Below are 71,827 nucleotides of genomic sequence, written 5' to 3'. Positions count from 1 at the left end.
CTTTAGGAAGAAATACACAAGCTGACCCTAACATACATGTGGAATTAAAAGGGACTCCAAAGACCCAAAACAATCACATGAGTCTACAGTGCAAAGGTCCTCTGTGTGTGTGTTAAGTCACTTCAGTTGTGTCTGATGCTTTGTGACCCTATGGACTGTAGCCCACCAGGCTCCTCTGTATGGGGCATTATCCAAACAGGAATACTGGAGTGGATTGCCACGCCCTCCTCCAAGGGATTATCCAAAACCAAGGATCAAACTCTTACCTCTTCTGCTTTAGCAGGTAGGTTTTCACCACTAGCGCCACCTAGGGCAAAGGTGCCTAAATGAAGATCAGGGAAACCCAGTTAAGAGAAGGGACTTGGTCAGGATCAGGAAAGATCCTGATAATTCATTTCTGGATACCAAGCCTCTTGGATGGGGAGGGGAAATATCATACAGGCCTACTCTAAGGCCTAGATGAAGATCAGATTTAAAGAAAAATATGTCATTGCTGGTTTTCAGTCAAACAGACAGGTATAATGAAGGAAGGAACCCCTGGCCCTACAGGATTTGGCTGGGGACCAAGTCTGGGAAATTCTTATACATCAAGACATGGTTCTGAGCTGGATTTCCACAAACAAGAGTATCCCGTGCAAAGGACAACCCTGCAGAGGTCTGTGCCCATCAGACACAGGAAGAGACTGGCTGCAGGCTCCCAACAGCTCAGCATTTACAAGTGACCTCCCAGGGCCTTTGCCAAACTGCAGGGGCACCTCTGGGTTCTTTTCTGACTCTCTTCTCGAGAAATGCACATTTCTTTTTAGAATGCCACAGTGATAGGAAAATAGGCCTTCAGTTTTGGGACCTCAATTTACAAAAACCTGAGAAGTTCTATGGGTTTTGTTTTTAAAGGACCACATAATTTAGAATTTTTAAACGTTCTAATTATTCAGTTCCAAGACACCAAACTCATTGCAGAGAGTCTCTCCATGGAAAGGACCCTGTCAGCAGGACAGCCACTGATTCCACAATGAAAGAGCAGCAAAGTGCCCTCCTCCCTTCTCCTGGGCAACCAGGGTTTTAATCCATGCCATGCTAAGGTGCAATCCATCCCTTTCCCATTCCATCAGGTGGCCAAGGGCTGGCAGGACTTCAAAGGTGCAGGAGGTAGGGCTGGGCCAGCTGGCCAGAATGGGGGTTGGAGGTCCCAGCATGTGAGCGCACCATGCAGGATAATTCCCTTGGACTTCCCACAGGCCAAAGGTGACTCAAACCAATCGCTCTCAGGTTCTGCTCGCAGAGACCTCGCTGGGGGCAGTAGGCTGCTTGGGAAAACCGTGCGAGACTGAGCTTTTTGCGAGGTGGTAGGCTTGGGAATGTCCTCAAAGCCTTTATCCCAACGGCGACCCTTCCCGCGACCGCCAGTTTAGGGTTAGGAAGCTTTGGGACTGTGCCAAGGAAGGGTGTAATACGTGGTTCCCTGCTCCACCCTCCGCTTACCTGCGGTCCCCTTATCTGCGGTCCGCAACACCCCACCCCCCACCCCCGCTCCGTGCAAGAAAAGAGCGCTCCCAGCCGCCTGGCGCAGGCTCCCGTGACCCCTGCCAGCACGCGTGGGACCCAAGCTAAGAGCTGGGAGGAGGCGCGCAGGAGCGCGCCAGGTGCGCTCCGCCCTGACGCCAACCTCCGGAAGAAGCCCCAGGCCTCGCTGCTGCACCCAGGTGAGCCACAGCCAGTGCCGAGCAAATATTGCCCCGCCTGGGCCGCGTCCACGTAGAGCTGCAGATTCCCCACACTCGCGGGCCAGGGCGCCTGGGGCCTGGAGGCCCCTCTCCTGCCAGCGCCAGGGAGAAAGTGGCGCCCCTGCAACGCCGCTAGCGATGCCGTCGTTCCCCAACTCCCGGTGCAAGGAGACCAAGCCAGGCTAGACTCACCAAGACCAATGCCGCCAAGAGGACTGCCTGGCGGACCTGGCTTGGGCCAGAGGGCGCTGCAAGCCCCTACAAACAATTCAAGGTTTTAAATGAAAAAAGGACTTGGGTAGACCCTTTTCCAAATAAGACATGCAAATAGTCAACAAGCACATGAGAAGTTGAGGTGGATGGTGAGAATATGTGTACAACAATGTGATTGTAGTTAATGCCATAGAACTGTACATGTGAAATGGATTCCATGCTCAATGTTACCTATTTTTTAATAGGAATGAAAAATGAAAGAAGCAATAATTACAGGTTACAACATGGATGAACACTGAAGACATTAAGTCAAGTAAGTCACAGAAAAGGCCAACCGGGTCATAATCATCCTCTGTGCTTTTAATCCACAAGATTATCATGGGGGTCACTATGTCTTGGGTGCTGTGGGAGACTTGGTCATAGTGGAAACTGGGATATCTGGAATCTAGTTTTCCACATCAAACCACCAAAAAACTGTTAGAATACATGAATTCAGTAATGCTGCCAGGTACAAAAATCAATACACAAAAATCTGTTGTCTTTGTATACACTAATAAGGTGCCATTAGAAAGAGAAATTAAGCACTTCCCTGGTGGATCAGTGGTTGAGAATCCACCTACCAATGCATAGGGCAACGAAGCACCTGTGCCAGAAATACTAGCACCTGCACTATGAAGCACATGCTTCTCACCTAGAGTGTGCCCCTCACACAGCTGGAGAATGCACACACACAAAGCCCAGCATGGCCAACAGATAAACAAAATGTTTTAAAAGAAAGAGAAACTAGGAAAACAATCCCATTTACAATTGTATCAGAAAATACCTTGGAATAAATTTAATTAAGGGGACTTCCCTGGTGACCTAGTGGTTGACACTCCATGCTTCCAATGCAGGGGGCCTGGGTTCCATCCCTGGTCAGGAAACTTCGTCCCACATACTGCAACTAAGACCCAGTGCAGCCAAATAAATAAATAAATATATATATTAAAAAAAAAAAAACAAAAAACACCTCAAAGCCCACAAGGCCTCCAGGCAGGGAAGAAGCTTTTTTAAAAATAAATAAATAAACTTAACTGAGGCCGTGAAAGCACACTGAAAACTCTAAGACAGGGAGGAAAGAAGCTTCACAGACACATAAATGAAAACATCCTGTGCTTAGGGACACAAGAATATTGATAAATATTGTCAAGGAACCCAAGTTAAGTCACTCAGTTGTGTCCGACTCTTTGTGACCCCATGGGCTGCAGCACGCCAGACTTCCCTGTCCATCACCAACTCCCGGAGCCTGCTCAAACTCATGTCTATCGAGTCAGTGATGCCATCCAACCATCTCATCCTCTGTCGTCCCCTTCTCCTCCCACCTTCAATCTTTCCCAGCATCAGGGTCTTTTCCAATGAGTCAGTTTTTCGCATCAGGTGGCCAAAGTATTGGAGTTTCAGCTTCAGCATCAATCCTTTGAGTGAATACTCAGGACTGATCTCCTTTAGGATGAACTGCTTGTATCTCCTTGCTGTCCAAGGGACTCTTAAGAGTCTTCTCCAACACCACAGCTCAAAAGCATCAATTTTTTGGTGCTCAGCTTCTCTATAGTCCAACTCTCACATCCATAGATGACTACTGGAAAAACCATAGCTTTGACTAGACAGATCTTTGTTGGCAAAATTATGTATCTGCTTTTTAATATGTTAAGATGGTCATAACTCTTCTTCCTAGGAGCAGGTGGCCTTTTAATTTCATGGCTGCAGTCATCATCTGCAGTGATTTTGGAGCCCAAGAAAAGAAAGTCTGTCACTGTTTCCATTGTTTCCCCATCTATTTGCCATTAAGTAATGGGACCAGATGCCATGATCTTAGCTTTCAGAATGTTGAGTTTTAAGCCAACTTTTTCACTTTCCTCTTTCACTTTCATCAAGAGGCTCTTCAATTCCTCTTCACTTTCTGACATAAGGGTGGTGTCATCTGCATATCTGAGGTTATTGATGTTTCTCCTAGCAATCTTGATTCCAGCTTGTGCTTGATTCCAGCCCAGCATTTCTCATGATGCACTCTGCATATAAGTTAAATAAGCAGGGTGACAATATACAGCCTTGACATATTCCTTTCCCAATTTGGAACCAGTCTGTTGTTCCATGTCCAGTTCTAACCGTTGCTTCTTTACCTGCATACAGATTTCTCAGGAGACAGGTCAGGAACCCAAAGAAATATTCAAGTACAAAGCAAGGTTGGTCAAAGCTCCAATGGCATTTTCCACAGAAATAGAACAAACATTCTGAACACTTGTGTGGGAACACAAAGGACTCTGAATAGCCAAAAGCATCAAGAAAAGAGAGCAGACTGGGGGCATCTCCCTCCCAGACTTCACCTGACATGACATAGCTAATTCACCAAGAAAATGTGGAATTGGCACAAAAATGGACAAAGGGGCCCAAGGAACAGAACAGAGAGCCCAAAAATAGCCCTAAGGGCTTGATGTCAGTTACTTCATAGAATGGAGCCAGAAACAGACAGTGGGGAAAGAACAGTCCCCTCAACAAACGGTGCTGGGAAAACTGGACACCACACACCAAAGAACACTGAGCTCTGTCTACACCAGGCACAAAAAGCTGGCTTTCCACATCAAGCCCTTCCTCTCCTGAGTCCTCTGAAAACAGACACCCTCAGCAGTCAGCCACGCAAAGGAACCTTCTCCCCACTTTTCCTCACCTCCTTCAGCATCTCCAGCTCCCAGAAGTTCCTGAAGAGATCAGCTCCTGTCAGTGTGAACTGGATGCCACAAAGCCCCAAAGCTGAAGCCGCAATGGGTCCTGAGGCGACTGAGCTTCCATTACTGTCGACTCGCCACCCGCCCCGCTACCCCCGCCCCAGGGTTTTCTTGAAGCCTGGCTGGCAGCAGGGACTCAGCCCCGAGCGTTCCACAAGCCAAAGCCCCAGCAAGTCCTGAGGAGACTGGGTTCCAATCAGCTGTGCCTGCGCAAGGTCCGTGGGCAGAACGTGTGCTCCTCCAGTTCAGGGAGGCAGGCTCTGCGTTCCCTGTCAGCCAATAGGAAAGTGCAGGCCGAGTTGCCCTCACAGTTCAGTGGAGGCCCTGCCACGTGAGGGCAGTTCTGCGGCATCCATTAAACTGTGCAAATTCTAATTTAAATAGAGCCAAATATCCCAGGACTTCTCCAAAATAGATACAAAACACATCAGTGGAAGGAAACCATATGAAATAAAATGAAATGGCTATAAACATAAACTTTAAATTTTGCACCAAATTCACTCAAATTTATTCACAAACATTTAAAATGCAAAACTATCAAAACTATAGAGAAACATAGCAGAAAATCTACATGACCTTGGCTTTGGTTTTCAGATCATAAGCTTTGAGTTTTGACACACACAAAAAGTGTACAAAATAAATAAAAAATATTTTGGACTTCATAAATTTTAAGATATTCATAAACTACATATCTAATAAACAATTTGGACTCAAAATAAACAAAGAATTCTAAAACAACCCCATAAAGCAATGGGTAAGGATCTGAACAGACACCTGTCCAAAAGACATATACAGATAGCAAAAATCATACAAAAATGTACTACTAGGAAATCACGAATTAAAATCATGAGATATCCCACCACACCTATTAGCTCTGCTAAGTTCCAAATATATGACAATATCAAGTGCTGGAGGGCAAGGAGCAACAGGAACCCTCCCTCACTGCTGGTGGGATGCATGTACAGTCACTCTGTAAGACAGCTGTTTTTTTTTTTTTTTTCCAACACTAAACAAGTCTCACCTTGGTATCCAACAATCATGCTTTCAGTGTTTGCTCGACTGCTTTGAAAATACATCTCCAAGTTCAAATAAGGATGCAATTATGCACAGCATTACTATTCATAATAGCTAAAAACTTGAAGAAATCAGGATGTCCTTCAATAGATGAATGCAAGCAAAGTGGAGTACATCCACGTCAAGGCAACTAGAGTATGCTGCCCTAAAATATGACTCTCTGGCATAAGGACTATTTCAGTCTTTAAAAAGAAAGAAAGACAGAAATCTCAGAAAATTGAGTAGTGATTGCCCTTTTGTGAAGGACATTTATAATAGAGAAATCTCCATATTTAAGGGCTGTCCCTCTTTGCACCAGAAAAAAAAAAAAAAAGATTAAATCTTAAGTAACTCTTATCAATGACGAAGTCCTGACTTAAATCTGCAAAAAATCATATGCTTCTTTACTGTTTGCAAGATAGCTGCCATAACTGGCTTCCCCCACCCCCAAGGTCTTTCTTCTGTTTGTATCTGAAGATGGTATTTGAGATGACAGTTTTGGACATTCCAGGGAGTGACTCAGTTTTCCTGGGTGACTCCCCTATATATAGGAGGTACACATGTTATTACACTTCTGTTTTTGTTCTGGTAATCTTTTTTTTTTCTTCCTTTATTTTTTATTTTTTTACAGGGGAAGTCTCAACTGAGAATCTAGAAGAGTAGAGGAAAAACTGCTTTTCTTCCCATACGCATGCAACAAAATACTGCTTAGCAATAGAAAGGAATGAGCCATCAACTCATGGAAAGACAAGGATAAATCTTATCTGACATATATATTGTTAAGTGAAAGAATCCAGTCTCAAGAAGCTGCACACAATATGGTCACCTGTGCAGAAGCTTCCAAGCCAGTGTCCAGTGGGAGCTCTTGCCCTGCACATGGGTTTCAAGTCCACAGCTCAGATCAACATCTAGAGACTCTGTGTGTTTTCCAAACACATAAAAAAGTCCTAACACCCTGTATGTCCACTGCTCATGAAAAGACACATCTTATCTGGCTCTGCATGCTGCTTCTTGGTACCTTCTGACTGGACACCCAGTAGCCAGTGTCATTGAGTCATGACTCTCAGGTGGTGCCAGGCATGGGGGAATAAGAGCACACAGCCCAGGCCCACAAGAAAAGCAGATCATCCGTGAGGGCCCACTGTAACTACAGATCATCCGTGAGGGCCCACTGTAACTACAGATCATCCGTGAGGGCCCACTGTATACTACAGATCATCCGTGAGGGCCCACTGTAACTACAGATCATCCGTGAGGGCCCACTGTATACTACAGATCATCCGTGAGGGCCCACTGTAACTGCAGATCATCCGTGAGGGCCCACTGTATACTGCAGATCATCCGTGAGGGCCCACTGTAACTACAGATCATCCGTGAGGGCCCACTGTAACTGCAGATCATCCGTGAGGGCCCACTGTAACTGCAGATCATCCGTGAGGGCCCACTGTATATTACAGATCATCCGTGTGGGCCCACTGTATACTGCAGATCATCCGTGAGGGCCCACTGTAACTACAGATCATCCGTGAGGGCCCACTGTATACTACAGATCATCCATGAGGGCCCACTGTATACTGCAGATCATCCGTGAGGGCCCACTGTAACTGCAGATCATCCGTGAGGGCCCACTGTATACTGCAGATCATCTGTGAGGGCCCACTGTAACTGCAGATCATCCGTGAGGGCCCACTGTAACTGCAGATCATCCGTGAGGGCCCACTGTAACTGCAGATCATCCGTGAGGGCCCACTGTATACTACAGATCATCCGTGAGGGCCCACTGTATACTGCAGATCATCCGTGAGGGCCCACTGTATACTGCAGATCATCCGTGAGGGCCCACTGTAACTACAGATCATCCGTGAGGGCCCACTGTATACTACAGATCATCTGTGAGGGCCCACTTAACTGCAGATCATCCGTGAGGGCCCACTGTAACTGCAGATCATCCGTGAGGGCCCACTGTATACTACAGATCATCCGTGAGGGCCCACTGTAACTGCAGATCATCCGTGAGGGCCCACTGTATACTGCAGATCATCCGTGAGGGCCCACTGTAACTGCAGATCATCCGTGAGGGCCACTGTATACTACAGATCATCCGTGAGGACCCACTGTATACTGCAGATCATCGGTGAGGGCCCACTGTATACTACAGATCATCCGTGAGGGCCCACTGTATACTGCAGATCATCTGTGAGAGCCCACTATATACTGCAGATCAACCATGAAGGCCCACTATATACTACAGATCATTCGTGAGGGCCCACTGTAACTACAGGGAACACTGCTCAACACTCAGAAATAACCTACAGGGGCAAAGCCTCTGAAAGAGACTAGATATGGGTCTACAAATGTCTTAATCTTGTTCTGTACATCTACAAAAAACACAGCATTGGAAATGAACTATATTCTAAATAAAATAACCATTAATCAGATAAATAAATTGAAATGCTGATTCCTTTCAAGCCTCAGTGACAATAAATGCTGCAGAGGGCCTGGAGAAAAGGGAACCCTCCTACACTGCTGGTAAAACAAACCACCTCCATACAATAAAGCTCAGATTCATATTTGACTTAATTACACAGTATGAGGTTACATGGACTTATGTATGAACCAAGGGTCTAACTATAGCAGAAAATGTGTGTTCAGTCACTAAGTCATACCTGACTCTTTGCGATTCCAGGCTTCTCTCTGTCCTTGGAATTTTCCAGGAAAGGATATTGGAGCAGGTTACCGTTTCCTACCCCAGGGGATCTTCCCAATCCAGGGATCAAACCCGTGTCTCTTGTGCTTCCTCCATTTGCAGGCAGATTCTTTACCACTGCACCACCTGGTAAGCTGCATAGCAGGCAATAGTGAGGGAAATTGTGCTATCCCATATCCCACTGGGTTGGGTGGAGATGTATCAGGGGTAGACCTGATGGCATCCCAGACTAATGTCCAGTTTCTCACCATTAAAGCCTTTCTTGCCTCTGATGCCACCCAAGGTGAAATCAGAGTAACCTTCCAGAATGCCTCCCAAGCTAAGACAGCTAGGGGAAGCATTCATCTCCCGAGTGCCTGTGCTCAACCCTGAGTATATTCCTGACCACAATAAAACTGATATGAACATAAAACCAAGATGTTCCTTCCGAGCATCACCACACCAGTAAAGTGATACAAAAGAGATGATGAAGGGCTGGCCAGAGCCCCAAATCCAGAGAAAGTGATTTATCCTCGATTTATTGGTGTCAGTCTTTGCAGTTCATTCCCAAAGATTCCACAGAAAGAATATCTAAGGAGTTGGGAGAAAAGCCACTCGAGAGCCTCCTCTGGCCCATTAAGAGCTACCATTACTAAAGGAAGAAGCCCGTTGTACTCCCTATCTGAGTAACCTTTAACCTGAGACATGCTCCTGGAACTAGAGTTCCATCTACTTTCTGAACTTCCCACTCCTAGCGAGGCTAGGTGCTTCCTGACTACCAAAGCAAGTTTGGGACCTAAGTAACAGTACACAGTAACAACAAAGATCACAAGTCCCTTAAAAGTCTATGATCCTACAGATTAGGTTAGTAATTCTAATTCCCAGGAAATTATGAAATGGACAAAGAGACCAGAAAGTTTGACTGAGAAAGGAGAGTTCAGTCCACATGCTTCATCCATCTCTGGCTGCTGCCCTGAAGGAGACATTGATGCCTGTTTACATTAGGATGTTGGTATAATCCCCCAACAGGGTTTCTGCCATAAGCTGTATGAGGTCATTGCAGAACCACAGATTAGGACAAAGCTCTTGCTTCACACATGTGTGTATCTTTCAATCAACCACATAACAAGCACACTGCAGAGTTAGTAAAGTACAGCAGAAAACGTGTTTGCTAGGAGAAAAAAGAACTAGAGCACCAAGAGTCCTTACCTTGCCCTGAAGAATCACGAAAGAGCCACCAGGATGAAAGGTTGTTGCTGAACCATGAACGATACTGGAATTCTTGGCCTCTGGAGGAGAGGAATTCAATCCAGGGCCAGTGACAAGACTTGATCTCTCAGAGCTTTTGTGTGATAAAGTTTTAATAATAAAAAGAGATAGAGAAAGCTTCTTTTTTAATTTGTTTTTTAATTTAATTTTATTTTTTAACTTTACAATATTGTATTGGATTAGCCATATATCAACATGAATCCACCACAGGTATACACGTGTTCCCCAGAAAGGGGCAGAAAGAGTGCCCCCTTGCTAGTCTTTAGCAGTGACTTCACTTTCACCTTTCACTTTCATGCATTGGAGAAGGAAATGGCAACCCACTCCAGTATTCTTGCCTGGAGAATCCCAGGGACGGGGGAGCCTGGTGGGCTGCCGTCTATGGGGTTGCACAGAGTCGGACACGACTGAAGCGACATAGCAGCAGCATATACTTTTTAGCAGGCTGTTAATTAGAGAAAGGAAATGTCTCAAAACTCAGAGAGTGGCACCAGGCCCCTCACCCACAACATGCATTTTGAGATAACGTTGAAACAAGTTGAGTCATCTCAAGCCATAAAACGATTGAAATGAATATTGAAGTGAAGTGAAATGAAGTCGCTCAGTTGTGTCTGACTCTCTGCGACCCCATGGACTGTAGCCCACCAGGCTGCTTCATCCATGGGATTTTCCAGGCAAGAATACTAGAGTGGATTGCAATTTTCTTCTCCAGAATATTGAAGAAGGGCAGATTTCCAAGCAAATACATAGACTCATTGACATAAATTAGGAGAACTAGTGTATGAGTAAAGCTCACTGGTGTGTTGAGCCATTATCAGTTCTGAGTTAGGTGGAACTGACTTGAAGAAAGACAGCGTCTAGGTTAAATACATAGTTTATTAACATAGCTTAAGAAAAACATTTCCATAAGAAAAACACATTGGTTAGCTCAAGGTTTCAGAAAAGTTAAGTTCATGTGCAATCAGATGTCATCATGGCAACACAGAGTTTTAAAAGCAACCTCCTTTTAATTTTGTATAGAGAAGGGAAAAAAATCTGACACTTGTAATTTGCTTCCTCGTGACACTTTTGAGAGAGATAAAACATGTTTCTGACACTTGCAGCCTATTTCCTCCCACTGGGGAGGAAATTTCCTTCCTAACCTTCCTGCCTGTTACCCTCTCAGTTTGTACCCTGTAAATTACAAATCCCCAAAATTTCTCATATGAAAGACTTGAGTTTCCTTCCATAGAGCATATTTTTTGCAAAGAAGAAAAATTGTATTTCCCCTTTCTGGTTTGGATACCTTCTACTGTCTATTTCATACTTAAATTGCACTGCCAAAGACCACTAAAGCTTTAGAAGATGAAGTTGAACGGTTCTATGAAGACCTACAGAAGTCTTCTAGTACTAACACCAAAAAGAGAGGGGGGGAAAAAGATGTCCATTTCATCAAAAGGGACTGGAATGCAAAAGGAGGAAGTCAAGAGATACTTGGAGTAACAGGCAAGTTTGGCCTTGGAGTACAAAATGAAGCAGGGCAAAGTTTACCAGAGTATTTGCCAATACAATGCACTTGTCATAGCAAACACCCTCTTCCAATAACACCAGAGAAGACTCTGTACACATGGACATCACCACATGGTCAACACCAAAATCAGATTGATTATATTCTTTGCAGCCGAAGATGGAGAAGCTCTATACAGTCAGCAAAAGCAAGACAGAGAGATGACTGTGGCTCAGATTATGAATTCCTTGTTGAAAAATTCAGAGTTAAATTGAAGAAATTAGGGAAACCCAAAGACTACTCAGTTATGACCTAAATCAAATCCTTTACAATTATACAGTGGAAGTGACAAATAGATTCAAGGAATTAGATGTGATAGAGTACCTGAATAACTATGGACCAAGGTTCATGACACTGTACAGGAGAGGGTGATCAAGACCAACCCCAAGAAAAATAAATGCAAAAAGGCAAAATGGTTGTCTGAGGAAGCCTTACAAATAGTTGAGAAAAGAAGACAAGTGAAAGGCAAAAAGAGAAAAGGAAAGATCAGAATGCGATGTTCCCAAGAATAGCAAGTAGAGATAAGAAAGCATTCTTAAGTGACCAAGGCAAAGAAATAGACCAAAATTAAAGAATGCAAAGTGTAATATCACTTCCAGAAAATTAGAGATACCAAGGGAACATATCATGCAAAGATGGACACAATGAAGGACAGAAATGGTATGGACCTGACAGAAGCAGAAGATATTAGGAAGAGGTGGCATGAATACACACACACACACACAAATACAAAAAAAGATCTTAATGGCCAAGATAACCACAATGGTGTGATCACTGACATACAGCCAGCACCCTGGAGTCCCAAGTCAAGTAGGCCTTAGGAGCATCACTAGGTACAAAGCTAGTGGAGGTGATGAAATTCCAGCTGAGCTATTTCAAATCTTAAAAGATGATGCTCTGAATGTGCTGCACTCAATACAGCAGCAAATTTGGAAAAATCCTAAGTGGCCACAGGACTGGAAGAGTTCAGTTTTCATTCCAATCCCAAAGAAGGCAATGCCAAAGAATGTAAAGAATGTTCAACCTTTTGCAAAATTGCAATCATCTCACATGCTAGAAAAATAATGCTCAAAATTCTCCAAGCAAAGCTTCAACAGTGTGTGAACCAAGAACTTCCAGATGTTCAAGGTGGATTTAGAAAAGGTAAGTAAATAGGAAATCAAATTGCTAACATCCATTGGATCATTGAAAAAGCAAGAAAGTTCCAGAGAAACGTCTACTTCTGCTTTATTGACTATGCCAAAGCCTTTGACTGTGTGGATCATAACAAACTGTGGAAATTTTTTAAAGAGATGGGAATACCAGACCACCTTACCTGCCTGCTGAGAGATATGTATGCAGGTCAAGAAGCAACAGTTAGAACTGGACATGGAACAATGGACTGATTCCAAATTGGGAAAGGAGTACATCAAGCCTGTATATTGCCACCCTGCTCATTTAAATTATATGCAGAGTACATCATGCAAAATGCTGGGCTGAATGAAGCACAAGCTGAAATCAAGATTGCCAGGAGAAATAGCAATAACCTCAGATACGCAGAGGACACCACCCGTATGGCAGAGAGCAAAGAGGAATTGAAGAACCTCTTGATGAAAGTGAAAGAAGAGAATGACAAAGCTAACTTAAAACTCAACATTCAAAATACTAAGATCATGGCATCCAGTCCCATCACTTCATGGCATACAGATAGTGTAACAATAGAATCAGTGAAATACTTTATTTTCTTCAGCTCCAAAATCACTGCATATGGTGACTGCAGCCATGAAATCGAAAGACGATTGCTCTTTGGAGAAAAGCTCTGACAATCCTAGACAGTGTATTAAAAAGCAGAGACATTGCCAGTAAAGGTCTGTATGGTCAAAGCCATGGTTTGTCCAATAGTCATATAAGGATGTGAGAGTAGGACCATAAAGAGGGTTGAAAACTGAATTGTTGCTTTCGAACTGTGGGGCTCTTGAGAGTCCCTCAGACTGCAAGGAGATTAAATCAGTCACTCCTAAAGAAAATCTGTCTCGAATATTCATTGAAAGGACTGATGACGAAGTTGAAGCTCCAATACTTTGGCCACCTGAAGGGAAGAGCCAAATCTTTGGAAAAGGCCCTGATGCTGGGAAAGATAGAAGGCAGAAGGAGAAGGAGATAACAGAAGACCAGATGGTTGTATGGCATCAGTTTGAGCAAATTCTGGGAGATGGTGAAAGACAGTGAAGCCTGGCATGCTGCAGTCTGTGGGGTCACAAAGAGTCAGACACAATGAGCGACTGAACAAAAATAACACCTAAAGAATTAATATGGTACATTTAGGACTCTCTTCATGAAATGGAATGGAGGAAAGGGTTTTTCATACACAGCAGTTTCCACTTTAGTCAATGTACTAGTGAGATCCCTGGGCTGAGGGAGAGCCGACCCGCCCCAAAGCTGCAGTGTTGATATCTCAGGAAGGAGTGGATCAGGGTCACATTGACAGGGTGTCAGTCAGAGATGGCGACACACACTGGTCTTTTCTGGCTCCAGGAGGGATAACACCACTGATGACACTGAAGACAGCACTCCCCACCCCGGGCAAACCCAGTGTGAAGTCCAGACATGCTGTGACGGTCGTCAGCCCCAGTCTACATCATAACAGACGGAATGCAGGTGCTGAGGCCACAGCCTCAGGGCCCACAGTGAGACAGGGGAGCGGAGCACTGAGGAGCTTCCAGGAGCTGTCTGTCCTCAGTCCTCGCTGGCCTTGGGGTCCTCAGTGTCCACCCTCAAGGAGGAGATCCTGAGGTTCACGAGTTCCTGCAGACACTCAATTGTGCACAGGAAAAGGCAGGACAGGCCACTGGGCAAGTCAGCTGTGCTGGGAAGACAAGCATCTCAGCAGAAATATCTACTTTGTCCACAAAATTAATGCTGTCCTTAATTACTATGAAAAAACCACCTATAGAGATTCTTGAGGATATTTAAACTGTTTCACATGAAAAAATAGTCAAGAAAGCAAAGGGAAATATAAATACTTTGGGAATCCTGATAAACATTAAATTGTACTCAACTCCATTTGAATTCAATGTGATTATTACATGTATATTTTTCTATAATGTTTGCATATGGAGTGAGTAACATAAGCCAATCAGGAAAGAAAAAGAAATAAGAGTTAGTGTCTGACAAATGGCTGGTACCTGAATGTGTGTTGGGCTTTTGAGGAGTAAAGGTAAACACCTCCAGGGGGTTAAAGTCTCTTCCCAAAATCTGCCATTGTTGCCTGACAGACTCTTTTTTTCTGACCAGCCCTCTCTCATCATTTCATTCCTCAAGTCTTCCTGGTCTGGGGAGGGGGACCCCAGGAGGGGCTGAGTTCTCTGAGGGCACAGTCAGCACCCCCTTCACAGGGGGAGCCCCATAGACAGGACCTCTATTCACTGCTTTCTGCTTTTTATACGGAGGTCCCTCCCGTATGCAAATATCCACTCAGGTCACAGGGTAGAAACAGAGCACCAGCTCACTTAAATTCAGGCTCCTCCTCAGGCTTGAAGAGATTTCCAGGAGTGGTGACTCTCATCTGCTCAAAAATGAACCCACTGTGGACCCTCCTCTTTGTGCTCTCAGCCCCCAGAGGTGAGTGTCTCTGGGTCAGACATGGGCACGTGGGGAAGGTGCATCTGAGCCCATGGGTCACCGTGCTTCTCTCTCTCCACAGGGGTCCTGTCCCAGGTGCAGCTGCAGGAGTCGGGCCCCAGCCTGGTGAAGCCCTCACAGACCCTTTCCTTCACCTGCACTGTGTCTGGATTCTCATTAACCAACAATGGTGTAGGCTGGGTCTGCCAGACTCCACAAAAGGGATTGGAGTTGGTTGGTATCATATATACTATATATGATATATATATGATATGGAAGCACATACTACCACCCAGCCCTTAAGTCCAGGCTCAGCATCACCAGCGACATCTCCAAGAGCCTAGTCTCTTGTATTACTGAGCAGCGTGACAACTGAGGACACGGCCCTGTACTACTGTGCAAAGGACACAGTGAGGGGAAGTCGGAGTGAGCCCAGACAAAAACCTCCCTGCGTAGGGGCCCATGACCACCAGGGGGCGCTCAAGACTCAGGTCAAAGCTGAGCTCAGGACCAGGTGCGGAAGAGGAGTTAGGTGGAGGGGGTCCTGGGGGGGGATTCTCCTCAGAACCTGTTCTTTCCTCCTCCTGAACAGGAACTGCTCCACAAACCCTCTTGTGTGTCCTGATATTTCATTGTTCTGGTTTAAGTCACGCTCAGACAAGTGTGTGTGTGTATGTATGTTTTAATTTTTCCTTGACATAAGGATAGCTTTACACAAACACACACATATATAATATTCAACAGCTAAAGTTTTTTCTCCTTCATTTTTCATCTTTCTAAGGAACTCAGTAAAACACTTGACTGTCATGTTGATTTCAAAACATGAAACGAAACATGAGATATTTAAACATTTTAATCATTTTTTTGTACATGAGGAAGGAAGAGACCCACCCTCCTTCTTTCTGTCAAATTGCACACTTAGAATATGGAGCATGTGGTGTGTTAAAGACTCTAGTGTCAGAGTTCCCCAGTGCTGCATATGCAATGATTCTCATCATTCACAGATTCTATACTGCAAATTCACCTACATGCTAGCTTTTATTAGCATCTTAACATAAATACTGTCACCTTGTGTCCTTATATAGGCATTGACAGTTTGGCCAGTTCACTGAGTCACTCAACACACACACATTCCCGTGAGATCAATCAGGGTGATACCATCTCGCCTCAATGTCTCTGAAGTCCACACCCCATTCTGAGCTTATGTCTGGATCATTCATAAGGGGAAATGCAGAGGTCCTCAGGTGGATTTGTCCGTGGGGTCAACGTGAAGCCCACCACCATCTGTCCTCTTTCCCATCACAGTGACCATCACTGGCACAGGGAAAGGAAGCAGGAGCTGTGCTGGGCTCAGCCCTGAGGAAAGAACCAAGGACTGAGAGGATGAGGGGCTGAGCTGAGATGGACAAGGGGCAGGAGGTGGGGGCCATCAGGACAGAGACTCTGGGCTCAGAAAGGGGAACCTGCCCTGGAATCTGGTTCCAAGCCATCTGATAGACACACTGCTTTCCCACCCTTGCTTTCCAACCATGTAAATTCAGAAGGGATCCATGGGGACCCTGGGATGACCAGGGTGAGTGTGACCACAGACTCTCCGTATTCACAGGAATAGAGTTCCTCAATGCAAATTCCTGCTCAAGCTCCAGGATAAAATCCACCCCTGAGCAGTGGGAGCTCACCCCTCTCTGCTCGCACAGGACGGAGGTCTCAGGGAAGGCAGGGTTGTGGTGTAGAAGAAGATGAGGCTGTGGGGTCTTCTCCTCTGCCTGGTGACAGCTCCTGAAGATGAGGGTCTCAGGTGCAGACACGGGTCTGTGGGGATAATTGTGACTGCAGGTGACTGACAGGGACGGATTCTCCTTGTCCCCAGGTGTCCTGTCACAGGTGCAGCTGCAGGAGTCAGGCCCAGAACTGATAAAGTCCTCACAGACACTCTCCCTCACCTGTGCTGGTTCCGGTTACTCCATCACCAGTGATTATGGTAGGAACTGGATCCGCCAGGCCCCAGGGAAGGGTCTAGAGCAGATGGGATGCATGTATTATAATAGTGACACTTGCCACAGCCCCTCCAACAAGAGCCACACCTCCATCTGCAGAGACACACCCAAGAACCAGTTCTCCCTGCAGGTGAGCTCTGTGCCCACAGAGGACACAGCCATGTGTTATTTGGCAAGAGACACAGTGAGGGGAAGGCAGTGTGAGCCCAGACACCAGCCACCCTCTGGGGGCTCCATGACCACCAGCAGGTGCTGGGCACACACAATTGTGTGTTGCAGGAGCAGGTGCAGATGGTGATTGACAGCTGGTCTCCTGTCAGGACCTGTAGCTTCCTCTCCTTGGAGCAGTTTTTCTGGGGAACTTCTCTGCATTCATGACTCTTAGGTATCTCCTCAGTCTCTGAGGTAGCAACGTGTGTTGGGATAGGGCACCATATCCTCACTGCATGAAAGGCACAGTCTCTTAGGGTTGCTTCCTCTTGTCACGTAGGCCCGTTCTCTGGACATTTGGTGCAAGCTCGCTAGATCCACAGGAGAGGCTCTGTGTGACTCAGCAGTGCTGCTCAGCACAGCAGGGCCAGTGAACGAGCTAGCCAGTGGTCAGCAGTGCAAGTGTAGCTGGACTCAGACAACAGAGGTGTATAAACCCCGAGCCAGGGAAGAAGCCCCCTTGGTGATGATAACTTAACTGACACCTCACTCACTGCATCAGCCATAGTTCTCTCCACAGAGATGCAGCGGGACCTCCATGCCAGCCTGAGATAGAAGCTGAGCCTGCTGACACCACGCACAGATGCAGGAAGATGAAAAGTTTGTGTCGTCTGTGTTCCTTAATCTACGTCTGTGGTGTCCTCAGACTCACCTTCTACATCAACCTGGGGTGAGGGTCCCACTGAATTTCCATGGAGAAAACTATGAATAATGGTCTGAGTGTGGTGTCAGCTCTTTGAGCACCACTGAGCGGCATTCCTCCCTTCACTAATTGACAGGCTCTAGTAGGTGCAGTAGCTTCTGTCATTTGGGTGGTTTTACGGCAGATAGAGAGCACATACTAAAGGGAAGCTTGTACTTGAAAAGCAATTCTTACTTGATATTCTCAGCTTTATTAAGGTATGACCCACAAGAAGTTTATACAAGAAAAAACTCTTTCAATGAGAGAGCACAATATATCTAAGGAATACACAGAATATTCCCTGATGAATAACGAAGCCACTGTGAGCACCGTTTCGGCGTTCAGCCATGTCTCCTGACTGTCTCACATAAGAAACGCTACCTTTTAGCTCATGGCACTTCATGATTTTAAATCACTTTTGTCCTAATGCCTGCATGCTAGTCACTTTATTCGTGCCTGACTCTTTACCACCCAGGGGACTGTAGCCTGTTAGGCTCCTCTGTCCATGAAATTCTCCAGGCAAGAATACTGGAGAGGGTTGCCATGCCCTCCTCCAGGGCATCTTTCTGACCCAGGGTCAAACCCATATCTCTTGCATCTGCAGCATTGGCAGGCGGGTTCTTTACGACAACAGCCACTTTTAGATAATTATGCGAAGCTCTTTCAGCAGAAACCAAACAAAGACAAATTGAACAGAGTAGACAATGAGAAAGTGAAAGTCGCTCAGTTGTTTCCGACTCTGTGATCCCATGGACTACAGGCCAGAATACTGCAGTGGGCAGCCTTTCCCTTCTCCACGGTCTTCCCAACCCAGGAATCAAATCCAGGTCTCCCACATTGCAGGAAGATTCTTTGCCAGCTGAGCCACAGGAAGCCCAAGAATACTGGAGTGGGTAGCCTATCTCTTCTCCAAGGGATCTTCCGGACCCAGGAATCGAACCAGGGTGTCCTGCATTGCAGGAGGATTCTTTATCTACTGAGATATCAGGGAAGCCCAAACAATGAGAAATACCACAACCTAATGAAACAAGGAGCTCAGGTGTGAGTGGTTCCAGGCTTGGTGAATTCAGCAGTTGATGTACCTAGAGAGAGTGTTTGAACAACCTTCCACGTGGCAAACCCACACGTCAGCCCCACCACCAGGTGACCCACATCATGTACAGAGGTGATGACTGCAATCCCAGGTCACGGAAAGGCTCACTGAAAGATGCAGACATGGAAAGGGACTAAGAGAAGGGGTATGGCTCCTCTGAAATTACCTCAGGAACCAGGAATCCCCATGAGACGCTTTGCCCTGCCTTCTGACTAGAACTGGGTCACCAGGGACATAACAATCACCTCACTGTGGTGCTTTCTGAATTCCAGCCTCTTGGAATCTTACCCTAAATGTAAGTGTCCTTCTCTGTCCCTAACTACAACAGTAGTCAAGTCTGTCCAGGCTCCTCTGACTCTTAGTGACATTAGATGCCTCCTTCTCCTCACAGGTCAAGGAAGGACTCTGCCAGTACCTGCTGGTTCCTGCATCAAACAGTGGAGTATATGAAAACTGTCATTTCCATCCATAAAGCAGGGAAATTCTCAACACCAAAACTTTCCCTGGACCTAAGAGAGTCCTAACATTGCAGGGGGATCCCCCAGCATAAAACCAGAGAGTTGGGCAATCCACAGTCCAGGTGAGACCTGCCCACGGATGCAAAGCTTCAGGAGGAGCACCTTAAGGGTAATTACTACCAATTCCTGCAGGACCAGCAACAACCACTGTGAGGATGAGAGATCCTGGGCCCATTCTCCATGGTTTGTGGGATATAACTCCACAAACATCCAGGTCTTCAAGGTGAGTGTTCATATTTATCCCTTCAGGACACCTTACAGACGAGGGGAAGGCCAACGCTGAGAAATGTTAACACCTACCCAGAAGGTTCATCAGGCAGACCCTCCATAAAAGAGCTATTCCCACAGCTTCTCTTAGGAGGTGAACAGAAATTTTTATCTACTGCAGACCTACAGAGGGGGCAGATCTCATGGTTAAGAAAAGAGACTGGACCAGTGCACTGCAGCCCAAGAGGGAGTAGAAGGATGGGCCAATACTGGAGACCCTGGAGACAAACACAACCCAGACCAGCTCCCCTGAGTCATGGATGTTCAACCTCAACAATGCTGGATGGCTCTAACCACATACGACCCCCAGGGACCTGGCAGAGGATTGACACTTAACAAGCTACTATATGCAGCCTCTTTGAGGAGGGGAGCTAGTGTGCAGACACCACAGCCAGACAACCATCAGGAGCCAGGGTGCTGAGGCTCTGGTACCCACGGCTGGAGACCAGGCTTGGAGCACCTCACTACTGGCCTCAGACCTGCTCTCTCCTGCCTGATCGACATGGCCAGAATCCCTCTCCTGCTCTTGGGTATCTGACATGCTCAGGAATATTTATGAAGGTTCCATCAGAGACTCAGAACAGGGGGGAGAAGTAGATTTGTCACAGGGTCCTGCTGGAGGAGACGTGGCTGACTCAGCAGTGGGTTTGTCTCCCCACCGATGCCAGGTCCTGAGGTCCTCAGGCAGGTGGGCAGGAGGGACGGTGAGAAGCAGGATGGAGCCTGAGGATGGATGCACCCCGAGGCCATCCTGCTGAAGAGATGTCCTGTCGGGGGACATGCATATGGCTGACCTAGCTTCTCTGCAGGGTGCTGTTGTGGCAACCCACTCCAGTGTTCCTCCCCGGAGAATCCCATGGACGGAGGAGTCTGGTGGGCTACAGTCCATGGGGTCTCAAAGGGTCAGACACGACTGAGGTGACTGAGCATGCTCACCACCCCATTCCCTGGGTGAGCACTCCCTCAGGGCAGCCTCCCCTGAGTCAGCTGACAAGGGCCCTGCCTCGTCCTCCTCCAGCGTCTCAGGTGTCTCCTCTCACAGGTGTGGGCACTAGGAGCCCCTCAGGTGTTTGTGCTGTGAGTTGTCAGGGGTGACTGCACTGGTATCTGACAAGAGGGCTCATCTGGACCTTCTTGTGGGGCCCCTGCAGGGTCCAGGTGCTGAAAGAACAGGTGAGCCCTGGAGTGAACGGTAGGTGGAGTGGGCATCGAGCCCCATGATTCTGAGTGCAGCTATCCTGTGACATGATGTTAGCCCATGGGGGGCTGCTACTGCCCAGGAGCATGTGGGGAGGGGTCCATGAGTCTCAGAGATGGAGCCTTCTCTTTTCACTGAAAATAACTAGCAGGACAAGGACTGGTGACGTTTAATATTGGGGCCTGTTGGGAATACACAGCTCGGGGAGGCCATGAGAAGTACATGTGTATATGTCTGTGATTGTGTGTGTGAGTGTCTGAGTGTGTGTAAGTGTGCATGTGAGTGTGTGGTTGCATATCTGTGTGCACGTTTGTGTGTGTGTATATCTGAGTGTTTGTATGTGTGTGTATGTGAGTGTGTGTATGTAAGTATTAGGGTGTGTATGTGTGCATCTGAGTGTGTGAATGTGTGTAATTGGGTTTGTGTGTGTATGTATGTGTGAAAGTGTGTATGAGTGTGTGTGTCTATATGTCTGTGTGACAGGTGTGTGTGTGTGACAGGTGTGTGTGTGTTTCTGTATGTCTGTGTGACAGGGGTGTGTGTGTGTGTGTGTGTGTGCCAGGAGCTGGCATATTGCATATTGAGTGCATATTGCATATTGAGTGCAGCACTTTCCACAGCATCATCTTTCAGGATCTGGAATAGCTCAACTGGAATTCTATCATTGCCGGAGCCAGCGTGAGGAACTCCGCCCGTGGCAAAGGTCATGAGGAAGGAGGCTCGGCATACGCAAAGGCGGGATTGAGCCTCAGGAGTCCCCCTGGAAATTCTCGAGCATCTACCCCCAAAACCAGAGTCTGCCTACTTTCTGCTTTGTGCTTTCACCTGCACCTCTGACTTTACGGGGGGCTGTCCCCCACTACCTCTCTCTGAAAAAAGAGTTAGCTTACAGCTCCAGTTAATAATTCCTGGGTGTGACAGTGTTTCAACCTACAAACTCCTTTGAAAGTCCTCTAGCCTGCCTGAATAGGTTTTTCCGGCCACATGTGATTGTTCAGAGCCTCCCAACTGTGAGAGGCAGGAGATGTTCTAAGCTGTCTAAACACAGATTCTTTTGAGTAGTTAAAAGATTGATTAGAAATTGTATTGGTGAAGGGTTTTTCACTTATTGAGCCAATGTTTGCTGCTAAGTCTCCATACTCCGTACCTACTGTGTCCTTGGCAGTGTATTGATTGATATAATGGGTGTATAGAAATGTAAGTAGTAGCCTCAATGTTTGTAACGTTGGACCCTTGAGTTAATTCTTTTCTTGATTGAGCCCACCTCACCTTTGCCCTATAGGAATGCAGCTTTGTCCAGTGCTTTTTTGGAGGCTGGTGCCTGACTTTGGAATAATCACCTTTAGAGAAAGAAAAGCTTCTTAAAATGTTAACAGGCCTCCTGGCCAGAAGATGATGTAATTCACCTGAACTTTTGCATATGATAAGTTTGAAAGCCTGGCTTCGATTAGGACCAGGAACTGCTGTTCTTGCATGACTCCACCCCTTCCCCCATTATCCTCTATGCACAACTTTAGGTATTAAAAACTACTTTGGAAAATAAAGTGCGGGCCTTGTTCACCAAAACTTGGTCTCCCCATGTCGTTCTTTCTTTCACCTTCTGGCTGAATTTTTCCTGAGGCGGGAAAGCTCGTCAAACCTACTACTTTTGCCTGGGCTTCTAAGATCCGACTGGGGAGGCCTTAGTGTCTCCTCTCCTTCGGGAGAACAGGAGGATGCCTGCGGCCTTCGTAGGTGAAGTTAATTCCCTGCTTTGGAATTTTATTCAGCCTCTTTTCTCCACTGAATTTTCCTACTGAGCTATCCTCATTCTATTACTCTTTATATCTTTGATAAATATTTATAAATAAATAGGTCGCCAAAACCGTCCCCGCTTCGAATACCCTGGATCAGCCAGGGCTGGACCCCGGCATGTGTGTGTGTGTGTGTGTGTGTGGTGTGTGTGTGTGTGTGTGTGAGACAGGTTGGGGGGGGTGTGTGTGTGTGACAGGTGTGTGTGTGAATACCCAGTGGTTGCTGACTTTGGTGAAACACACTGATTAGAGGTGAAGATGTCTCTGGCACTAAAGGCTGGTTCATGATGGGGACGGTGTCCTCTGGGGTGGGTCCCTCAGTGGAAGGGCTCTGTGTACACAGGGGTCAAGGACCTGGCAGGACACACACCCACTGAGCGTGATCATGGGTCATAAGACTACTCCTTCCTAATATCGCCCATGTATTGAGTGTGAAGTTTTCAGCCTCAGAACATGCAGGTGACCTGAGGTGTCCTAGGTTAAATACGGATATTCTGAGCCCTGAGAACATCACCCAGAGCAACACCAGCTCTGCACAGCAGTCCTGGGAGCACAGCCCTCACCAGGGACTGGAGCTGGACAGTCCTCCTCCTGGTGGCCTTGGCTCCAGGTCAGGGTCATCCCGGTGCTGCAGTGAAGGAAGGGACAGGGTCCAGTCAAGGGGGTTCATGCACTTCTGTCCCCTGTCCACAGGTGTGCACTCCCAGGTGCAGCTGGTGCAATTGGGGCTGAGCTGAGGAAGCCTGGGGCATCAGTGAAGGTGTCCTGCAAGGCTTCTGGATACACCTTCACTGACTACATGCACTGGGTGCAATAGGCCCCTCAACAAGGGCTTGAATGGATGGACAGATTGACAGCAAAGATGGTGGAGCAGAGTATGCACAGAAGTTCCAGGGCAGAGTCACGTTGGCTGCAGACACGTCCACCAGCACCGCCTACATGGAGCTGAGCAGTCTGAGGTCTGAGGACATGGCTGTTTATTACTGTGTGAGACACACAGTGTGAAAACCCACATCCTGAGTGTGTCAGAAACCCTGAGGGGCAGGGCAGCTGTGCTGGGGCTGATGATGACAAAGACTATTGGGTTTGGGTCCTGAGAAAAGTGGATACAAACACGTGTTCACTGTTACTGGAGTGTGTTCACTGTCAGAGGAGTGTGCTCACTCTCAGGGAAGTGTGTTCACTGTCATAGGAGTGTGTTCACTGTCAGAATTTGTGTTCACTGTCAAAGGAGTCGTGTGTTCACTCTCAGAGGACTGTGTTCCATCAGAGGAGTGTGTTCACTCATACAGGAGTGTGTTCCCTATGTGAGGAGTGTGTTTGCTGTAACAGGCTTGTGTTCACTGTCAGAAGTGTGTGTTCCCTGTCAGAGGAGTGTGCTCACTGTTGCAGGAGTGTGTTCACTGTTAGAGGACTGTCGTCTCTGTCTGAAGAGTGTTTTCACTGTTAGAGGAGTGTGTTCACTATTTAGGAGTGTGTTCCCTGTCAGAGAGTGTGTTCACTCTCACTGGATTGTGTTCAATGTCAAGGAGTGTGTTCACTCTCAGAGGAGTGTGTTCACTGTTACCAGAGTGTGTTCCATGTCAGAGGAGTGTGTTCATTGTTAGAGGAGTGTGCTCACTGATGCAGGAGTGTTCCCTGCCAATCAGAAGAGTCTGTTCACTTTTATAGGAATGTTTGCACTGTCAGAGAAGTTTGTTCACCATTACAGGAGTGTGTTCACTCTCAGAGGAGGGTGTTCACTGTTACAGGAGTGTGTTCTCTGTCAGAGGAGTGTGTTCCCTGTCAGGAGTATGTTCATTTTTAGAGGAGTGTGTTCATTGTCAGAGGCATACGTTCATTGTTAGAGGAGTGTGCTCACTGTTGCAGAAGTGTGTTCCCTGTCAGAGGAGTGTGTTCAATGTCAGCGGAGTCTGTTCACTTTTATAAGAATGTGGGCACTGTCAGAGGAGTTTGTTCATCATTACAGGAGTGTGTTCCCTGTCACAGGAATGTTTTCCATACAATAGATACTCTGTCAGAGGAGTGTGTTCCATACACTAAGCACTCTGTTGGAGGAGTGTGTTGTGTACAATACACACTCAGTCAGAGGAGTGTGTTACATACAATACACGTTGTGTCAGAAGAGTGTGTTCTGTACAATAAGCACTGTGTCAGAGGAGTGTGTTCTGTACAGTAAAGATTCTGTAAGCAAAATATCAGCACTGGGGGGGGGGGGGGAAACGTCAGTGCTCCCTACGGACACAAGCCCCTGTGAGGTCTCTGTGTGGACCTGAGTCTTTGCTTTAGAGCCACGGCTCCATCCCACATGAGGTCCAGCTTCACCTCCATGCAGATGTGTTAAGTCATCTGCAGGTGGTTAAGCCTTTTGCAGCCCCGCCCAGGAGTGAACACCCCTTTTGCTCTATGTTATTGCCAGGACCTGGTATGTTGGGATCTGGATTCCAGTCATCCTAACTGTGCAGTGGTACCTCACGATCCTTTAAGCCTGCAGTCCCTGGTGGCTTGTGATGTGGAAGGTCTTTCCAAGTGCTCATGTGTCAGCTGTCCATCCTCCAAGGCAAGTTCAGACTTCACCCATTTTTCACTGGGTTGCTTACCTTCTGTTGTTCAGTTATGAGTGTCCATGTGCATTCATAGCACAGAGTTCTTACCAAATATGCTATTTATAAATGTATCTTTCCAGCCTGTGGCTTGCTGTTAGACTCCCTTAACAGTGAGTTCAGAAAAGAAGTGTTTTTCATTGTGATGCTCTCCAATTTTGGAGAAGGCAATGGCACCCCACTTCAGTACTCTTGCCTGGAAAATCCCATGGACGGAGGAGCCTGGTAGGCTGCAGTCAAGGGGGTCACTAAGAGTCGGACACAACTGAGAGACTTCACTTTCACTTTTTACTTTCATGCATTGGAGAAGGAAATGGCAACCCGCTCCAGTGTTCTTGCCTGGAGAATCCCAGGGACAGGGGAGCCTGGTGGGCTGCCATCTATGGGGTCACACAGAGTCAGACACGACTGAAGTGACTTAGCAGCAGCAGCAGCAGAAGTTTTCCAAATGCAGCCCCACCCCTCCCTCAACAGATGGGGCTAAAGAGTTGGGAAAATCAGGAACATGGAAGGAACATGGAATTCTTCTCCATGGGATTTCAGTCTCTTTTCCCCCACATGCTTTATTCTCTTCAATCATGTATTGAAACCTGTACTAATGGATGTTTATTCTGTACTTTGAATTAAAATAGACATAATGTTTTAATTTTGTTCAAATTGTTCCACTTTTAGCCTGGGGTTGGCTAAGCTTTGGTGTTGGTGCCTGTAGCCCTTTGAAATTCCCGAGTGGTTTTGTGTCTTGGAAGACTCCATAGGCTGCAGGACTACACACAGACTGGCCCAGCGTTGTCTTGCACACTCCCTCTCCCAGCCCTGGAATTAGCCATTTGTCTAAGCAATTCTGCTTTCTTCAGGTGTGAGAAGTTATCAGAAACCAGGAGTTTCAGGATAGTTGTTCTCATGCACCTGGGCTGACTATGGCTGCCTGGCTAGCAGAGCAAGGAAGCGTGTGAGTGTCCTGCACCAGATACACTCTGGGGTCTAGCAGGATTTCTGGATCTGGCCAGTATTAGACCGAACTGTCAAACACAGTGGTGCATCCACCCCCACCCCAAAGCTCCACGGGCCTCTCTAGCCTTCCTCCCTGGCATCTGGAACTGCTCACCCAACAGTGAGAAGCCTGGTTCCCATCATGTGCCATCTGGCACCTAGTGCTCGGGTCCCAGTATGCACATGCAGTGTTCTGGGTGGTCAGCACTGTCCATGTGGACACATGTGGTCACTGTCGAGGCTCAGCCCTGGTGAGCACTCCTCCACCCTCACCCTGACAGACCCCACATGTTGGGAAAGTTCCCACAGATCCCACCACATTCAGTATGCTCTTGTAAGCTGTGTAATGTCAGTAGACATTTTTTACAGTCTATACTTCTTCCTGAGAATCAGGACATCCTAAATGATGTTTTACATGTGTGCATTAACTTTCATCCGTTATGCCATCAAGCTCAGCGATTTTTGACAAGGGCATAATATCGTGGGTCCACCATCCCAGGTCATACAGGATAGCTTCACCAGCCCTAAAAGTCACCTGGGTTTCATCTGTTCAACAGTCTCCCTTGAATTCCTGGATCCACTGACAGGTTTGTCCTGTGTGTGTGTGTATGGCTGTTCAGTTGAGTCTGACTCGTTCAGACCCCATGGACTGCAGCCCACCAGGCTTCTGTGTCCGTGGGATTTTTCCAGGCAAGAGTACTGGAGGGGGTTGCCATTTCCTCCCTCAGAGGATCTTCCCCACCCAGGGATTGAACCCGTGTTTCCCACGTCTCTTGTGTCTCCTACATTAGCAAGCAGATTCTTTACCACTGCACCACCTGGGAAGCTCTGTCCTAACTATAGTTTTCCCCTTTCCAGAACAGCCTATAAATGAAGTCACACAATATGTAGGCCTTTAAGACTGCTTTCTTTCACTTCGCCATATGCATTTAAGGTTCATTCACACCAGCCATGGACAGTCCAGAAAGGAAATTAAGAAAGTATTCCATTTAAAACTGCATCTAAAAGAATTAAATGCCTAGCAATAGGGAGGAGCCAAGATGGCGGAGGAGTAGGACGGGGAGAACACTTTCTCCCCCACAAATTCATCAAAAGAGCATTTAAACATCGAGTAAATTCCACAAAACAACTTCCGAATGCCGGCAGAGGACATCAGGCACCCAGAAAAGCAGCCCAACTCTTCAAAAGGAGGTAGGAAAAAATATAAAAGACAAAAAAAGAGACAAAAGAGGGAGGGACGGAGTTCCGTCCCGGGAAGGGAGTCTTAGAAAGAGAGAAGTTTCCAAACACCAGGAAACCCTCTCACTGCCGAATCTGTGCCGAGCTTTGGAAGCACAGAGGGCAACATAAAAGGGAGGGGGAAAAAAATAAACAATTAAAAATCGCGGATTGTGAGCCCTACGGTAACTCCCCCAGCGGAGAAGCAGCGCAGACGCCTGCACACGGCATTAGCAAGCGGGGGCTGGGCAGGGAAGTGCGGCACGGGCTGTGTCCCTTAGAGTAAGAATCGGGCCGAATGTCCTGAGCGCTATCTGAGCGAAATAATTTGGGCTAGCAAACCAGACTGTGGGATATCTACCACGCGAAAAGCCAGCCCTAACCTAAGACACCGCCAGGCCCGTGCACAGAACAAAGGACTGAACAGAGATAGCCGGCTGCAGACCTCCCCCTCCGGTGACAGGCAACCAGAGCCGGAAGGGGGCAATCGCAGCCCCAGAGAGACACTATCTATAAAACTGTAAGCAGGCTTCTTTGCTAACTAAAACTTCTTGGGGGTCTGGACGGTCAACATCTGCCTGAGAAGGTGCGCCGGTTTTACACCCAGATAACCGAGTGGCGGGGAGGCGATAAGTCGCAGCATTGGCGCCCGCCAAACACCTCATCACCTGAGCTGCTCGACCTGGGAAGAACACAAAACGCAGGCCCAACCGAGTCTGCGCCTCTGAGGACTACCCGAGTGCCTGAACCTGAGCGGCTTGGACCTGGGAGCTCAGTCCAGGGCCGGCCTCTGATTGTTCCCGGCGGAACAACCTAGAGCCCAAGCAGTGTGGGCAGGGAGGTTACACGCGCCATGAGCGGGGGCAGACCCAGTGTGGCCGAGGCACTTCGAGCGCACGCCAGTGTTATCTGTTTGCAGCATCCCTCCCTCCCTCCCCACAGCGCAGCTGAACAAGTGAGCCTAAATTAAAAAAAAAAAAAAAAAAAATAGGGTCCTCCACCGTCCCCTTTGTGTCAGGGCGGGAACCAGACACTGAAGAGACCAGCAAACAGAAGAAGCTATAACAGAGGGAAATGCCTTGGAAGCTACAGGCCATAGATTAAAACCCTGTGGTTACTACGGATTACATAGGAAGGGGCCTATAGATCTTGAGAAATATAAGTCGGACTAAGGAACTGCCAAAAATGAACTGAACCCACAATACTCACAACAAAACCAGAGAAAGACCTAGATATATTTTTACTATTTTTACGATCAATCTTTCTTTCTTTCTTTTTTTTTTAATTAAAAAAAAATTTTTTTTAAGTCCTCTATTGTCCTTTAATTTTCACTTTTATAACTATTACTTTGCAAAAAAAAAAAAAAAAAGACCCTATTTTTTTTTTTCTTCTTCAGCAAACTTCATATATATATTTTATAATTTTTTGACCGTGGTTTTTTTTTTTCTTTTTTCTTTTTTCTTTTTCTTCTTTTCTTTAACATTGCATTTTTGAAATTCCAAACTCTACTCTAGATTTTTAATTTTAGCCTTTTGATATATGTTATCAATTTTGTACCTATAGTTTTTTTCATAATTGCTGTGACTTTTTTTTTCCTCTGTTTCTTTCTCTTCTTCTTTTACATAACATCATATATCTGCAATTCCAAACTCTACTCAAGATTTTTAATTTATGCTTTTTGGTATTTGATATCAATTTTGTACCTGTATTTTCTTTATAATTTTTGCGACATTGTTTTTGTTGGTTTGTTTGTTTTCTCTCTTTATTTTTCTTCTTCTTCTTTTTTTTTTTTTTTAACGTTGTATTTTTGAAATTCCAAACTCTACTCTAGATTTTTAATTTTTGCTGTTTGGTATTAGTTATCAATTTTGTACCTGTAGTTTCTTTATTACTTTCACGACCTTGTTTGTTTTTCTTTGTTCGTTTTTTCTCTCTTTCTTTTCCTTCTCCTTTTCATTAACATCGCATTTTTGAAATTCCAAACTCTACTCTAGATTTCTAATTTTTGTTTTTATGTATTTGTTACCAATTTTGTACCTTTAAGAACCCAATCTTCAGGACCCATTTTTCACTAGTGTACGAGATTACTGGCTTGACTGCTCTCTCTCCCTTTGTACTCTCCATTTTCTCCACCAGGTCACCTGTATCTCCTCCCTAACCCCTCTCTACTCTACCCAACTCTGTGAATTTCTGTGTGTTCCAGACGGTGGAGAACACTTAAGGAACTGATTACTGGCTGGATTTGTCTCCCGCCTTTTCATTTCCCCCTTTTATCCTTCTGGCCACCTCTGTCTCCTGCCTCCTTCTTCTCTTCCCTGTATAACTCCGTGAACATCTCTGAGTGGTCCAGTTGTGGAGTGCACATAAGGAAGTGACTACTGGCTAGCCCACTCTCTCCACTATTGATTCCACCTCATCTCATTTGGGTCACCTCTAACTCCCTCCTCCCTCTTCTCTTCTCCATGTAACGCTGTGAACCTCTCTGAGTGACCCTCACAGTAGAGAAACTTTTCATCTTTAACGTAGATGTTTTATCAGTGGTGCTGTATAGAAGGAGAAGCTTTGAAACTACTGTAAAATTAAGACCGATAACTGGAAGTAGGAGGCTTAAGTCCAATCCCTGACTCCAGGGAACTCCTGACTCCAAGGAACATTAATTGACAGGAGCTCATCAAACGCCTCCATACCGACACTGAAACCAAGCACCACACAAGGGCCAACAAGTTCCAGGGAAAGACATAACAAGCAAATTCTCCAGCAACAAAGGAACACAGCCCTGAGCTTCAAGATACAGGCTGCCCAAAGTCACCCCAAAACCATAGACATCTCATAACTCATTACTGGACATTTCATTACACTCCAGAGAGAAGAAATACAGCTCCATCCACCAGAACATCGACACAAGCTTCCCTAACCAGGAAACCTTGACAAGCCACCTGTACAAACCCACACACAGCGAGGAAACGCCACAATAAAGAGAACTCCACAAACTGCCAGAATACAGAAAGGACACCCCAAACTCAGCAATTTAAACAAGATGAAGAGACAGAGGAATAGCCAGCAGATAAAGGAACAGGATAAATGCCCACCAAACCAAACAAAAGAGGAAGAGATAGGGAATCTACCTGATAAAGAATTCCGAATAATGATAGTGAAATTGATCCAAAATCTTGAAATTAAAATGGAATCACAGATAAATAGCCTGGAGGCAAGGATTGAGAAGATGCAAGAAAGGTTTAACAAGGACTTAGAAGAAATAAAAAAGAGTCAATATATAATGAATAATGCAATAAGTGAAATTAAAAACACTCTGGAGGCAACAAATAGTAGAATAACAGAGGCAGAAGATAGGATTAGTGAATTAGAAGATAGAATGGTAGAAATAAATGAATCAGAGAGGATAAAAGAAAAACGAATTAAAAGAAATGAGGACAATCTCAGAGACCTCCAGGACAATATTAAACGCTACAACATTCGAATCATAGGGGTCCCAGAAGAAGAAGACAAAAAGAAAGACCATGAGAAAATACTTGAGGAGATAATAGTTGAAAACTTCCCTAAAATGGGGAAGGAAATAATCACCCAAGTCCAAGAAACCCAGAGAGTCCCAAATAGGATAAACCCAAGGCGAAACACCCCAAGACACATAGTAATCAAATTAACAAAGATCAAACACAAAGAACAAATATTAAAAGCAGCAAGGGAAAAACAACAAATAACACACAAGGGAATTCCCATAAGGATAACAGCTGATCTTTCAATAGAAACTCTTCAAGCCAGGAGGGAATGGCAAGACATACTTAAAATGATGAAAGAAAATAATCTACAGCCCAGATTATTGTACCCAGCAAGGATCTCATTCAAGTATGAAGGAGAAATCAAAAGCTTTTCAGACAAGCAAAAGCTGAGAGAATTCTGCACCACCAAACCAGCTCTCCAACAAATACTAAAGGATATTCTCTAGACAGGAAACACAAAAATGGTGTATAAATTCGAACCCAAAACAATAAAGTAAATGGCAACAGGGTCATACTTATCAGTAATTACCTTAAACGTAAATGGGTTGAATGCCCCAACCAAAAGACAAAGACTGGCTGAATGGATACAAAAACAAGACCCCTGCATATGTTGTCTACAAGAGACCCACCTCAAAACAGGGGACACATACAGACTGAAAGTGAAGGGCTGGAAAAAGATTTTCCATGCGAATAGGGACCAAAAGAAAGCAGGAGTAGCAATACTCATATCAGATAAAATAGACTTTAAAATAAAGACTGTGAAAAGAGACAAAGATGGTCACTACATAATGATCAAAGGATCAATCCAAGAAGAAGATATAACAATTATAAATATATATGCACCCAACATGGGAGCACCGCAGTATGTAAGACAAATGCTAACAAGTATGAAAGAAGAAATTAACAATAACACAATAATAGTGGGAGACTTTAATACCCCACTCACACCTATGGATAGATCAACTAAACAGAAAATTAACAAGGAAACACAAACTTTAAACGATACAATAGACCAGTTAGACCTAATTGATATCTATAGGACATTTCATCCCAAAACAATGAATTTCACCTTCTTCTCAAGCGCACATGGAACCTTCTCCAGGATAGATCACATCCTGGGCCATAAAGCTAGCCTTGGTAAATTCAAAAAAATAGAAATCATTCCAAGCATCTTTTCTGACCACAATGCAGTAAGATTAGATCTCAATTACAGGAGAAAAACTATTAAAAAATCCAACATATGGAGGCTGAACAACACGCTGCTGAATAACCAACAAATCACAGAAGAAATCAAAAAAGAAATCAAAATTTGCATAGAAACGAATGAAAATGAAAACACAACAACCCAAAACCTGTGGGACATGGTAAAAGCAGTCCTAAGGGGAAAGTTCATAGCAATACAGGCACACCTCAAGAAACAAGAAAAAAGTCAAATAAATAACCTAACTCTACACCTAAAGCAACTAGAAAAGGAAGAAATGAAGAACCCCAGGGTTAGTAGAAGGAAAGAAATCTTAAAAATTAGAGCAGAAATAAATGCAAAAGAAACAAAAGAGACCATAGCAAAAATCAACAAAACCAAAAGCTGGTTCTTTGAAAGGATAAATAAAATTGACAAACCATTAGCCAGACTCATCAAGAAACAAAGGGAGAAAAATCAAATCAATAAAATTAGAAATGAAAATGGAGAGATCACAACAGACAACACAGAAATACAAAGGATCATAAGAGACTACTATCAACAATTATATGCCAATAAAATGGACAACGTGGAAGAAATGGAAAAATTCTTAGAAAAGTACAACTTTCCAAAACTCGATCAGGAAGAAATAGAAAATCTTAACAGACCCATCACAAGCACGGAAATTGAAACTGTAATAAAAAATCTTCCAGCAAACAAAAGCCCAGGTCCAGACGGCTTCACAGCTGAATTCTACCAAAAATTTAGAGAAGAGCTAACACCTATCCTGCTCAAACTCTTCCAGAAAATTGCAGAGGATGGTAAACTTCCAAACTCATTCTATGAGGCCACCATCACCCTAATACCAAAACCTGACAAAGATCCCACAAAAAAAGAAAACTACAGGCCAATATCACTGATGAACATAGATGCAAAAATCCTTAACAAAATTCTAGCAATCAGAATCCAACAACACATTAAAAAGATCATACACCATGACCAAGTGGGCTTTATCCCAGGGATGCAAGGATTCTTCAATATCCGCAAATCAATCACTGTAATACACCACATTAACAAATTGAAAAATAAAAACCATATGATTATCTCAATAGATGCAGAGAAAGCCTTTGACAAAATTCAACATCCATTTATGATAAAAACTCTCCAGAAAGCAGGAATAGAAGGAACATACCTCAACATAATAAAAGCTATATATGACAAACCCACAGCAAACATTATCCTCAATGGTGAAAAATTGAAAGCATTTCCTCTAAAGTCAGGAACAAGACAAGGGTGCCCACTTTCACCATTACTATTCAACATAGTTTTGGAAGTTTTGGCCACAGCAATCAGAGCAGAAAAAGAAATAAAAGGAATCCAAATTGGAAAAGAAGAAGTAAAGCTCTCACTGTTTGCAGATGACATGATCCTCTACATAGAAAACCCTAAAGACTCCACCAGAAAATTACTAGAACTAATCAATGACTATAGTAAAGTTGCAGGATATAAAATCAACACACAGAAATCCCTTGCATTCCTATACACTAATAATGAGAAAACAGAAAGAGAAATTAAGGAAACAATTCCATTCACCATTGCAACGGAAAGAATAAAATACTTAGGAATATATCTACCTAAAGAATCTAAAGACCTATATATAGAAAACTATAAAACACTGGTGAAAGAAATCAAAGAGGACACTAACAGATGGAGAAATATACCATGTTCATGGATTGGAAGAATCAATGTAGTGAAAATGAGTATACTACCCAAAGCAATCTATAGATTCAATGCAATCCCTATCAAGCTACCAACAGCATTCTTCACAGAGCTAGAACAAATAATTTCACAATTTGTATGGAAAAACAAAAAACCTCGAATAGCCAAAGCGATCTTGAGAAAGAAGAATGGAACTGGAGGAATCAACCTACCTGACTTCAGGCTCTACTACAAAGCCACAGTTATCAAGACAGTATGGTACTGGCACAAAGACAGAAATATAGATCAATGGAACAAAATAGAAAGCCCAGAGATAAATCCACGCACATATGGACACCTTATCTTCGACAAAGGAGGCAAGAATATACAATGGATTAAAGACAATCTCTTTAACAAGTGGTGCTGGGAACTCTGGTCAACCACTTGTAAAAGAATGAAACTAGAACACTTTCTAACACCATACACAAAAATAAACTCAAAATGGATTAAAGATCTAAACGTAAGACCAGAAACTATAAAACTCCTAGAGGAGAACATAGGCAAAACACTCTCTGACATACATCACAGCAGGATCCTCTATGACCCACCTCCCAGAATATTGGAAATAAAAGCAAAAATAAACAAATGGGACCTAATTAACCTTAAAAGCTTCTGCACATCAAAGGAAACTATTAGCAAGGTGAAAAGACAGCCTTCAGAATGGGAGAAGATAATAGCAAATGAAGCAACTGACAAACAACTAATCTCGAGAATATACAAGCAACTCCTACAGCTCAACTCCAGAAAAATAAATGACCCAATCAAAAAATGGGCCAAAGAACTAAATAGACATTTCTCCAAAGAAGACATAAAGATGGCTAACAAACACATGAAAAGATGCTCAACATCACTCATTATCAGAGAAATGCAAATCAAAACCACTATGAGGTACCATTTCACACCAGTCAGAATGGCTGCAATCCAAAAGTCTACAAGTAATAAATGCTGGAGAGGGTGTGGAGAAAAGGGAACCCTCTTACACTGTTGGTGGGAATGCAAACTAGTGCAGCCACTATGGAGAACAGTGTGGAGATTCCTTAAAAAACTGGAAATAGACATGCCTTATGATCCAGCAATCCCACTGCTGGGCATACACACTGAGAAAACCAGAAGGGAAAGAGACACGAGTACCCCAGTGTTCATCGCAGCACTGTTTATAATAGCCAGGACATGGAAGCAACCTAGATGTCCATCAGCAGATGAATGGATAAGAAAGCTGTGGTACATATACACAATGGAGTATTATTCAGCCATTAAAAAGAATACATTTGAATCAGTTCTAATGAGGTGGATGAAACTGGAGCCTATTATACAGAGTGAAGTAAGCCAGAAAGAAAAACACCAATACAGTATACTAACGCATATATATGGAATTTAGAAAGATGGTAACAATAACCCTGTGTACGAGACAGCAAAAGAGACACTGATGTATAGAACAGTCTTATGGACTCTGTGGGAGAGGGAGAGGGTGGGAAGATTTGGGAGAATGGCATTGAAACATGTAAATACCATGTATGAAATGAGTTGCCAGTCCAGGTTCGATGCACGATACTGGATGCTTGGGGCTGGTGCACTGGGACGACCCAGAGGGATGGAATGGGGAGGGAGGAGGGAGGAGGGTTCAGGATGGGGAACACATGTAAACCTGTGGCGGATTCATTTTGATATTTGGCAAATCTAATACAGTTATGTAAAGTTTAAAAATAAAATAAAATTTAAAAAAAATGCCTAGCAATAAATTTAACCAAGGAGAGGAGAGACATGTGCACTGAAAACTATAAAACCTAAGATAAAACATAAAACACGGAAAGAAATGAGACTCCATGCATGTTCAGTTGTAGCTGACTCTTTGAGATGCCCTGGACTGTAGCCCGCCAGGCTTCTCTGTCCATGGGATTTTTCAGGCAAGAACACTGGAGTGGGTTGCCATTTCCTCAGGCGGGGCATCTTCCTGACCCAGGGACCCTATTTCTCCTGACAGTCTTGACTGCAGCCGAGGCCCCGTGGAGCCTCCCCTCCTGAGTCTCCTGCACTGACGGGTGGGGTCTTTGCCATGCACGTCACCTGGTGCGCACACATCTGAGCTCACAGATGGAACAGCTTCTCCACATTGTAGGACAGCAAGGCTTCCCCGAGTCACTAACATGACCTGTGAGGAGTAGAAAGCCACTGAGTAAGAGGGCAGGCTTACCCTTAGGGCTGATGGGAGCCCTCAGGACCCAGAGCGAGGAGGTGGCTGCTCAACTGTTCGGTGTCAAATGGTTAGTTTCATGACATGTGACATTTCCATCCACTAAAAAGAAAAGATTCCTAGATGACACTTCAGGGTTCCATAGCTCGTTCTTCTATTCTTCCCATGCACGCGTGGACCACGGGCGGCCCACTCTTCCTCTGGGAAAGGACACCGTGCTTGCCTCCAGTTCCAGCAGCCATGGATGAGGCTGCTCCAGCCGTTCGTGTGCAGTCCCGTGTGGACGTGTTTCGGTTCACTCAGAGGCACTAGAAGCATGCTTGCCGATCTCAGGAGAAACGTGCTGATATTGCTCAGTTGCTAAGTCAGCTCCGTGAACTGCAGCACACAGGGCCGCTTGTCCTCCACTGCTACTGCTAAATCACTTCAGTCGTATCCGACTCTGTCTAACCCCATAGACGGCAGCCCAGCAGGCTCCCCCGTCCCTGGGATTCTCCAGGCAAGAGTATTGGAGTGGGTTGCCATTGCCTTCTCCAACTACCTCCTGGAGTTTGCTCAAACTCAGGTCCATTGAGTTGGTGATGCTATCTAACCACCTCATTCTCTGCCGTCCCCTTCTTCTGGCCTCAATCTTTCTCAGGATCTGGATCTTTTCCAAGGAGTCAGCTCTTCACATCAGGTGGCTAAAGTAGCAGAGCTTCAGCATCATTCCTTCCAATGAATATCCAGGGTTGATTTCCTTTAGAATTGACTGGTTTGATATCCCTGCTGTCCAAGACACTCTCAAGAGTCTTCTCCAGCAGCACAGTTCGAAAGCATCAATTCTTTGGTGCTCAGCCTTCTTTATGGAAAATGGTAACCCACTCCAGGGTTCTTCCAAGATAACCTCACAAATAGTATGAAAAGGGTAAAACTATGTTACCTTTCTTCAAAACTGCCACACTGCCTGCCGAGGTGACTGGATTAACCTTCTTTCCACCAACAATGATGAGCTTTTCCATTGTCCTCAACGATCAACAGTGGGCATTGCAAGACTGGTGGGTTTTAGCCATTCTAACAGTATGGCTAAACAGTGGCCCTGCGAGTGAGGAGAGCTCTTAGGGAGGGTCTGGATTTTCTCTGGTCCTGATGCTCTCAGACATCTCTCCTCCATACCTGTGGAGATGGATCCTCTCTCTCCTGAAAATCCACTGCACTGTGACCTTCACAGAAGGGGAGTGGTCCCACAGACAGCACAGGTCTCATTACAAGCACGGGGTTCCAGACCCCCGGCCCACCACAGAAGCTCTGTCTTACACACACCAGAGAGGGCCGAGAGTCCTTCCCAGCCCCAAGGGCCCCTCCGTGATGCTCACAGGTCAAGCTGTCACCTCAGTAGCAGCCCGGGTGGTGGGACTATGGAAGGATGATGAAGCCCCCTCTGCCTTTGGAAATGCATCTGGTACAACATGCAAGTGTCTCTGTTCCCAGTGTGCTGTCCTGTGGAAGCTGGAGGGGCCAGCTCGGGGTGAGTGTGTGAGATGCGCCCTGATAGACCCCCATCCTCCCCCACTCCGTCTCTGGCCATGTCCAGAGAAAGGGCTGGAGGTCAGTGGGTGGCAGAACAGCATGGCCAACCCTGGCTGGCAGAGGCGGTGGCCGCAGGAATCCTGGAACAAAGTCCACTTCTTGGGAATGTCCCATTACACTCTCCCCTTTTCCATCAGGCAGCAGGCAGGCCACTCTGTGGGCACCCCCACGGCCCTGCCTCAATGGGTCTGGCCAGGATCCCCACGAGGCCACCCCGGCACCTGTGCACTCCCCACACTGCATCTGCTCCCTGACAAAGCCTCACACACAGCGTCTCTGTTCAGGGGGCAGGTGACCGGGGGCAAGCCCTCTGGGCCAGCACTTCGGTCCTTGTAGGTCAGGAGCACCCTCTCAATCACCCCCTCTGGGGAGGGGGACCATCTCCCTTGTACAGGATTCCTTCTAGCCCAAGAAAGGATCTACAGGACTATTCCCCTACCTAACCTCACCCCAGCACCCCCAACTTCTGAATAACGACAGCTTCTGTAAACCACATGTGCAGGGGACGTAGGAGCTGGTGATGCCCCTGGTGGCCACATGCGTGTGCTCCACATGTTCTCCACACCAAGCCCTGACGTCCCCACCATTACTGCGGGGACCACACTGCCAGAGGGAAGGGGACCCTGTGTATGGCAACTGCAGGTCTGGCTTAGGCGCTGCCCTGCTGTGGCCCCCTCAGAAATCCCAGGGGTCCCTGGCCTTTACTGGCTCTCCTGCCACCTGTGGGCATGTGATGTTTGCCTCCTTCTAAGGTTGTGCCTGTTTCCTCCCCAGCCCACACTCAGGAGGCTGACACGACCTCAGGAGACCCATGGAGCCAACTGGGCTGCTACATACAGCCAGAATGAATACCGATCCTTTTCACACCCAACTCGAGAGCTGCCCTTATCCCTGGTGGAGCCTATTGGTCAGCAGGTGTCCTCCCACACTCTGAAGAAGACAGGGTGTAGGTACAGAAGGGTGGAAATAGTGGCCGGGTACATCACATCTAAGCCAAGTGAACTTCCTGAGACTCCTGTCTTCTGTTGTTGTCTCTGGGGCTGATGCTCCGCACGGAGGACCATCCAGATGGGGAAGATGGAGACCCTGTGGACAGAAGGAGCCAGGCTCCATGGAATCGGCAGCCTCTTTCCGATTGACAGCTCGTCTCCAATTGCACATCTCAGGGACTCGGAATACCTCAGGGCTGCCAAAGCACTGTTGACCCAGTTATCACCACAGAACTTCCCAGGAGCACACTGGCTGCCAGAGCCTGCACAACCCACACCCTGTGTTCCTGCAACCAAAAACACTACGCCCAGAAATCAGAGACGCACCTTCCTGGGACATCGTCCCTGGCACACGCCTCCCAGTGACAGCCGCTGCTGTGCAGGGCTGAAGGCACATGCAGTGCTCTGTCCTCTACAGTATCCAGCAGGTAAAAGCAAACACCTTCCCCACCTGCAGGAAGTACTCCCTCTGACCGTTTCTGCAAATGGCAAAGAGGACCTAAAGGAGTCTGTGACTCCCCCAGGATGACAGCAGGCACTGACACTGAATACAGAGCCAAGAGGAAGGGGGCAGGGTTCCCGAGCATCAGGGCCCAGAGACATTCAAGAGCCCACGCTCCTTCTGCTCTGCTCGCCTCACCACAGGCTGATCTGCTGAGGGTCAGGAGTCGGGGCCATGAGTAGTGGCCTTACTGGCAGAGCCAACAGACAGAGCAGAGGGCCGACGCGAGTCCCCCCGAATCATGTGGCCTGGAGTTTGACTCCTGTTTCTCTTACAGTGCAGAGACCGGGAGGTGAGGAGGTCGAGTGCTAAAGTGCTAAAGGCCACAGGCTGCTGCAGACACTTCGTGCTTCCAGCCAGATTCTGCATGGAGGGCTCAGGTTCTCATCCCCTGCAGCCATGCCCAGCAGGGCTTGGCCAAGGGTTTCCTGTGAGCTGACCCTCGGGTAAGGGGGCAGGGTTCAGGAGACAGCCACTACGTACACCGTGGGCCACCTCCTTGTAGCGAGCAGCTTGCAGTCAAGGCAACAGAACACAGGCGTGAAAGGGAAGGAGCCAGATCCGACCTGAGTCAGACGTGTTCTCTCCCAAGACAAGAAGGCAAAAAGAAAACAGACCAATGAGCAAAATGCAGCAGAGGGCACCCTCTGTTGATACAGAGTTCTCATATAATGGATGAAAGTGAAATCTTGCTTTTGATTCTGCCCTGTGAGTGAGTTTCTGTCCTCTGTGGATGGCTACAAATTTGTGCAAAACAGCCCAAAATACTTCCTCGCTCCCCTTGGGTACCATGCGGCCCCTGGGTCCACAGAGGCACAGGCGAGAACCATCCCCTGCCGGGAAAGAGCCACACACAAGGACACGAAGGTCACCCGGGGGCTCGCAGTCAGGCCTGGTTTCTGGTCTCACCAGCCAGGGTCAGCAAGAATCACAGAGAGCATCCCAGAGGAGAGTGGGGAGCCTGCTCCTCAGGGGGCCTAAACGAAGCTCCCAAGCGAAAACCAAGAGGAACACGTGGTTTGGAAGTGACCTACTTGCTAATCGGAATGAGACACATGCAATTATGAACTTTTAAAACATTTTCAACACCTACAAATGTTAAGTGACGTGAGCAGTGTCTGGTTCCAATCGCCAAAGTAAAAGGAAGTGGTGCTCGCAGAGAGGAAAAGAGGCCTTGTCAGGAGGGGGCCTGGCAGCTCCAGGCTGCAGAGCGGGGGGCCGTGAGCCGTGTTGCAGGTGTACATTGGGCGTGCAGACCGCTGGAAGAAGGGCTGGACGTATGGAGTGGAGACAGGCCTCTGCTCCCTTCCCCTGCCCCTCCCATGCCACCCTCGTGGACACAGCCTCCCCCCTGCCCCTGGTCAGCCCCCCTGAACTGATGACCAGGCTTGCCCAGGGCCTCGCCCTGTGACTGTGACTCAGTCTCTGCAGATGACCCGCCCAGGGCTGGACGCTGGCAGCCCCGGCACCCTTTGTTCTCTATCAGTATCTCCTCTGACGGCAGTGGCCTCAACACGCGGCTCAGACCTGGCTTCTCTGCGGGGCCTCGCCTTCTCTGTCTTCACTGGCAGACATCCCTGAGCAGCGCCCCCATGCCGGCAGAGGGCTGGGTCTCCCTGAGGGCAGCCCTCTGGCTGCTCGGGCTCTGTGCAGTGCTGGCCCCTGTCCAGTGCTCTCCGGACCGTCCCTCATGGCGCTACATCTCCACGGAGGTGGTCATTCCCAGGAAGGAGCTGCACCAAGGCAAGGGCGCCCAGGTGTTGGGCTGGCTCTCCTACAGCCTGCGTTTTGGGGGACAGAGGCACGTAATCCACATGCGGCGCAAGAGGCTCCTTTGGCCTGGATACCTGATGATGACTCAGGATGACCAAGGAGTCCTGCAGACGGACCACCCCTTTGTCCCTGAAGACTGCTACTATTTTGGCTACCTGGAGGAGATCCCTTTCTCCACAGTCACCATGAACACGTGCTCTGGGGGTCTCCAGGGTTATATGAAGTTGGATGACCTCACCTACGAAATCAGCCCCCTCAAGCATTCTCAAAAGTTTGAGCACACTCTTTCTCAGATGGTGGCAGATGCCAGCATAATGGGACGGATGCACAGACCAGGGTATGATGAGGAAAGGGACCCTCTGCTCTCTCCAGCAAACATCACCGCAGCCCCCAGGATGTCTAGTAAGCTATATATGTTTCATGAAGCACTTATGAAAGGATTATGTCAGTCTACTAATGCATTTTACAGAACCATAAACAATGTGTCAAAAACTGTTCAGTACATGGTGGATGTGGGCAATATCATTGATGCAGTGTATCGTGGTCTTGAGACGAGGTTTTATATTAGCATCATGCATGTTTACGATGTTAGGGACCCAGTCAGCACTGCGTCTCTCAGACCACAGAGTGCATACTTCCAGTTCTATTCAAGAACCTTATATCCTGCTTTTAAACCACATACAGCTGTAGTCTTTAGCACAGCTGAACCGCCTGATGGTGTCTATGTTCCAGGCCTGTATAGTTTCTGCCTTTCAGGTAGTTTGGTGCCAATTGCTACATCGGGGAAAAATACCCTAACGGTGGCTCTCTATGTGTGCTTTCTAATTGGCAGAAGTATTGGTCTGTATTATGACTACCCAGACTGTGTTTGCCAGAGAAGGACCACCTGCATTATGAATGGCTACCAGTCTCTGACAGATGCTTTCAGTAACTGCTCCTATGGGCATTTACAACATATAGTTGGCCGTGATATAAGCTCTTGTATGTTCCACCTTGAGCCGGTATATTACAATAGATCGATGACACACGAACGTTGTGGAAACAAAGAAGTGGAAAATGAGGAGCAATGCGACTGCGGCTCCTTCAAGGACTGCTACAGCAACCCATGCTGTGACAACCTCTGTTCTTTCACTGAGGCAAGTATTTGTGATGCAGACACATGCTGCACAAACTGCACATTCTCCAAGCCCGGGACGCTCTGCAGACCCATCCGGAGTATGTGTGACCTTCCTGAGTACTGCCGTGGGATAAGCAAGACCTGCCCTAGAGATGTTTTTATGCAAGATGGAACGCCGTGTGGTGAAGAAGGGTACTGCTTTAAAGGAAGCTGCACTGACCGCAGTGTGCACTGCAGAGAAATCTTTGGTCGAGGGGCTTTGAATGCTCCGGATCAATGCTATAGTTTAAACAGAAAAGCTTACCGATTTGGATTCTGTAGAAGAACATCTTGGTCTGTCCGCTTTATAGCTTGTTCACAGCGGGATCAGCTTTGTGGAAGGCTGCAGTGCACCAATGTCAGTTTCCTGCCTCCGCTGCAGGAACACGTTGGATTTCATCAAACACATACGTTAGAAGCCTTGTGTTTTGGGCTGGACCTACACCGTGGGCAAGGAGCAGTTGATTATGGCCAAGTGAAAAACGGTGCCCTCTGTGCTCCTGGAACGTACTGTTTAAACACCTTCTGCAACGGTTCTGTTAGTCAAATGGAGTATACGTGTTTCCCTCAGAAATGCAACTCCAGAGGAGTTTGCAACAGTGAAGACAACTGCCATTGCCACCTGGGCTGGGCACCTCCGTTTTGCCAAAACACGGGTGATGGAGGGAGTGAAGACAGCGGACCCCCTCCAAGACTGTTTCGATCGGTACCATATGACGAAACAATTTTAGTCTATGCGAGACTGGTGTTCGGTCGCCTGTATGCCCTTATAGCTGCTGTCCTCTTTGGGGTGGCCACAAATGTAAAAACTATCCATACCAGCAAAATTAAGGAAGAGACAGTGCATCCTGTGTAAACCAGCCTCCTGACCCCTGCACAACTGCAGGGGAGGTAGGAGGAACTTCTGAGAAGGAATCAGTGATAGACAGTAAAGCTGAAGTCTGCAGCAGACAGGGGTGGGGTCAGATATCAGGAGGATCAGCATTCTCACACCAGTTCTCTTCGATAGGCCGCTGATCAGAACTCTGAAATAAATCTTGAAAAGCATACATAGGTGTCCTCTAATATCTTGTATTCCTAAGAGCCCAAACTGAGCCTGAGACTGGTCAGGAGAGACCTGAGTCAGCAACTGGGTCTTGACCCAGAGTTGCTGGTCCTGGTGTTAACAACCCCTTTAGGGGCAACTTTATTGGGGGTTTCTACAAATCCGTGCTCTGGAACACTGAAGTTTTCCTCATCTCCTAGGTACCTTCTCTTTTGCTAAACCCAAACTGGATTCAGGGTAGTCAAGGACTACTCCCAGTCGAGGACTACTCACGCAGGGCTGGGGGCTAATGGGGTGGTCTGCCACATGTGGCAGCCCCACTGTCCTCTGGCAGCTGGGCATGGTGGGAGCCTTCCAGGTCCAGCCTCAGGACAGAGCAGAGACCCAGACAGCCATTTCTCACCCTTGGGTGACCTCTGGATTTTTCTGAGGTGAACATCATGCGCGTGTGTGCAAGAGTGAGTGTACTCAAGTGCTGGGTGTGTCTGACCCCCATGAGGACACCCCCTGGGAGGCCAGCCTGGTGCTCATGGCCTCCAGGCTCTGCAGACCCAGCACTAGAATCTAGGTGGGCTCTCCTCTTTTTCCACAATTTTTGGGTAAAGGCTTTAAAGTCCTCAAACTCAAACTGGGTTCTAAAACTCAGAGATGGAAGGTTCTGGAAACAGTCTCCCGGCCCCACAATGACTCCAGTACGCGGGAGCCCAGGGACCACCGGTTCTGCTTGGGAGACGCACTGCCAGCACTCTTGTTTAAGACCCTCCCAACCTACCAGGGTCCTCCTCCCTCCCACCGACCCCTGCCTGCAGAGTCCAGTGCAGGCAGAAGAGTTTCCCCCTACCCTGTCCAGGGGCAGGACTCTTGCCCCTTCTCCTGGTCAGGGCTGGCAGAGAGCCTGGGTTTAGGTGCTTTCAACACTGGGGCACCCAGTCACGACCTTAACAAAGCCTCCTTTGGCCCACCTGCTCCCTCCCGTACCTGAGGAAGCAAGTGGACCAGACACAGCACCCCATGGTGAAAGGCCTCTCTTCCCCCAAGCCCTTGAGAGACAAGGTTCTTCTCCTTCCAGCGGTTCTTCCCCCATGTCAGAGAAGAAGCTGGGAAAAGCGGGCTGCTGTGGGTTAGCCATTGCAAAGGCCCACTGAGCACAGTCAGTGGCTCCGGGTCCATCCAGGGCTTTGGGAGGAGGGAGAGGACGCAGAGGCAGTCTCGCCATGTTTCTTGACCTGAAGCAGCCCAGGGGGAAAGCACGCATCTGGTATTAGTCGATTCTGAAACTGAAAGCAGAAATAGAGTCTAAAATAGAAGATACCTTCCCCTGTCTCTGGGGAAGAACCAAGGAAACCTGGACCAAGCAGCAGGTATCAAAGAGTGGGGCTGATGACGGTGACTGGTGAGTGAGCTCCAGGAACCCTGGATGGGCTGGGAGGAGCTCGTCGGCGGAAGGTTGGGCCCACCCGGGAGGAGATGCTCCCTAGGCCTCCCACCACCCCTCAGAGCCACACCTTCCTGACCGGCCCTGCCTCAGTGCCTCCCTGTTGGAGAAGACTCTGGAGAGTCTCTTGGACAGCAAGGATATCTTACCAGTCCATCCTAAAAGAAATCAGTCCTGAATATTCATTGGAAGGACGGATGCCCAAGCTGAAGCTCCAATACTTTGACCACCTGATGTGAAGAACTGACTCCTTGGAAAAGACCCTGATGCTGGGAAAGATCGAAGGCAGGAGGATCAGGATGACAGAGGATGAGATGGTTGGATGGCATCACTGACTCGATGGACATGAGTTTGAGCAAGCTCCAGGAGATGGTGATGGACAGGGAAGCCTGGCGTGCTGCAGTCCATGGGGTGGCAGAGTCGGACACGACTGAGCACGTGAACTGACTGAACTGAGGCCTCCCACCACTCCCCAGAGCCACGCCTTCCTGCCTCAGCACCGCCTCCTGCTCTCAGCTGTCCTTGCTCATAGACGCCAGCTGGCCCCCCTACAGGGGACAGCACTGCAGTCCCTGTGGGCCGGGGGCTGCTAGCAGCCTCAGAAGGAAAACCCACCTGCATGGAGCCCCCAGGACAGGCCGCAACACCCAGCCCAGGCCTAGCTGGGAGGCCTGGACACTGGTGAGGGCCTCAGCAAGCAGCCACAGCTGCCCAGCACAGCTGCAGCCCCACGAGGGCACATGCCAGGGGCGCTCGGCTCCAGGGACCCCGCGGCCACCTGGGGCTCCAGAGGTGACCTGGAGGGGATGAGGGGAGACGTGCCCTGTGCCTGGAGCCCCGTGCAGGTGCCCACGGGAAGCCCGGAGCAGTGGCCAGGAGCTCCTGTTGTCCTCAAAGGCGCAATATCAGCCCCAGAATGCAGGGCCTGGTGAGTCCTCCATCCAGACCTAGCACAGTGCGCATCGTCCACTCAGCCTGAGCTCACTGCAGACCTGCCCTGGACTCCATGCCTCTGTGCCATCCTCCCCAGAAGCCAGAGCCCTTCTCCACGCCAGAACCAAACCTGCCCACCCACCCCCAGCGCCGTCTTCTCATCACAGCCTCCGTTCTTGCATGGAGATCTGGCCCCACCAGCAGCTGGCAGGAGACGGTGTGCTGGGTCCTTTGCGGCCCGTGCCAAGCCTGTGGAGTAATTAATCATCACAGTTCCCACGGGTCCCCTGGGGATTCATGGTGAGGACCCAGCGAGTGACATGTGGGCACCGGGCATGCTGCCCAGGCCACACCAAGCACTCAGTCTGCCAGGGTCTTCGCCAGCTCCTGCCACTCTGTTCCTGCAGCCTGAGCCCCTCCCTCCACCTGCAGCAGCTGACACACCTGCCCCACCCGCAGCTCCGGAGACTGTGCGCCCACCCCCAGCATGGCCATGCCTGTGGAACCAAAGCCTAGCCGTGGGATTCACCCCAGCGGCCCTGCCCCTCGGGCAGGACACAACTCACCCTCAAGCTGGAGGCCACCGCCCCAGCGGGCAGTGCCTGCAGACAGCCCAGCCATCCAGCCGTGTTTGCAGCAGTGTTCCCTGTCTCTGCCCCACCTCAGGGGCTCTCCCTGCCCCGCACCACCTGCTCCCCCTGCAGGCTCTGTTCCTCTGCCCTGGACACACTGCAGGCTGGGAGGACCGAGCAGGTCCAGAGCACAAGGGTTAGCAGAGCATGCCAACAAAGTCAATGCCGGCAGCCAGAATGTTCCTTTTCTAGCCACAAAACTGACTGAGAAAGAAGTAGGAATCTAATTAGAATGCGAATCCTCAAGAAAGCCCTGAGGTTACCGAGTTGTAATCATCTGCACAGGCTAATCCAGGCCCTGGTGGATCTGGGGCAAGCTTTCGGACATCTGCAAAACTGGTCATGCCCGCGTGTAGGAATCCTGCCCCAATGCCCCATGGCCGTGTGTGGGGATCCTGCCCTGATGCCTTCAAAAGGAGAAGCTCGGGCTGGATGACATGTCAGCAAACAGCCAGATGTCATCAATGAAACTCTTACTCTTGTTTGTTGTGGTTTAGACACTAAGTTGTGTCCAACTCTTCACAACCCCATGACTGTATTGCCTGCCAGGTTCCACTGGCCATGGGCTTTCCCAGGCAAGAATAATGGAGTCTCTTGCCATTTCCTTCTCCAGGGGAGCTTCCTGACCCAGGATCAAACCAGCATCTCCTGCATTGGCAGGAGACTTCTTTACCAGTGAGCCACCAGGGAAGTCCAGATGAAACTCTAGGAAGCCAAATTCTGTCCAGTTCACTGCACAGACTCGAACCAGACACTCAGAACTCTGTACAGCTCACCCAGTGATCTCCCCACATGCGAAGCAAAGACTCACTCTATGAAGCCACTGCAAGCCCATGTGGACGCCAAGGGGACACCCCTCTCCCCTCCACACCTGAAGTGACCCTGAAAACTGATGAGATGGCTTTTGTATCTAAGGAAGGACAGGCCCTCAGTGTAGTGTGCACCCTCCCCGTGCTGGGCCTTCCTGGCACCTGTGGTTCTGTGGCACAGCTCAGCCTGTGCTCCTCAGATGTCAGAGGGCCTGCCCCAAGGGAAAGGACAAGTTTCCTCTCTTCCGACACCGGCCGCGTAACTTCCTAAAGATCAGCACTCTCTCCCAGCTCTGGAGGGGTCTCGGCGAACCTCTGCCCACTTTGTACGACTTACCTGGCTGGACACCCTTGGTGACCTTTCTGTAAAATACCCTCACGTCTTTCCGATGGACGATGCTTTGTCTCAAAAATGTGCATGACTATGCCTTTGACTCCTGGTAGGCAGAGTGACTTCTGAGAATCCACTTCCCTTCTGGGGCTAGAATCCTCAGTTTGGCTTGAATATAATCTCCCTTTTTCTTCTTACCTTTGAAAAATGGAGCACTTCCTGCCATATCAGTAAACAAGGATGCCACAGTCATCCGGGATGCCAGCCCCCCAAAGGTGAATTCCTGAGCCCTGAGGGTGCCCAGGGAGGTGAACAATACCTCCCGTCCAGCAGCCCGTGGGCTGCAGCCACTCCCCTCAGTGAGCCCTGAGGAAACTCAGGATGTGAAAATGCAGGACACTGGCCCAGACAGCTGAGGTGTTATGAAATGAATGTTCTCAGGGAGCCCAGACGCTTGCATCTTCCCACACACAGAAAAGCACTAAATTCCTGAACTTGGGTTATCTGGCTTTCTTTAATTAGCAATACCCTTTTGACATACAAACTACCTTCCAAAAGGTAGTTTGCAAAACTTCTGTATCACCTGGCTCCCCCACCGCCCTCTATCCCAGACATGAGGCCCCGGCTCCCTGGCAGTCTCACAGCACGCCTAACACACTCCCAGCAACCGCCTCCCAGGCTCCAAAATCACTGCAGATGGTGACTGCAGCCATGAAATTAAAAGATGCTTGCTCCTTGGAAGAAGACCTATGACCACCCTAGACAGCATATTAAAAAGCAGAGACAGTACTTTGCCAACAAGGGTCCATATAGTCAAAGCTATGGTTTGCCAGTAGCCATGTATGGATGTGGGAGTTGGGTCATAAAGAAGGCTGAGCACTGAAGAATTGGTGCTTTTGAACTATGGTGTTGGGGAGACTCATGAGAGTCCCTAGGACTGCAAGGAGATAAAACAAATCAATCTCAAAGGAAATCAGTCCTGAATATTCATTGGAAGTACTGATGCTGAAACTGAAGCTCCAATGCTTTGGCCACCTGATGCAAAGAGCTGACTCATTAGAAAAAAACTCCGATGCTGGGAAAGCTTGAGGGCAGGAGGAGAAGGGGATGACAGGGGATGAGAAGGCTGGCTGGCATCACCAACTGAATGGACATGTGTTTGAGCAAGCTCTGGGAGATGGTGAAGGACAGGGAAGCCTGGCGTGCTGCCATCCATGGGGGTCTCAAAGAGTCGCACACAACTGAGTGACTGCACAGTAACAAAATTTGATGAGATTTTGATACTGTGTAAGTTGTCCATTTTGAGGCTTTTTTGGTAAAAACAGATTAAAAAGAGAAACATTTTCCAGCTCCTCGCTCTCTATATCTCCAAGAGGATAGCCTCCTTCTTGTGATGCCCAGAAGCTGGAAACAATTCCCATTTCAAAGATCAGCTTAATGAATGCAACAACACGGCCATAATGATGCTTGGAAACCCCACCTGTCATTAATTCCCGTGATTCCTGGTAGACACAGCAGGAAGGTGGTATTCACAAGTAGTCATGCTCAGTGAGATAAGATGTTCCAAGAAAAATACATACAATATGACCCTATTTTGTAAATTCTAGAAAATGAAAAGTAATCTGAAGTAATCTTCAAGTAATCCTGAAGAAAAGATCAAGATTACATGGGGACAGGGACGAAGAAGAGAAGGGACAGGAGAGAGGAAAACCAGACGCTCCTGAAAATAATGACAGGAACTGATTTGTTCTCTCTTGATAATGGTGATGTCTACGTCAGTATTTATCAGAGTGTATGTGGTTTATTGTATCAAGTACCACATCAAAGCTGTTAGAAGTGCAAAGGTGGATGACTTGGAATTTAAGGGGTGAAAGAAAAATAATGAAATGTTAGACTCTTGAAATTACTTGTAATGGGCCCTACTGTCTCCATGTATTTTATGTCAATACAGGAAGAGAACAAAGTTCTCATGCCCAGGTTACAGAAGGGGCTCTCAAACCTCCCCAGGCGTCTCTGTCCTGAAGTGGTTCAGCGGGCAGCCAGGCCCAGGGCACACATGTGGACACTGGATCTGACGGTCACCCAGTGTTTATCCTTGGTTGCTCCAGAAACCCTCTGCAGTCCTGGGTGTAGTTTTTCTCTCCAATATGAGGGTTACAAGGCCACCTGCATCACAGGATTGCGTGCATGAGAAAAATGACCTGAGTGTTATGGCTCTGGAAAAAAAAAACTGTATTTCCCAAATACTATCAACATCACAAATCTAAGACACTGGCTTGTTCTCTGGAACTCTGTCCTTTCTGCTGCCATTCAATGACATGACTTCTTATATACCAGCAGCTCATGCAAATAGGGCCCTCCATCTGCTGAAGCTCCAATACTTTGGCCACCTGCTACGAAGAGCTGATCCATTGGAAATGACCCTGATGCTGGGAAAGATTGGAGGAGAAGGGGGTGACAGACGATGAGATGGTTGGATGGCACCACTGACTCAAAGGACAGGAATTTGAGCAAACTCCAGGAGATACTGGAGGACAGAGGAGCTTGGCGCGTCGCAGTCCATAGGGTCTGAGAGAGTCAGACATGACTGAGCACCTTTATCAATGTCGTATTGATTCTTTGTCTGAGCTCTTGTGCAAAAATGTGTACTAGTATTTTGACATGTTTAATTTTAATTATAAACAATTTCCCAAACTGAACTGTATTAAATGAAATAAGATCATTTAAAAATGTATCACATTTAAATAACTGAGGAGTGAGGTCACGTCTTCATGTGACTCACTGAGCCCACAGACGCTTGTCCTGACACAACACACCTGTGCACAGAGGGGCCTTCACCGGCCCTGTTTGGTCCTGAAACCTGGAGACTGGTTACATTTCCTTCTGCACGAACAGCAATTGGTATGGTCGCCTCCAGTCCTCCAGCTCATCAAGGCCAGGTCAGATGCTGGGGCATGTGCTTGAAGGTTGTCACTGATTGCACCTGGTAACTAACAGGCTCAGCTGCTTCCAGGTGTTGGATGGCACTCCTCCCCTTCCCCACCCCACAGCGTCTGCTCACTTTTCAGGTCCAGACCAGAGGGTGCAGATGTGTGCTCTGATTCTTACTCATCCTGCTTTAGCTGAGTGTCTTACTATCCACACACAGGTAGGTTCTTCCTTACTTAATTTACCCTACTACTATTATTGAAAATCTAGAAGTATGTGGTAAATGCTATTTCCTTCTATAATTTTCCTTCCATATATTTCCTTCTATAATTCTGTAATTATATCTCCATCTATAAAAGGACTCTTTTCATGAAACAGAATGGAGGAGAGGGCTTTTCATAGACAGCAGTTTCCACATCAGTTGATACACAGGTGAGAGCCCTGGGCTGAGGGAGAGCTGACCTGCCCGGAAGCTGCAGTGTTGAATCTCAGGGTCATGTGGACAGGGTGTCAGTCAGAGATGGGGACACACACTGCTCTTTTCTGGCTCCAGGAGAGATAACACCACTGATGACAGCACTCCCCACCCCTGGCAGACCCTCTGTAAAGTCCACACACGACTGTCATGATGTGACTGTCATCCCCCAATCTATATCCTCAAGACGGAAATGCAGGTGCTGAGGCCACAGCCTCAGGGCCACAGGGAGATGGGGGAGCTGTGCTCTGCCCTCCAGCACTGCTGACTCAGAGGACCTCAGGCTCAGTCCAGGACACAGAGACCCAGGACTCGGGAAAGCTGCTCTCAGTGGGGTTTTCAAGGGAACCTGCTTCCTGAGGAGGGGCTTTCCTCTGACCCTGCCGCCCTCACACTCTGCACGCCGTTCACTGTGAAGGTTTACCCCCAAGAACCACGCGTGTCCTCTCACCACTGTGGTGGGAACTACACTCCCTGAGCTCCCATCTCACTGGCAGGGACGCAGAGAGGAAGAAATAAGCACCGGGAGGAGGAGGGAGCCTGCACACAGTGATCAGGACAGCTGCAGCATGTCGGGGCACCGAGGAGCTCCCAGGAGCTGTGTGTCCTCAGTCCTCAGCAGCCTTGGGCCCTCAGTGCCCACCCTCAGGGAGGAGATGCTGAGGTTCACGAGTTCCTGCAGACACTCAGTTGTGCACAGCAAAATGCAGGACAGGCCACTGGGCAAGGTCAGCCGTGCTGGGAAGACGAGCATCTCAGCAGAAATGTCTACTTTGTCCACAAAAGTAATACTGTCTTTAATTACTATGAACAAACCTCCTCTAGAGTGATTCTTGAGGTTATTTAAGCTGTTAAAGATGAAAAAACAGTCAAGAAAGCAAAGGGAAATATAAATGCTTTGGGAATTCTGATAAACATTTAATTGTACTCAACTCCATTTGAATTCAATGTGATTATTACATGTATATTTTTCTCTGATGTTTGCATATGGGATAAGTAAACATCAGCTAATCAGAAAGGAAAAAACAAAAACAAAAAAAAAACAACAGTTTGTGTCTAACAAACGGCTGGTACCTGAATGTGTGGTGGGCATTTTTTGAGTAAAGGCAAACACGTTCTTGAGATTAAAGTCTCTTCCCCAAATCTGCCATTGTTCCCTGAAAGCATTTTTTTCCTGACCAGCCCTCCTTCATCATTTCATTCCTCAACAGTCTTCCTGGTCTAGGGAGGGGACCCCAGGAGGGGCTGAGTTCTCTGAGGCCACAGAGAGCACCCCCTCACATCGGGAGCCCCATAGACAGGACCTCTATTCACTGCTTTCTGCTTTTTATATGGAGGTCCCCCCCCCCATATGCAAATATCCACTCAGGTCACAGGGTAGAGACAGAGCACCAGCTCACTTAAATTCAGGCTCCTCCTCAGGCTTGAAGAGACTTTCGGGAGTGGTGACTCTCATCTGCTCGAAGATGAACCCACTGTGGACCCTCCTCTTTGTGCTGTCAGCCCCCAGAGGTGAGTGTCTCTGGATCAGACATGGGCACGTGGGGAAGCTGCATCTGAGCCCATGGGTCACTGTGCTTCTCTCTCTCCACAGGGGTCCTGTCCCAGGTGCAGCAGCAGGAGTCGGTCCCCAGCCTGGTGAAGCCATAACAGACCCTCTCCCTCACATGCACGGTCTTTGGATTCTCATTGACCAGCTATGCTGTAAACTGGGTCCGCCAGGCTCCAGGGAAGGCGCTAGAGTGGGTTGGTGTCATATATAGTGGTGGAAGCACAGGCTATAACCCAGCCCTGAAATCCCGGCTCAGCATCACCAGGGACACCTCCATGAGCCAAGTCTCTCTATCACTGAGCAGAGTGACAACTGAGGACACGGCCGTGTACTACTGTGCAAGAGACACAGTGAGGGGAAGTCAGTGTGAGCCCCAAAACCTCCCTGCATAGGGGCCCGTGACCACCAGGGGGCGCTCAGGACTCAGTACAAAGCTGAGCCCCAGAGCAGGTGCAGAAGAGGCGTTGGGCGGTGGTCTTCCTGGGGTGATTCTCCTCAGAGCTTCTCTTTCCTCCTCCTGCCCAGGTGCTGCACCATAAACCCTCTTCTGTGTCCTGGTATTTTATTGTTGTGGTTTATGTCACTCTCAGACAACTGTGTATGTTTATACATTTAATTTTTCCTTGAAGCAAGGGTAGCTTTATGCAAACACACACACACACATAATACTCAACAGCTACATTTTTTTCTCCTTCATTTTTCTTCTGTCTAAGGAACTCAGTAAAACACTTGACTCTCATGTTAATTTCAAACTGGTAACTATCCTGAATAAAACAAGAGATATTAAAACATTTTAATCTTTGTTCTGTTTTTGTACATGAGGAAGGAAGAGACCCAAACTCTTTCTTTCTGTTAAACTGCATTGTTAGAATCTGGAGCATGCAGCGTCAAAGGCTCCAGTGTCAGAGTTCCCCAGTGCTGCATATGCAATGATTCTCATCATTCACAGATTCTGTACTGCAAATTCACCCACATGCTAGCTTTTGTTAGCATCTTAACATAAATACTGTCACTTTGTGTCCTTATATAGACATTGACAGTTTGGCCAGTTCATTGAGTCACTCAACACACACACATTCCCTTGAGATCAATCCGGGTGATACCATCTTGCCTAAACATCTCTGAAGTCCACACCCCATTCTGAGCTTATGTCTGGATCATTCATAAGGGGAAATGCAGAGGTCCTCAGGTGGATTTGTCCATGGGGTCAACGTGGAGCCCACCACCATCTGTCCACTCTCCCATCACAATGACCATCACTGGCACAGGGAAAGGAAGCAGGAGCTGTGCTGGGCTCAGCCCTGAGGAAAGACCCAAGGACTGAGAGGATGAGGGACTGAGCTGAGATGGGCAAGGGGCAGGAGGTGGGAGCTGTCAGGACGGAGACTCTGGGCTCAGAAAGGGGGACCTGCCCTGGGATCTGGTTCCAAGCCATCTGATAGACATACTGCTTTACCACCCTTGCTTGCCAACCATGTAAATTCAGAAGGCACACATGGGGATCCTGAGATGACCAGGGTGAGTGTGACCACAGCCTGTCTGTATTCACAGGAAAAGAATTCCTGAATGCAAATTCCTCTTCAACCTCCAGGGTAAAATCCACCCCTGGGCTGTGGGAGCTCACCCTTCTCTGCTCACGCAGGATGGAAGTCTCAGTGAAGGCAGAGCTGTTGTGTAGAAGATGAGGCTTTGGGGTCTTCTCTGCCTGGTGACAGCTCCCCAAGGGAAGGTCAGGCATCAGGCATGCATCTGTGGGGGTAATTGTGACAGCAGGTGACTGACTGGGTTTGAATCTTCTTGTCCCCGAGTGTCCTGTCCCAGGTGAAAATGCAGGAGTCGGACCCAGAACTGGTGAAGCCCTTAGATCGTCTCCCTCACATGTGCTGTCTCTGGTTGCTCCATCACGTGGTTATGGTGGGAGCTGGCTCCACCAGGCCCCAGGGAAGGGGCTAGCGTGGATGGGAAGCACATACTATAATGGTGACACTTACCACAGCCCCTCCATCAAGAGCCACACCTCCATCTCCAGGGGCACGTCTAAGAACCAGTCCTCCCTGCAGCTGAGCTCTGTGACCACTGTGGACACAGCTGTGTATTATTGTGCAAGAGACACAGTGAGGGGACGGCAGTGTCAGCCCAGACACAGGCCACTCTCCAGGGGCTCCATGACCACCAGGGGGCTTGTGGGACACACTGAGCACAGGGCTGAGCCCAGGAGCAAGTGCCCTGGGCTTGGAGGGGATGCTCGGGAGAGCCTGTGCTTGCCTCTTCCTTCCCAGGACGCCACCAGAGACCCTCCTCTGTGTCCTAACGTCTCACTGCTGTGCTTTATGTCATCCTCGGCATACTGTGGGAATATGCATGTTTTTGCAGTTTTAATTTCCTGTTGAAGTAGGATGGATTTTATATATACACATTTAATACTCAAGAATTAAGCATAACTTTTTGGTTTACTTTTCTTCTCCTCAAAGGATCTCAGCATACCCCTGAGGCCCATCACCATTTTCCTGGTGAGTCTGAATCTTGAAATCTATGAATGTTCTGAGAAGACACAGGAGATTTTCAGTCGCTACAATTTTTGTTGTTTTTGTACATGTGGAAGGAAGAGACTCACTCTCCTTCTTTCACTGAAACTGCGAAAACAGGTAGAATTCTGCAGTGTCCAGTGTTATAGGTGCTAGCACAGAGAGCCCCAATACTGCATATATAGACATCCTCATTATTCAGATTCTGCATTTGCAAGTTCACCTACTTTCAGCTATTATTAGCATCATAAAACATATACCATCATTTCACGGTCATTAATGGACATTTACAATGTGGACTGCCTTTAAATCATCCAACACACACATATTTCTACTTGAGGGCAGTCAAGTCCATTCCCTCATGTTTCATCCAATCATGTAAATCAGTCTCCTTCGTGTTCGTCTACTGAAATATTTTCACATTTTGTGCTCCTTAGTTGACAGTTTCCATCTTTAAAATGACCCCGTGTGTAGTCCTCACGCACAGGCTAGTGTCTCTAAGCATCCATTGCTGCAAGCCAGCTTTAAATAGAAAATATCTCTCTCAGAAAGGTTCATTCAGGCAAGAATGGTATTTCTGGGCATGTGAGCTTGACATTGATGTCTCAAATATAAATATTATTTTTTAAGATGGGATTCAGATCTCAATCTTTGTTATTTGTGGTAGCCATGGAAACTTGGTTGAGTTCCAAATACTGATGGTAAAATGGAGATTTATGGACAAGAAGGAGATTGACTGGATGGAAGATGACCATGAGGAGACTTCAAGTTCAGGGGGTCCTGGCTAGACTGTCCCCCAAGGATTCTTGGTCAATAGACATCATGGAGATCAGAAACACCTGGGAGACAGCAGGTTTAATGAAATGACTCCAACATTGAGAATGATCAGAGGTCAAGGGTAAGCATGCTCACTAATTTGACTTAGGTGTGTTGATAAAACTAGGAAAGGATGGACACAGAAACCCACAGGTCAAGACCTCGTTGAGAAACAAATTTTAGTAAGCCAGAGCAAAATGTGGTCAAGGCGTCCTTGTCACCTTGGGATTCAGCATTCTTATCTTCATTGACCTAGTCCTCTGAAAGTCAGCTTTAATCCAAAGGAAGATGATCTCTCTGGTCCTTCCCCGTCCTGCTGGCATCTCTGAGCTGTGAGCATCCCCTGGGTCTGAGGAAGGTGAAGTGATGTAGTGACCTCTGTGAAGAGGTCTCATGCTTTCTCCTTCCCAGGTGCCCTGTCCCAGGTGCTGGGGCGGGAGTCGAACCAGGACTATTGGAGGCCCTCTCCTCACCTGGTCTGTCTGTGGATTCTGCATCACACAGAGTGCTGACTGCTGGGACTGGAGCCCTCAGTCTTAAGAGTCAGAGCTGCAGTGACGGGTGCTTTGGTCCCGGGAATAGCGCAGCATAGAGCATGTCTCTCCAGAAACCACTGTCCATCCACAGAGACATGTCCATCTAGCTCCATGAGGACCTAGGACACAACCCTGTGTTGCTGTCCCAGGAGGTCCAGGGAGAAGTCAGACCCAACCCACATAACCCTGCCTTCAGGGCTGCTCCAAGCATAGGGGATACCCACGTTCATCAGGAAACAAGAGGACACTTTTTTCGGCAGGACAGAAAATGTCATGATGGGGTTTTCTCTCAGAAGCTGGGGTCTTTCCACTGGAACATTCCCTCCCCTTCAAGCTCCTTCCACTGCCATCCCAGAGAGCTTTCCTGTTTCTGAACCTGGGATGTGATTTCATGGAGTCAGGCTGGTCTGTCTTTCCCCATCTGTCTTAGGACAGGCTGTTCAGAAATATTTCCTCAGGGGACATATTGGGTCACTACCTTCTGTTACTTGCTGTCAACTTTTTAATCATTAATTTTTCTACTTCACTTCGAGTCTGCTTTCCATTTTCAGATGGATTTCCAAATCCTCTCAGGCTGAAATTCTCCCCAGCTCTGTTAGATTCTGTGTCTTTCATTTGAATAGTGGGTAGTATTTGAAGTTGGTAATTGATGTCATAGACAACTGGAGTGAGTTTTTCCCCAAGAGGACACTTGAAAATGTCTGGACACCAGTTAGGCTGTATCCTAAGGGGTGTATTGTAGGTGGCTAGTTCTGCATTTGGTAGACAGATAAATGAGAGATGAAATAGAAATGAAGATAAAAGGAAGCAATGCAAACAATTGTATCCTAACAATGTGATTCAGTACAGACACTCCGTCCCGTCCGACTCTTTGCGACCTCATGAATCACAGCCTGCCCCACCTCCATGTTCATCACCAACTCCCAGAGATTACTCAAACTCATGTCCATCGAGTCGGTGATGCCATCCAGCCATCTCATCCTCTGTCGTCCCCTTCTCCTCCTGTCCCCAAGACCTCCCAGCATCAGAGTTTTGTTGTTCAGCCATGTCTCATGACTGTCTGATGGAACAAACACTACCTTTAGTTCATGGAACTTAGTGATTTTAAATCACTTTTGTACTAATGCATGCATGCTAGTCGCTTCAGTCATGCAGACCCTTTATGACCCAATGGACTGCAGCCCATTAGGCTCCTCTGTCCATGAAATTTTCCAGGAAATAATATTGGAGCAGGTTGCCATGCCCTCCTCCAGGGCATCTTCCAGACCCAGGGATCAAACCTGTGTCTCTTACATCTGCTTATTGGTAGGTGGGTTCCTTAGCACTAGCGCCATCCTTTGATAATTACGTGAGTCTCGTTCAGCAGAAATCACACAAAGACAAAGTGAACAGAGTAAACAGTGAGAAAGTGAAAGTTGCTCAGTTGTATCCAACTCTTTGCAACCCCACGGACTATACAGTCCATGGAATTCTCCAAGGAAGAATACCGGAGTGAGTAGCATTTCCCTTCTCCAGGGGATCTTCCCAAACCAGGGATCAAACCCAGGTCTCCCAAACTGCAGGCAGATTCTTCACCAGCTGAGCCACAAGGGAAGCCCAAGTATACTGGAGTGGGTAGCCTATCCCTTCTCCAGCAGATCTTCCAGTCCCAGGAATCGAATCCTATATTGCAGGATGATTCTTTACCACTGAGCTATCAGTTCAGTCACTCGGTAATGACTGACTCTTCACAACCCCATGGACTGCAGCATTTCAGGTCCCTGTCCATCTCCAACTGCCAGAACTTGCTCAAGCTTATGACCATCCAGTCGGTGAGGCCATCCAACCATCTCATCCTCTGTCTTCCCCTTTTCCTCCTGTCTTCAATCTTTCCCAGAATCAGGGTCTTTTCCATTGAGTCAGTTCTTCAAATCAAGTGCCCAATGTATTGGAGCTTCAGCTGCAGCATCGGTCCTTCCAATGAATATTCAGGACTGATCTCCTTTAGGATAGACTGGTTTGATCTCCTTGCAGTCCAAGGGGCTCTCAACAGTCTTCTCCAACACCACAGTTCAAAAGCATCAATACTTCAGCGCTCAGCTTTCTTTATGGTCCAACTCTCATATCCATACATGACCACTGGAAAATCCATAGCTTTACTAGGTGGAATTTGGCCAGCAAAATAAAGTCTCTGCTTTTTAATGCACTGTCTAGGATGGTCATAGCTTTTCTTCCAAGGAGCATGCTATCAGGGAAGCTTGAACCGATCTATCAGGGAAGCCTAAACAATAAGAAAAATCACAAGCCAATGAAACAAGGAGCCCAGATGTGGGTGGTCCCAGATTTGGGAAGTCAGCAGCTCGTGTACCTGGAGAGAATGAACAACCTTCCACATGGCACACCCACATGTCAGCCCCTCCCCCAGGGGACCCCATGCTGGGGTCCAGCCCCAGCAGGATCCAAGGGTACCCTCAGGATGGACGTTGTCCCCAAATGAATGACACGGGGAGGCCAAGCTTCGTTGAGCAAGGCCCGTAACTTTATTTTCAAAAGGAGCTTTTACACCCTAACTTGTACATAGAGGAAAATGAAAGATGCAAGGGAATGCAGAGTCAGCCTAAACACTCCAGCAGTTTTGCCCTTATCGAAACCAGGATTTTTTTCTGTATGCTTTTCCATAAATAAGGGTCTTATGTTATGTACATTATCTTCTGGCCTGGAAGCCTGTTGGCATTTTATGACCCTTTTTTGATAAAGGTTGATCAACCAGAAAACCTGTTTTCCCTTGAAGTGTTTTTTCTTTATATTTCTAATCTGTGTCAGCCTCAGAAAGTACTAAACAGAGTTACATTCTCAAGGAGCAAAGGTGCAGTGGGTCACAAGAAAGAAAGAACTTACTAGCTCAAAGGTCTGATGTGGTTAATACCAAGGCTACTACTTGTTTTTCTTACATTCCAACTACATTAACTAATGCACTCCCAGGTGCACAATGGATAAGGGATATAGGAACTTGGCAGCAAGCATTGGCCCAATAATGAAGCCCTTTACCAGTACTATTCTAATGATTTTTCACCCCTTAAAGGACTCTATGCTCATTAGGACTTTTAGAATGCTTAGTCTTCCTATGCCTTTCATGGTTGGGAAGTTGTGAACAATCATGTGCGTTAGTTGTAAGAGTATGGAAAAACCTGTCAAGCAAGCTAGAATGCCAACAAAGGGGTTAGAATAGAATATTCCTTTCATGCCCAGGAGACTTATCAACTTAGAGCCCTAAGTTGATTTTCTCCAGAGAAAGGTGGTCAGGGATGCTGTTGCTGCTGAGTTGTTTCAGTCGTGTCTGACTCTGTGCGACCCCATATATGCCAGCCCATCAGGCTCCCCCGTCCCTGGGATTCTCAAGCAAGAACACTGGAGTGGGTTGCCATTTCCTTCTCCAATGCATGAAAGTGAAAGTAAACATGAAGTCGCTCAGTCGTGTCCGGCCCTCAGCGACCCCATGGACTGCAGCCTACCAGGCTCCTCCATCCATGGGATTTTCCAGGCAAGAGTACTGGAGTGGGGTGCCATTGCCTTCTCCGGCTAATATCAGAAGAGAGTTGAAAGGCATAATATAGTAAACAGTAGACAGACAGACTTTGGTTTCGGGGTAGATGCTCAAGGAGGTCCAAGGAATCCCTCGAGTCCTGATCCGCCTTGGCCTGTCAGGTCTTCTCCGCATGACCCTTGTCATGGGTGGGATCTCCCACGGTGGCTCCTGGCAACCCCCCTCATGGACAGACGTGATGACTGCATTCCCTGGTCACACGGGGACATGGAAAGGGGCTTGGAGAAGGGGGACGGCTTCTCTGAAATTACCTCAGGAACCTGGAATCCCCGAGAGGTGCTTTGTCCTGACTTCTGACTACAATTGGGTCCCCAAGGACGTAACAATCTCCTCGCCGTGGTGCTTTCTGAATTCCAGCCTCTTGGAAGAGCTTCGGAATCTGAGCCTAAAATAAGTGCCCTGCTGTGTCCTTCATCCCTGTCTCTCTATGATGGTCAAGTCTGTCCAGGCTCCTCTGACTCTTAGTGACATTCGGTTCCTTCTTCGACTCCCAGGTCAAGGACAACCTCAGCTGGTATCTGCTGGTTCCTGCATCAAGAGGTAGTGTGTGTGGAACTGTCATTTCCATCATTAAAGCAAGGAAATTCTCAACACCAAAACTTTCCCTGGACCTAACACAGTCCTAACATTGCAGGGGAATCCCCCAGCACAAAACCAGAGAGGTGGGCAATCCACAGTCCAGGTGAGATCTGCCCATGGATGCAAAGATTCAGGAGGAGCACCTTCAGGGTAATTACTACCAATTCCTGCAGGACCAGCAACAACCACTGTGAGGATGAGAGATCCTGGGCCCACACTCCATGGTTTGTGGGATATAACTCCAGAAACATCCAGGTCTTCAAGATGAGTGTTCATATTTATCCCTTCAGGACACCTGTCAGACGAGGGGAAGGCCAACACTGAGAAATGTTAACACCTACCCAGGAGGTTCATCAGGTAGATCCTCATGGAACAGCTCTTCCCCCAGCTTCTCCAAGGAGGTGAACAGAAATTCTTGTCTACTGCAGACCTACAGAGGGGGCAGATCTCACGGCGAAGAGAGGGAACTGGACCAGTACACTGCAGCCCAGGAGGGAGTAGAACATGGATGGGCCGATACTGGAGACCCTGGCGATGCTCACAGCCCAGACCCAGCTCCACTGAGTCGTGGGTGTTCAACCTCAAAACTGCAGGAAACCCCTACCCACATGTGACACCCAGGGACCATGCAGAGCTATGATGTGCAGCCTCTTTGAGGAGGGGAACAAGTGTGCAGAGACCACAGCCAGGCAACATCCAGAGGGCAGGGCGCTGTGGCTCTGGTACCCACAGCTGGAGACAGGCTCAGAGCACCTCACTGCTGGCCTCAGACCTGCTCTCTCCTGCCTGATCGACATGGCCAGTATCCCTCTCCTGCTCTTGGGTATCTGACATGCTCAAGAATATTTATGAAAGTTCCATCAGAGACTCAGAACAGGGGGTATGCAGGCTTGTCACAGGGTCCTGCTGGAGGAGACATGGCTGACTCAGCAGTGGGTCTGTTTCCCCACTGACGCCAGGTCCTGATGTCCTTGGGCAGGGGGTCAGGAGGGACAGTGAGAAGCAGGATGGAGTCTGAGGATGGATGCACCCTGAGGCTGTCCTGCTGAAGAGATGTCCTGCCAGGGGACACACACATGGCTGACCTAGCTTCTCTGCAGGGTGCTGTTGTGGCAACCCACTCCAGTGTTCCTGCCCAGAGAATCCCATGGACAGAGGAGTCTGGTGGGCTACAGTCCGTGGGGTCTCAAAGGGTCAGACACGACTGAGGTGACTGAGCATGCTCACTGCCCCATTCCCTGGGTGAGCACGCCCTCAGGGCAGCCCCACCAGAGTCAGCTGACAAGGGCTCTGCCTCGTCTTCCTCCAGTGTCTCAGGTGTCTCCTCTCACAGGTGTGGGCACTAGGAGCCCCTCAGGTGTTTGTGCTGTGAGTTGTCTGGGGCGACTGCACTGGTTTTCAACAAGGGGGCTCATCTGGACCTTCTTATGGGGCCCCTGCAGGATCCAGGTGCTGCAGGAACAGGTGAGCCCAGGAGTAAACGGTAGGTGGAGTGGGCATCGAGCCCCATGCTTCTGCGTGCAGCTATCCTGTGACATGATGTGAGCCCACGGGGGGCTCCAGGAGGTGAAGGGACCCCACGTCCTCGAGAGCCTCTGAACTCACTGTGAGTGTCAACTGCATCAGTGCACCTGCAGCCCCAGGGCAGCGACGTCCAGGTGTTCTCACAAACTCCTTCCTTGGGGTCTCTCTACAGAGTGCGTGCCTTATTGAGGCTATTTCTAGAGAAGATTAAAAGAAAATGCTGTCTCTAGAAGAATACTCTGAAGATGGAACAGAGCCATTTAATACCAGACCAGAAACACTGCTAGGACTGCCCTGTAAGCCCAGGCAGGGGGTGCCCAGGACCCCAGTACAGGGCTGCTGCACAGGAGCATGTGGGGAGGGGTCCAGGAGTCTCAGAGATGGAGTCTTCTCTTTTCACTGAAAACAATAACTAGCAGGACAAGGACTGGTGATGTTTAACTTTGGGGCCTGTTGGGAATACACAGCTCAATGAGGCCATGAGAATTACAGGTATATATGTCTGTGAGTGTGTGTATGAGTGTGTGTAAGTGTGCATGTGAGTGTGTGGGTGCATATGTGTGTGCATGTTTGTGTATGTGTTTGTATGAGTGAGTGTGTGTATGTGTGTGCATGTGAGTGTGTGTATGTAAGTATGAGGGTGTGTATGTGTGCATCTGAGTATGTGAATGTGTGTGATTGGGTTTGAGTGTGTATGTGTGAGTGTAACAGAGAAGGCAATGGCAGCCCAGTCCAGTACTCTTGCTTGGAAAATCCTATGGACAGAGGAGACTATAGGCTGCAGTCCATGGGGTCACGAAGAGTCAGATATGACTGAGCTACTTCACTTTCACTTTTCACTTTCATACATTGAAGAAGTAAATGGCAACCCACTCCAGTGTTTGTGCCTGGAGAATCCCAGGGACACCAGAGCCTGATAGGCTGCCTTCTATGGAGTCACACAGAGTCAGACACAACTGAAGCAACTTAGCAGCAGCAGCAGTGTGAGTGTTAAAGTGTGTGTGAATATGTGTGTCTGTGTGAATGTGTACATGTATGTGCTTGTGTTTGAGTGTGTTTGTGTCTGTATGTGTGTGAGTGCATGTCTCTGTGTGACAGGTGTGTGTGTGACAAGTATGTGTGTGTGATAGGTGTGTGTGTGTGCAACAGGTGTGTCTGTGTGAGACAGGTGTGTGTGTGACAGATGTGTGTGCTTGTGTTTGTGTGTGACAGGATGAGTATGCATATCTCTGTGTGACATGTGTGTGTTTGTGTGACAGATTGTGTGTGTGTGAGAGACAGGGGTGTGTGTGTGAAATGTGTGTGTGTGTGTGTGACAGGTGTGTATGTGTGTGTTTAACATGTGTGTGTGCAGGTGCGTGTGTGACAGGTGTGTGTGTGCTTCTGTTTCTGTGTATGTGCATGTGACAGGTGTGAGTGTGCATGTCTCTGTGTGACAGGTGTGTGTGTATATGACAGGTGTGTGTGTGTGGCAGGTGTGTGTGTGACAGGTGTGTGTGTGTTTCTGTATGTCTGTGTGACACTGTGTGTGTGTCATGTGTGTATGTGTGTGAGTGACAGGTGTGTGTGTTTGTGTGAATACCCAGTGGTTGCTGACTTTGGTGAAACACACTGATTAGAGGTGAAGATGTCTCTGGCACTAAAGGCTGGTTCACGATGGGGACGGTGTCCTCTGGGGTGGGTCCCTCAGTGGAAGGGCTCTGTGTACACAGGGGTCAAGGACCTGGCAGGACACACACCCACTGAGCGTGATCATGGGTCATAAGACTACTCCTTCCTAATATCGCCCATGTATTGAGTGTGAAGTTTTCAGCCTCAGAACATGCAGGTGACCTGAGGTGTCCTAGGTTAAATACGGATATTCTGAGCCCTGAGAACATCACCCAGAGCAACACCGGCTCTGCACAGTAGTCCTGGGAGCACAGCCCTCACCAGGGACTGGAGCCAGACAGTCCTCCTCCTGGTGGCCTTGGCTCCAGGTCAGGGTCATCCCGGTGCTGTGGTGAAGGAAGGGACAGGGTCCAGTCAAGGGGGTTCATGCACTTCTGTCCCCTGTCCACAGGTGTGCACTCCCAGGTGCAGCTGGTGCAGTTGGGGCTGAGCTGAGGAAACCTGGGGCATCAGTGAAGGTGTCCTGCAAGGCTTCTGGATACACCTTCACCGACTACATGCACTGGGTGCAATAGGCCCCTCAACAAGGGCTTGAACGGATGGACAGATTGACAGCAAAGATGGCGGAACAAAGTATGCACAGAAGTTCCAGGGCAGAGTCATGTTGGTTGAAGACACGTCCACCAGCATCACCTACATGAAGCTGAGCAGTCTGAGGTCTGAGGACACGGCTGTTTATTACTGTGTGAGACACACAGTGTGAAAACCCACATCCTGAGGGTGTCAGAAACCCTGAGGGGCAGGGCAGCTGTGCTGGGGCTGATGATGACAGGGATGATTGGGTTGGGGTCCTGAGAAAAGTGGGTACAAGCATGTGTTCACTGTTACAGGAGTGTGTTCACTGTCAGAATTTGTGTTCATCATCAAAGGAGTTGGGTGTTCACTCTCAGAGGACTGTGTTCCATCAGAGGAGTGTGTTCACTTGTACAGGAGTGTGTTCCCTATCTATGGAGTGTGTTTGCTGTTACAGGATTGTGTTCACTGTTAGAAGAATATGTTCATTTTTAGAGTGTGTTCCCTGTCAGAGGAGTGATTTCAATGTCAGAGGAGTCTGTTCACTTTTATAGGAATGTTTTCCATACAATAGATACTCTCTCAGAGGAGTGTGTTCCATACATAAACACCCTGTCAGAGGAGTGTGTTGTGTACAATACATACTCTGTTAGAGGACTGTGTTCCATACATTACTCGTTCTGTTAGAGAGTGTGTTCCATACAATAAGCACTGTGTCAGGAGTGTGTTCCATACAGAAAAGATTCTGTAAGCAAAATATCAGCACTGGGGGGGAAGCATCAGTGCACTCTACAGACATGAGCCACTTTGAGGTCTCTGTGTGGACCTGAGTCTTTGCCTCAGAGCCATGGCTCCATCCCACGTGAAGTCCAGCTTCATCTCCATGCAGATGTGTTAAGTCGTCTGCAGGTGGTTGAGCCTTTTGCAGCCTCGCCCAGGAGTGAACAAAAACACCTTTTGCTCTATGTCATGTCCAGGACCTGGTATGTTGGGATCTGGGTTCCATCCATTATAACTGTGCAGTGGTACCTCACAATCCTTTAAGCATGCAGTCCCTGATGGCTTGTGATGTGGAAGGTCTTTCCAAGTGCTCACGTGTCAGCTGTCCATCTTTGGAGGCAAGTTCAGACTTCACCCATTTTTCACTGGGTCGCTTACCTTCTGCTGTTCAGTTATGAGTGTCCATGTGCATTCACAGCACAAAGATCTTACCAAATATGCTATTTATAAGTGTATCTTTCCAGCCTGTGGCTTGCCATTAGATTCCCTTAACAGTGAGTTCAGAAAACAAGTGTTTTTCATTGTGATGCTCTCCAATTTATCAGTTTTCCCCCCATGGATCATGCTATTGGTCTTATGTCTAAAAATTGGTGGCAAATTTATGGCACCCAGAAGTTTTCCAAGTGCAACCCCGCCCCTCCCTCAACAGATGGGGCTGAAGAGGTGGGAAAATCAGGAATATGGAAGAATCCTAGATCCATTGACAGGTTTGTCCTGTGTGTGTGTGTATGGGTGTTCAGTTGAGTCTGACTCATTCAGACCCCATGGACTGCAGCCCACCAGGCTTCTGTGTCCGTGGGACTTTTCCAGGCAAGAGTACTGGAGGGGGTTGCCATTTCCTCCCTCAGAGGATCTTCCCCACCCAGGGATTGAACCCGTGTTTCCCACGTCTCTTGTGTCTCCTACATTAGCAAGCAGATTCTTTACCACTGCACCACTTGGGAAGCTCTGTCCTAACTATAGTATTCGTCTTTCCAGAACAGCCTATAAATGAAGTCACACAATATGTAGGCCTTTAAGACTGCTTTCTTTCACTTCGCCATATGCATTTAAGGTTCATTCACACCAGCCATGGACAGTCCAGAAAGGAAATTAAGAAAGTATTCCATTTAAAACTGCATCTAAAAGAATTAAATGCCTAGCAATAAATTTAACCAAGCAGAGGAGAGACATGTGCACTGAAAACTACAAAACCTAAGACAAAACATAAAACACAGAAAAAATGAGACTCCATGCGTGTTCAGTTGTAGCTAACCTTTCAGATGCCCTGGACTGTAGCCCGCCAGGCTTCTCTGTCCATGGGATTTTTCAGGCAAGAACACTGGAGTGGGTTGCCATTTCCTCAGGCGGGGCATCTTCCTGACCCAGGGACCCTATTTCTCCTGACAGTCTTGACTGCAGCCGAGGCCCCGTGGAGCCTCCCCTCCTGCGTCTCCTGCACTGACGGGCGGGGTCTTTGCCGCGCACGTCACCTGGTGCTCACACATCTGAGCTCACAAATGGAACAGCTTCTCCACATTGTAGGACAGCAAGGCTTCCCGAGTCACTAACATGACCAGTGAGGAGCAGAAAGCCACTGAGTAAGAGGGCAGGGTTTCCCTTAGGGCTGATGGGAGCCCTCAGGACCCAGAGCGAGGAGGTGGCTGCTCAACTGTTCGGTGTCAAATGGTTAGTTTCATGACATGTGACGTTTCCATCCACTAAAAAGAAAAGATTCCTAGATGACCCTTCAGGGTTCCATAGCTTGTTCTTCTATTCTTCCCATGCACGTGTGGACCACGGGCGGCCCACTCTTCCTCTGGGAAAGGACACCCTGCTTGCCTCCAGTTCCAGCAGTCATGGATGAGGCTGCTCCAGCCGTTCGTGTGCAGTCCCGTGTGGACGTGTTTCGGTTCACTCAGAGGCACTAGAAGCATGCTTGCCGATCTCAGGAGAAACCTGCTGATATTGCTCAGTTGCTAAGTCGGCTCTGTGAACTGCAGCACACAGGGCCGCTTGTCCTCCACTGCTACTGCTAAATCACTTCAGTCGTGTCCGACTCTGTCCGACCCCATAGACAGCAGCCCAGCAGGCTCCCCCATCCCTGGGATTCTACAGGCAAAAACACAGGAGTGGGTTACCAATTCCTTCTCCAATGCATGAAAGTAAAAACTGAAATTGAAGTCACTCAGTTGTGTCTGACTCCTAGCGACCCCATGGACTGAATCCCACCAGGCTCCTCCATCCATGGGATTTTCCAGGCAAGAGTATTGGAGAGGGTTGCCATTGCCTTCTCCAGCTACCTCCTGGAGTTTGCTCAAACTCAGGTCCATTGAGTTGGTGATGCTATCTAACCACCTCATTCTCTGCCAACCCCTTCTCCTTCTGGCCTCAATCTTTCTCAGGATCTGGATCTTTTCCAATGAGTCAGCTCTTCACATCAGGTGGCTAAAGTAGCAGAGCTTCAGCATCATTCCTTCCAATGAATACCAGGGTTGATTTCCTTTAGGATTGACTGGTTTGATATCCCTGCTGTCCAAGACACTCTCAAGAGTCTTCTCCAGCAGCACAGTTTGAAAGCATCAATTCTTTGGTGCTCAGCCTTCTTTGTGGAAAATGGTAACCCACTCCAGAGTTCTTCCAAGATAACTTCACAAATAGTATGAAAAGGGTAAAACTGTGTTACCTTTCTTCGAAACTGCCACACTGCCTGCCGAGGTGACTGGATCAACCTTCTTTCCACCAACAATGATGAGCTTTTCCATTGTCCTCCTCACTGAACAGTGGGCATTGCAAGACTGGTGGGTTTTAGCCATTCTAACAGTATGGCTAAACAGTGGCCCTGCGAGTGAGGAGAGCTCTTAGGGAGGGTCTGGATTTTCTCTGGTCCTGATGCTCTCAAACATCTCTCCTCCATACCTGTGGAGATGGACCCTCTCTCTCCTGAAAATCCACTGCACTGTGACCTTCACAGAAGGGGAGTGGTCCCACAGAAAGCACAGGTCTCGTTACAAGCACCGGGTTCCAGACCCCCGGCCCACCACAGAAGGTCTGTCTCACACACACCAGAATGGGCCGAGAGGCCCTCCCAGCCCCAAGGGCCCCTCCGTGATGCTCACAGGTCAAGCTGTCACCTCAGTAGAAGCCCGGGTGGTGGGATGATGGAAGGATGATGAAGCCCCCTCTGCCTTTGGAAATGCATGTGGTGCAACATGCAAGAGTCCCTGTTTCCAGTATGCTGTCCTGTGGAACCTGGAGGGGCCAGCTCGGGGTGAGTGTGAGAGACACGCCCCGATAGACCCCCATCCTCCTCCACTCTGGCTCTGGCCATGTCCAGAGAAAGGGCTGGAGGTCAGTGGGTGCCAGAACAGCATGGCCAACCCTGGCTGGCAGAGGCCGTGGCCACAGGAGTCCTGGAACAACGTCCACTTCTTGGGAATATCCCATTACACTCTCCACTTTTCCATCAGGCAGCAGGCAGGCCACTCTGTGGGCGCTCCCATGGCCCTGCCTCAATGGGCCCAGCCAGGATCCCCACGAGGCCACCCCGGCACCTGTGCACTCCCCACACTGCATCTGCTCCCTGACAACACCTCACACACAGCGTCTCTGCTCAGGGGGCAGGTGACCGGTGTCAAGCTTTCTGGGCCAGCACTTCGGTCCTTGTAGGTCAGGAGCACCCTCTCAATCACCCCCTCTGGGGAGGGGGACCAGCTCCCTTGTACAGGATTCCTTCTAGCCCAAGAAAGGATCTACAGGACTATTCCCCTCACCCCAGCACCCCCAACTTCTGAATAACGACAGCTTCTGTAAACCACGTGTGCAGGGAACATAGGAGCTGGTGATGCCCCTGGTGCCCACGTGCGTGTGCTCCACGTGTTCTCCACACCAAGCCCTGACGTCCCCACCATTACTGCGGGGACCACACTGCCAGAGGGAAGGGGACCCTGTGTATGGCAACTGCAGGTCTGGCTTAGGCGCTGCCCTGCTGTGGCCCCCTCAGAAATCCCAGGGGTCCCTGGCCTTTACTGGCTCTCCTGCCACCTGTGGGCATGTGATGTTTGCCTCCTTCTAAGGTTGTGCCTGTTTCCTCCCCAGCCCACACTCAGGAGGCTGACACGACCTCAGGAGACCCATGGAGCCAACTGGGCTGCTACACACAGCCAGAATGAATACCGATCCTTTTCACACCCAACTCGAGAGCTGCCCTTATCCCTGGTGGAGCCTATTGGTCAGCAGGTGTCCTCCCACACTCTGAAGAAGACAGGGTGTAGGTACAGAAGGGTGGAAATAGTGGCCGGGTACATCACATCTAAGCTGAGTGAACTTCCTGAGACTCCTGTCTTCTGTTGTCTCTGGGGCTGATGCTCCACATGGAGGACCATCCAGATGGGGAAGATGGAGACCCTGTGGACAGTAGGAGCCAGGCTCCACGGCATTGGCAGCCTTTTTCTGATTGACAGCTCATCTCCAATTGCACATCTCAGGGACTCGGAATACCTCAGGGCTGCCAAAGCACTGTTGACCCAGTTATCACCACAGAACTTCCCAGGCGCACACTGGCTGCCAGAGCCTGCACAACCCACACCCTGTGTTCCTGCAACCAAAAACACTACGCCCAGAAATCAGAGATGCACCTTCCTGGGACATCGTCCCTGGCACGCACCTCCCAGTGACAGCCGCTGCTGTGCAGGGCTGAAGGCACATGCAGTGCTCTGTCCTCTACAGTATCCAGCAGGTAAAAGCAAACACCTTCCCCACCTGCAGGAAGTACTCCCTCTGACCATTTCTGCAAATGGTGAAGAGGACCTGAAGGAGTCTGTAACTCCCCCAGGATGACAGCAGGCACTGACACTGAAAACAGAGCCAAGAGGAAGAGGGCAGGGCTCCCGAGCATCAGGGCCCAGAGACATCCCAGAGCCCATGCTCCTTCTGCTCTGCTCGCCTCATCACAGGCCGATGTGCTGAGGGACAGGAGTCAGGGCCACGAGTAGCGGCCTTACTGGCAGAGCCAAGAGACAGAGCAGAGGGCTGACGAGAGTCCTCCCAAACTGTGTGGCCTGGAGTTTGACTCCTGTTTCTCTTACAGTGCAGAGACCGGGAGGTGAGGAGGTCGAGTGCTAAAGTGCTAAGGGCCACAGGCTGCTGCAGACACTTCGTGCTTCCAGCCAGATTCTGAATGGAGGGCTCAGGTTCTCATCCCCTGCAGCCATGCCCAGCGGGGCTTGGCCAAGGGTTTCCTGTGAGCTGACTCTCGGGCAAGGGGGCAGGGTTCAGGAGACAGCCACTGCGTGGGCCACCTCCCTGTAGCGAGCAGCTTGCATTCAAGGCAACAGAACACAGACGTGAAAGAGAAGGAGCCAGATCTGACCTGAGTCAGATTGTTCTCTCCCAAGACAAGAAGGGAAAAAGAAAACAGACCAATGAGCAAAATGCAGCAGAGGGCACCCTCTGTTGATACAGAGTTCTCATATTACAGATGAAAGCAAAATCTTGCTTTTGATTCTGCCCTGTGAGTGAGTTTCTGTCCTCTGTGGATGGCTACAAAGTGGTGTAAAACAGCCTGAAATACTTCCTCGCTCCCCGTGGGTACCATGCGGCCCCTGGGTCCACAGAGGTACAGGCGAGAACCATCCCCTGCCGGGAAAGACCCACACAGAAGGACACGAAGGTCACCCGGGGGCTCACAGTCAGTCCTGGTTTCTGGTCTCACCAGCCGGGGTCAGCAAGAATCATAGAGAGCGTCCCAGAGGAGAGTGGGGAGCCTGCTCCTCAGGGGGCCTAAACGAAGTCCAAGCAAAAATCAAGAGGAACATGTGGTTTGCAAGTGACCTACCTGCTAATCGGAATGAGACACACCCAATTATGAACTTTTAAAACACTTTCAACACCTACAAATGTTAAGTGACGTGAGCAGTGTCTGGTTCCAATCGCCAAAGTAGAAGGAAGTGGTGCTCACAGGAGGGAAAAGAGGCCTGTCCCGGAGGGGGCCTGGCAGCTCCAGGGGGCACAGCGGGGGCCTGTGAGCCGTGTTTCAGATGTATGTGGGGCGTGCAGACCACTGGAAGAAGGGCTGGACGTATGGAGTGGAGACAGGCCTCTGCTCCCTTCCCCTGCCCCTCCCATGCCACCCTCGTGGACACAGCCTCCCCCCTGCCCAGGTCAGCCCCGCTGAACTGATGACCAGGCTTGCCCAGGGCCTCGCCCTGTGACTGTGACTCAGTCTCTGCAGATGACCCGCCCAGGGCTGGACACTGGCAGCCCCGGCACCCTTTGTTCTCTCTCAGTATCTCCTCTGACGGCAGTGGCCTCAGCACGCGGCTCAGACCTGGCTTCTCTGCGGGGCCTCGCCTTCTCTGTCCTCGCTGGCAGACATCCCTGAGCAGTGCCGCCATGCCGGCAGAGGGCTGGGTCTCCCTGAGGGCAGCCCTCTGGCTGCTCGGGCTCTGTGCAGTGCTGGCCCCTGTCCAGTGCTCTCCGGACCGTCCCTCATGGCGCTACATCTCCATGGAGGTGGTCATTCCCAGGAAGGAGCTGCACCAAGGCAAGGGCGCCCAGGTGTTGGGCTGGCTCTCCTACAGCCTGCGTTTTGGAGGACAGAGGCACGTAATCCACATGCGGCGCAAGAGGCTCCTTTGGCCTGGATACCTGATGATGACTCAGGATGACCAAGGAGTCCTGCAGACGGACCACCCCTTTGTCCCTGAAGACTGCTACTATTTTGGCTACCTGGAGGAGATCCCTTTCTCCACGGTCACCATAAACACGTGCTATGGTGGTCTCCAGGGTTATATGAAGTTGGATGACCTCACCTATGAAATCAGCCCCCTCAAGCATTCTCGAAAGTTTGAGCACACTCTTTCTCAGATGGTGGCAGATGCCAGCGCAATGGGACCGATGCACAGACCGGGGTATGAGGAGGAAAGGGACCCTCTGCTCTCTCCAGCAAACATCACCGCAGCCCCCAGGATGTCTAGTAAGCTGTATATGTTCCATGAAGCACATATGAAAGGAGTATTTCAGTCTACTAATGCATTTTACAGAACCATAAACAATGTGTCAAAAACTGTTCAGTACATGGTGGATGTGGGCAATATCATTGATGCAATTTATCGAAGTCTTG

General features: G+C 48.4%; 1 protein-coding gene, 2 pseudogenes and 2 gene segments (V, D, J or C); 4 read left to right on the top strand and 1 right to left on the bottom strand.

The window, feature by feature from the left end:
- Nucleotides 1-1,509, bottom strand: part of LOC129633794 (olfactory receptor 5M9-like) — a 25,920-nt pseudogene extending 24,411 nt beyond the window's left edge.
- A 13,298-nt stretch (nucleotides 1,510-14,807) lies between these two features.
- LOC129633983 (immunoglobulin heavy variable 4-59-like) lies at nucleotides 14,808-17,538 on the top strand. The segment is given in 5 exon segments: nucleotides 14,808-14,853; nucleotides 14,936-15,045; nucleotides 16,724-16,725; nucleotides 16,839-17,034; nucleotides 17,341-17,538. Coding segments are annotated over 5 exon segments (552 nt in total).
- Nucleotides 17,539-40,721: 23,183 nt separating this feature from the next.
- LOC129633982 (disintegrin and metalloproteinase domain-containing protein 20-like) lies at nucleotides 40,722-42,914 on the top strand. The gene has a single exon (XM_055555919.1). The coding sequence runs from the start codon at nucleotides 40,722-40,724 to the stop codon at nucleotides 42,912-42,914; it is 2,193 nt and encodes a 730-aa protein (XP_055411894.1).
- A 9,198-nt stretch (nucleotides 42,915-52,112) lies between these two features.
- On the top strand, nucleotides 52,113-52,590 carry LOC129633981 (immunoglobulin heavy variable 4-59-like). The segment is given in 2 exon segments: nucleotides 52,113-52,158; nucleotides 52,241-52,590. Coding segments are annotated over 2 exon segments (396 nt in total).
- An 8,286-nt stretch (nucleotides 52,591-60,876) lies between these two features.
- On the top strand, nucleotides 60,877-65,544 carry LOC129633980 (immunoglobulin heavy variable 1-46-like; annotated as a pseudogene).
- Nucleotides 65,545-71,827: the final 6,283 nt, after the last annotated feature.

Source organism: Bubalus kerabau, chromosome 19 (genome assembly GCF_029407905.1).
Source record: "Bubalus kerabau isolate K-KA32 ecotype Philippines breed swamp buffalo chromosome 19, PCC_UOA_SB_1v2, whole genome shotgun sequence".
NCBI lineage: Eukaryota > Metazoa > Chordata > Mammalia > Artiodactyla > Bovidae > Bubalus > Bubalus kerabau.
Note: the sequence above shows the minus strand (reverse complement) of the source record. Positions and strands in the feature narration are given on the sequence as shown.

What these genes read in the sequence shown, in the direction of transcription:
- LOC129633982 (XM_055555919.1), top strand. Translation starts at nt 40,722, where the DNA reads ATGCCGGCAGAGGGCTGGGTCTCCCTGAGGGCAGCCCTCTGGCTGCTC.